This window comes from Xenopus tropicalis, chromosome 1 (assembly GCF_000004195.4).
Source record: "Xenopus tropicalis strain Nigerian chromosome 1, UCB_Xtro_10.0, whole genome shotgun sequence".
Taxonomy (NCBI): domain Eukaryota; kingdom Metazoa; phylum Chordata; class Amphibia; order Anura; family Pipidae; genus Xenopus; species Xenopus tropicalis.
The window spans coordinates 82,616,406-82,667,336 of record NC_030677.2 but is presented as its reverse complement, the minus strand read 5'-3'; the positions used below and the strand labels follow the sequence as shown (position 1 = coordinate 82,667,336).

The 50,931-nt window shown below is 37.0% G+C and overlaps 1 protein-coding gene across 4 annotated transcripts; it reads right to left on the bottom strand.

Moving 5' to 3' along the window:
* Positions 1 to 18,083: 18,083 nt before the first annotated feature.
* Positions 18,084 to 46,219, bottom strand: tmprss11f (transmembrane serine protease 11F). Of its 4 annotated transcripts, none has more exons than XM_004911076.4 (12): positions 45,755 to 46,219; positions 43,513 to 43,591; positions 38,334 to 38,458; positions 37,446 to 37,588; positions 36,188 to 36,255; positions 33,905 to 34,056; positions 33,069 to 33,107; positions 30,318 to 30,365; positions 24,331 to 24,499; positions 23,012 to 23,271; positions 22,471 to 22,613; positions 18,084 to 19,131 (listed from the first exon to the last, which is right to left on the bottom strand). In XM_004911076.4, exons 3-12 carry the CDS (start codon positions 38,434 to 38,436, stop codon positions 18,973 to 18,975), a joined length of 1,284 nt encoding a protein of 427 aa, XP_004911133.1. In that variant the 5' UTR covers positions 38,437 to 38,458; positions 43,513 to 43,591; positions 45,755 to 46,219; the 3' UTR covers positions 18,084 to 18,972. The 4 variants fall into 4 exon arrangements, with proteins under 4 accessions (XP_004911133.1, XP_012810863.1, XP_004911134.1 ...); XM_012955409.3 differs by lacking the exon at positions 45,755 to 46,219 and adding an exon at positions 44,249 to 44,289; XM_004911077.4 differs by lacking the exon at positions 30,318 to 30,365 and having other exon boundaries at positions 45,755 to 46,218.
* Positions 46,220 to 50,931: the final 4,712 nt, after the last annotated feature.

Genomic DNA, 50,931 nt, shown 5'->3' with positions numbered 1-50,931 from the left:
ATCCAGGCCCCTCTTAAAGACATTAACAGAATCTTCCATTACCACATCTCTAGGAAGGGCATTCCACAACCTCACTGCCCTCACCGTGAAAAACAACCTACGCTGCTTCAAATGGAAGCTCCGTTCCTCTAATCTAAAGGGGTGACCTCTGGTGCGTTGATTGTTTTTATGGGAAAAAAGAACACCCCCTATCTGCTTATAATCCCCTCTAATGTACTTGTACAGAGTAATCATGTCCCCTCGCAAGCGCCTCTTGAATTAGACAGCATGTTATCTACAAAAACCCCTAGATCCTTCTCCATTAAGGAAACCCCCAACACACTAGCATTCAGTAGATAGTTCGCGTTTATATTATTTCTACCAAAATGCATAACTTTGCACTTGTCAACATTGAACCTCATTTTCCAGTTTGCTGCCCAATTTTCCAATTTTGTCAAATCGCTCTGCAAAGTGGCAGCATCCTGCATGGAACTTATAGTTTTGCACAATTTAGTGTCATCAGCAAAAATAGATACAGTACTCTCTATGCCCACCTCCAGGTCATTAATAAACAAGTTAAAAAGCAAAGGACCAAGGACTGACCCCTGCGGTACTCCACTAACCACACTGGTCCAATTAGAAAATGTTCCATTTACCACCACTCTTTGTACTCTATCCTTCAGCCAGTTCTCTATCCAATTACAAATATTATGTTCTAGGCCAATATTCCTTAATTTGATCATTAATAGTGATGGGCGAAAAGTTTTCGCCAGGCATGGATTCGCGGCGAATTTCCGCGTTACGCCATTGGCGGATTGTTTCGCGAAACGGATGAAAAATTTCGCCGCGGAAAAATTCGCAGCACGTCCAAAAATTGTCGCCGGCATCAAAAAAGAATAGTCGCGGACGACAAAATAATAGCCGCGGGCGACGAAACAATAGCGCGCGACAAAATAATAGCCACGGGCGACGAAACAAGAGCCGCGCGACGAAACAAGAGCCGCGCGATGACGAAACAAGAGCCGCACGACAAAACAATAGCCGCGGGCGACGAAACAAGAGCCGCGCGACGAAACAAGAGCCGCGGGCGACGAAACAAGAGCCGCGGGCGACGAAACAATAGCCGCGGGAGACGAAACAAGAGCCGCGCGACGAAACAAGAGCCGCGCGACGAAACAAGAGCCGCGGGCGACGAAACAAGAGCCGCGGGCGACGAAACAAGAGCCGCGGGCGACAAAACAATAGCCGCGGGAGACGAAACAATAGCCGCGCGAAAAAATAATAGCCGCGGGCGACAATTTTTTTTGTCGCACGACATTTTTGCCGTTTCGAGAATTTTTCGCCGTTTCGCGGATCTTTTCAAAGATTCGCGAATTTTTCGGCGAAGCGAAACAGAACAGATTCGCTCATCACTAATCATTAACCTTCTGTGAGGTACAGTATCAAATGCTAGTTAATAGCTAACTACAACTGTAAGGGCAAAGACACACAGAGCTACTTAGTAGCAGCTACTTGTCACAGCTTCTAAACTCCAGAAAATACCCTGCCATAGACAATACTGAGAATTGCCTCTGCTAAAACACACATAGAGACATTTTTTTTAGTAGTTGTAACAAGTAGCTGCTACTAGTAGCTCTGTGTGTCTTCACCCTGAGAGATAGAGAGTTTTATAATTCTGCCACCCCAGCAAGGTTTCATAGAGGAGTTAATGCTCTAGTAGGAAACTTGCCAGTTAGAGCCACAGCAGTTATTAAAGGGTAGTCAGTAGTGTCCTGGCTCTAAGTCCAATACCAGGGAAAGGGAGATGTGATTAGCCCTACTGGTAAGGAGGTACCAATGACTAAGAGTCAAAGATAAAGGAGAGGACATCTGAGACCTACAAGACTCTCTCATTCTTTGAGAACTTGCACCCCTGGGATTTTACTTCAGGGCTGTGGGGCTTTTTGCTTAATGCCTATCAGGAACTCACTAAATTGCATATGAAACAATTTGTACACAATTCACCAGCGTGGACACATATAAGCATCCACTTTGGTAAGTCACATGCAAGTTGTAGCATACATTCTTTGTAGTGTTAAGGCATTGGCATATTATTCAATGTTTTTTTTTTCTGGTAACTTCAGACTGGTGTGAATTTTTGGGCTCCCTTGCATCCACTGGGTCTAAAGGAGAAGGAAAGTAATTTTGGCATTTTACTGACAATAGATTTGCCTACATTAGTACCACCTAAGGACACTATATTTATTCTGCAGAAAGCTTTACCATACATGAGTAAAGAGCCCTAGAAGCTCCCTCCATTTGTTTAAGATTGCAGCTGTCATTTTAGCTTGGTCTTCCTAGCTTTCTGCTGCAGCTCTAGAGTCTGGCAGCTCACACATTCTTAAGGGAGGGGGGATTGAGTGTTATGAATTCTTAAGGGAGCAGGAGAAGTGAGAGAGGAGAGAGCTGCGCAGACTCTGGTCCTGGGAATGAAGGATTTTTCTGAGAGAGAAGTCAGATACCCTAAGAACATGTTTACAAAAAAGGAGACAAGAAATCCTGTGATTCTTTTGATAGAGGACTCAGTGCAGCTTTTCTTTGATTGCTTATGGCTGTAACATTCAGATGGAAATCATAGGATATAGCCCTACAAAGGTCCCCCCACAATACATGAGCAGATTTTATAATTATCTGGGCAAAATTTCCTAACATGTCTAATCGACTAAGCCACCAATCACCATGGTACGAAAATTATTCGGACGATAAGTCCATACGCGGTACGAAAATGGTACAATTATACCTGTGCGTGTATGGCCAGCTTAAGGGAGTCCTTTAAATACTAGTGAATACAATAGTAAAAGAGCCACTGAATATATACACACCTAAAAGGGTCTGTACATGAGTTGTTGCAGTAGCTGAAGTAGTTGCAGTATTCTTCATAGGACCTTTAAAGGGGATATATACCATACATTTTTACAATGCACTAAACCATCTAAAATAATGTAAAATAGAAGGAAGTGCTTTTATTTTAATACCTTTGGGTTCAAATATGTCCATAACTGCTTGAAAACTGTGCTCTACCCAGACCCTTTGCCAGGTTCCAGTTTAGATTCTTCAGTATGTGCCTGGGGCCGCCAGCCCTGCAGAGCTACTTAAAGTGCAGTGAATATGCATAGAGTAGGTGGGGCTTAGTGATGTCACAGGCAGTCCATTTCTGTTCTACTTGCTCCTCTCTCCCCCCGCATCAGCACAAGCAGAGAGACACAGAAGGAGGGGGAGGGGTTTTTCCTGCTACTGCTGAGTAAAGCCTGTCAGTCAGTGCTGTGACCACTTCCTGTGGGAGACTGAAGAGACACTCCCATGTCTCACTTGGCTCTGGCTTCTGATTAGAGAGGTTCTCTATGCAGCTCTCATATAATGGCAGTTTTAGGAGGTAAAATGCTTTCAAAACCTCTTTCTTTCTGCATCATTTAGCATTTTGAGGATGAATGTTATAACTGAATATAAACTTTATATAAAATGTCTCCTTTAAATGCAAGCAAAAGGGACGTTAGTTGTGGATTAATCCAATGTATAGTGTAAACTCTTTGTTATGCCATTAGGTAAGGGTCAAAACAGGTCTGAAATCTCATGTCCTCTATGACAACTGTTCTGTATCTTTACATATAGTGGACCAATGAGCCAATAAAATACTATTATATAAAATGATGGTCTCATGCAATGTCCCTGGAGGTCCAAGAGCATATTAATTGTGACCCCTATTTTTTTTAGGTAGGACTGGATTTTTTTTGTCTCTTACACTTAAAGCAATGGCAATTTATGTATTTTTATCAGTCATGTATTTTCCTTCCTAATTATGATATGTTAAATGCAAAAAATCAACCTCTATGCTTTTGAATCATCTTCCAAGGTAGGGCTGTTCAACTGCACACCCAAATACCACATTCTGCCCAACAGAATTATTAAAATTCCTCGTATGCATAATTTTAATCCAGTCAACAAACATATGCTGTATGATTAATGACTGTCAAGAACTGCTGGGAAGCATTTTGTATAGTATGTATGGATTGTACAGTGCCTATGGAACAGCCTACCCAACTTATAAACTATAGGCAGTTTGCCACTGTGATTTTTTCCAGACTGTTGCATCTCGAAAGGAAAGAATGTTTGTGGCAAATGCCAATGCTGCCAATCACTATCTTAAATGAAAAGTTTCTAGTCTTATTATGAAAAAAAACAAAAAGTTGTATACACATAAGGATTTAAATTATAAATAATAGTCTCTCTCCAGTCCAAGATGTGGCTAACATACTGTAAATAATAATCCAGGCTGAAGGTTTACTGAGGAATTATCTAAGCATAGCATACCAATATCATAGGAATAGGCTCTGCAGCAAGAGTGCAGTACTAATTTCAAGAGTCTCTTCCCATCTTCCCATCAAACCTAATGTTGAAGTAAAGCACTGGTGCTGTGCTTTAATATCTATGAGATTATCATTTGTTATTCTTGAGTTATTTAATCTCTTCTGTACAGTGGCACGCTAATATTGTGCATATATACATATCTAATAAATTGCCTTTTTTAAACTAATATTCTAAATTCATTTGGCTTGTTACAGTATTTAATACACACCTATACTGCTCTCCTTTGGCATCTGAGTGGTGGTGGTAGCTGTGATCATGTTCGAAGCTGAAAATACAAGTGCAAAAGCAAACATTACTAAGGAAAAGTACAAGCAAAGTAAAAGGCTACTTATCAGTTAATCAACAGAATTTACCTCTAATATTGTTGCCTGTCAATAAGTATATTCTATTACAAAACACAGCTTGTTGTTCTCTAGGTTGTTACTTAGTACATTTCTGTTAAAATGCAGGCAACCCCATAACAGGCCACATATCCAGGGGTAGTCTGGCCTTTACACACGTAATTTTATAGCATGTCAACTTGTCTGCCTAATTAAAACGTGGACACTGTCATTTTGGAAGAAACCCCTGGCTCAGTTTAGGCGCTATCCAATCTTCCCTTCTGGCAGAAAACATAAAACTGTAATTTGCTGACAGAAATGGCTGTGGCTTTAGGCAAAGCAACCATAGGCAGATGCCTAGAGTATCCCCAGAGAGAGGCCTTAGTTGGACGGTGATTATATGTTGGTATGAAAAAAGACATTTGGGAAATGCTGCACAATACTGTGATCCAGCTGTAAAATAAATTAAATAATTAACAGATCCTGTCTGACAAAGTGTTGGTAAAAGAACAAGACATAGAAGTCTGCTAAATGTGAGATGATGGCTAAACAAAAACTTTGGAAAATGCAAGACTGATTGATAATTAGCTTTAAACAGTCTATTACATTAAGTTGAAAATAAAAGGAAAGACATGAGTGGTTGCTATTAGCATCTACATTTGTACAAATTATTCATAAATGAGCCCAGCTCAAACCTTTGAGCAGTAGGTTAAGTAACCTCACCTACAAATTGTACCATACTTGTTGACATAGCACATTAAATATATATTTTACAAATACCAATGGTGTAAGTGCTGGAACACTTAGAAACCATCCTCAGAGAACATGTGTCCCTAGGAGTTCAGAGAAAAAAGGTAAGTACAGGAATCTCCTATGATTTGTGCCTCCTGTCACTCCCTAACCAGCATTTTTGATTGATGCAAAAAGCTAGTGGTATGTCCAAGGTCCTCTGATTTTTATGAATATAGTGCTGTATTTATAAGACAGAGTTCATAGAAGTTATTCTGGAAGCGCAAATAGCTGTATATTCAGGCAAAACTTTGATGCAGGGTGCAAATTGTAAATAATGGGGCTTTGTAACACTTTGTAACGCACTTTGTATCCTAACCTACATTTTTAAAATAAGGCAATAAACTATAAATACTAGATATGGGACTTATCTAGAATCTTTATTACTGGTCTTTGGATAAGAGGTTTTACCATAATTTGGGCCACCATACTGTAAGACTACTAAAATTCATTTAAAGATCAAATTGATTTTATAGATCAATATTGTGATTACATTTACTGATACTGTAATATTGGCAAATATATATTCACAAATCTATCATGAGTGTGTGTATTTGTGTAATTTCCCCACAATACTAAAACATATGAAAGTAACACCATATTTTTCATGTTGTCTATTAATATCTCCTTGACAAAACCAGTGGATACATTGTAGCTCACAGTATGAGAGATGTAGAACATCAGCACAAATACTGGTATAACACTCCCAGAGCTTCAAAAGAACAATGTAACTATATAAGGACATTTTTTATGTATTGTTTATGTATAGGCTTCATTGAAGGGGTTGTTTACCTTCAATGTCCATATCATTTTAAACCACCAACAATGCTCTTAGCATGTTAAAAAATACATTAAAAAAGGCCACTGTAAAAGCTACTTTTTATTCCTGTTAAATCAATCCTTCTGTCTCTCTGATTAGTTTTTGGAAAGGAAGGGAGTGGCCTATGTTGAACCTGACACACTGAGAACTTCCTATATGCTTACATTATCACGTCCAGGCTTTGCCCTTGTTTTTTTCTCATTGGACCAATTAATTGGTTGCTTGTGCACTCTAACCAGTTGCATAAATTAAAAGGTCATTGTATAATTTTAATGGCATAGGTAAACAGACTTAGCATATCACAAATCTAACATACTGTTATGGTCAGACTGAGGTGTAAATTATGCATCTTTTTCTACATTTTTGCAGTAGGGTTATTCATTACAGTTAACTTGTCCATGGCTAAAGTAGTCTACTTACAGGCTCAGATGTGTGGAAAGGCCGCAAAGGCCTGGCGTAGGGCAGCATGATTTTAGCTGTACCTAGTTCCTATGGACACATTTAGTACTAGGTGCTTGGGAATTCAGACAGTTTTTAAAACTGAGCCAGTCACCAGTGCCCCTATATAAATCACATCTCTACCCAGTTTCTTCTTTGCTCCTTCTCCCCTGTGACTGAAGAGGAAATCTTGAAACTTTTGGCTTCCTCTCACCTTACTACCTGCCCACTTGATACCATTCTGTCCAAACTTCTCTGCAATGCTAATCCCTTTCTAATCAAAGCCTTGACTCATCTCTACTGGAATCTTTCCCTTACCTCTTTCTGTTGTGGTTCCTCGAGGCTCTGTCCTGGGCCACTTATTGGAAAAATAATCATTGCCACCTCTCTGCTGATGATACTCCGATCTATTTCTCCTCTCCTGACCTCAACCCAGAGCGCTTAACTCACATTTCTTCCTACATGTCTGCTATTTTTACTTGAATGTCCCGATACTACCTTAAATTAAACCTCAAAGAATTGGTTCTGTTTCGCCCATCCAATACCCATAACCTCCCAGAGGTATCTTTGTCATAGTTAACAATTCCACTATTACCTCTTCTCCCCAGGCCCAGTGTGTTGGGCTTGTTCTGGATTCTAGGGTTCTCAGTGGGGTCCCTCAGGGTTCTGTACTGGGTCCACTTTTGTTTAACTTGTTCATAAATGACTTAGGGGAGGGTATTATAAGTAATGTATCAGTGTTTGCAGATGACACAAAACTCTGCAGACCAGTCAATTCTATCCAGGATGTGGCATCCTTGGAGCAGGATCTTGGCCAACTGGCAATCTGGGTGGCTAAGTGGCAGATGAGATTTAATGTGGATAAATGTAAGGTCATGCACCTGGGATGTAAAAATATGCAAGCCACTTATACCCTTAATGGGACTGCACTAGGCAAATCCATAATGGAGAAGGACCTTTGAGTCCTTGTAGATAATAAACTTGACTGTAGCAAGCAATGCCAGGCAGCAGCTGCAAGGGCAAACAAGGTTTTGAGCTGTATTAAAAGGGGTATAGATTCACGGAGGAGGGTGTTATTCTTCCCCTTTACAGAGCGCTGGTAAGGCCCCATCTAGAATATGCTGTTCAGTTTTGGTCTCCAGTGCTCAAACGGGACATTGAATTAGAGAGGGTCCAGAGAAGGGCAACTAAGCTGGTAAAGGGTATGAAACGTCTCAGTTATGCAGAAAGACTGGCCAAGTTGGGTTTGTTTACACTGGAGAAGAGGCGCTTAAGAGGTGACATGATAACTATGTATAAATATATAAGGGGATCATATAATAACCTCTCTAATGCTTTATTTAACAGTAGGTCCTGCCAACAGACACAAGGGCACCCACTCCATTTAGAAGAAGGGAGGTTCTGTTTATTTTATTTTTTACTGTGAGAGCTGTGAAGTTGTGGAATTCCCTCCTCGAATCAGTCGTACTGGCTGATACATTATATAGCTTTAAGAAGGGGTTGGATGGCTTTTTAGCAAGTGAGGGAATACAGAGTTATGGGAGATAGCTCTTAGTACAAGTTGATCCAGGGACTGGTCCGACTGCCATCTTGGAGTCAGGAAGGAATTTTTTCCCCCTCTCCGGCAAATTAGAGAGGCTTCAGATGGGTTTTTTTGCCTTCCTCTGGATCTACTAGTAGTTAGGCAGGTTATATATAGGCATTATGGTTAAATGTGATGGACGTACGTGTTTTTTCAATCCAACTTGTTACTATAACTAGAGCTGTGTCTTAGTCCCATACTTCCTCCTGTCAGGTCATCTCTGTGGGAGCACACAAACCTTCACAAAATGGTGGCTTAAAGGAAACCATGTAAAAAGGCAACAGTGAACAACAGTTTGGTAAGATTCTTTAATAGGGCACTTATAATATAAATTATCTTTTGGTTCTAAAGGTACAGTTATTTTTAAGAACAAGGTATAAAATATATGTAACAACTAGGCATCTTAAAGGTCCCATTTAAGATCTCAAGTTCGACAAGTCTGATATTTTGATAACTTCTTTGTGTGTAACAGAACCTTAGCTAAAAGGAACCAAGTACAGGCATTAGGAGCAGTCACGGACCAGCTTATTGAAGGTCATCGAATATAGGTATAGTTTTTCCTTTTACACACAAGGCACACTTGTGTAAAGGAGGACCTAGTAAGATGCTCCTAGAAGCTGGTGGTACTGCAAAACATTGGGAGGATGAATCTTGCTTATACAAATGTTATCCGCAAGCTAATCCACTTAATATATGCAACACAGCCTATAGATACATGAAGTTCAAAACACAAAAAATAAATTGCAGAGAGAGAGAGCAACTCTGGCTGGGCCCAAGTAATTAGGTAAAGTATATTTCAGGATTTAAGTTAAGAAATTCTTTAGACAAGAGGAAACTATTAACAGCAGAAGTTACTAACAATGAATCAAAACAAAGAAAATGTAAACATACCTTATGTGCGTGACTTTTGATGCACTGTACTGATTTTTGATATCTGAATTTTCAAATGTGTCTGCAAGCTATAGTTTAAATAAAAAAAATATACGTCACAGATAAATAAATCACATTTAGGAGGAATCCACTGAACTGCTTTGATTCAATAAAACTACTTGCCAACTGATTACACCAGCTCCACATTGGAAGTTAACATAAATATTCTGCTTATGAATTAAAAAAGGATTATGTAGTGTTTACTACTGTCTTATACAGTATACATTTGCCATGTCCAGTAACCTATAGCAACCAGCTGAGGCAGATTTATTGTTACAGAATGATCTGCAATAAAGAGTTTGATTCTGCTAGATTGATTCAGAATAAAACATTCTAATCTGATCCAGCTCAATTACCTAGGTGTGTCAACGATTCATTTAAACCAATGTTGATGAAACTTATATTGACAGAGTAAACAGGGAAAAAAATAATTACAAAAATGTATATAGCCTTTTATGGAATTTGACATCTCAGACCAATAAAATAAATTAAAAAGAAACCACTTGTTACAATCCAGAGGGCAAGAAAGCTTTTTTTTGCCTGGAAGTACTTACAAGTTCTTCAATTTGGGTTGATAAGGACTTAAAACTATCACTTTGTCTATCTTTATAATCATCTGTGAAGTTAAAATTAATTATCCTAAAAGATCCATTATAATAGCCAATATAGGGCCTTAACACTGATGTGTTTTTACTTGTGAAAAGAAAAGAGCAACAAAAGAAGTCAGATTTACAGTACAGGTATAGGACCCATTATCCAGAATGCTCGGGACCAAGGGTATTCCGGATAAGGGGTCTTTCCGTAATTTGGATCTTAATACCTTAAGTCCACTAAAAAATCAATAAAACATTAATTAAACCTAATAGGATTGTTTTGCATCCAATAAGGATTATTTATATCTTAGTTGGGATCAATTACAAGGTACTGGTTTATTTCTACATAGAAAAAGGAAATCAGTTTTAAAATTCTGAATTATTTGATTAAAATGGAGTCTATGGGAGACAGCCTTTCCGTAATTCGGAGCTTTCTGGATAACGGGTTTCCGGATAAGGGGTCCGATACCTGTATATTGAAAAAAAACCTCTTTTTTACAATTACTTACTTTACAATTAGTTTGTATCAAATGTTTTTTTAATTTTGTTACAGTCCTGTCAGGTGCTCCAGCTTGATGCTGTGGCAGCAGCAGTTACTCATTTCTGACAGAGGTAAGCACAAAAAAAGGGGGGCATAATGCACTGTAGGCAAAAACATGGCTATTTTCAATAGTTTTCTGCAAATTGCTGCTTACTCTAGTTATAAATAAGCCCCATGCTTACTAACAGCTTAGTATCTTGTCAATGATAAAGTGCTAAATGGCAGCCTGTCATTGTCTTATTTTGTGCTGTTCTACAAAATAAAAACATAGCTTTGGGCTATATTCTCTTTATGATGTTAGAGTGCAACTTATTTAGAAGTGTGGGGGGAAACATATTCTCACATACAATACATGATACATGAAGGGTTTTGATTAAAATACAGTATATGAATCACATTCTTACCAAGAACAAGCATGATAATAATAACAGCAATAATAACCACAATGACAAAGGTGGTAACAGCTATAGTGAACTGGAGAATTTCATTGGTCTAATATAAACCAGATAACCTAAAGAAGAACAAAGAAAGCATTACTATTATTGTTTGTTCTTTCTATAGATCTGACATTCCACAGCAGAGCTTTATAGAGATTATATACAGTATTATTCACACGAGTCCCTGCCCCAGTGAAGCATACAGTCTATGTTTTTATTACTTTCATCCACTATGATCAGTTTTATCTGGAACCAATTACTTTATGGTATGTTTTTGGGGGATGGGTGAGGAAATAAGTGGCAATACAAAATGTTAAATAAAAAATCAATGCTTTTTTCCTATCTGAATAATAATAATCTGAATAAAAGTTGGCAGGCTATGAATTGAGTTAAAGTGGTCCTTTTTTTGTGCTGGAACTAATTCCCAGCAAAGAGTAAGAACAGCAGTATGCATTACAAAGCAATCTTTGCTGACATTTTCAAGGTGGTGTGTTCAAAACTTCATTATATAACCCTTATTAATTGAAACATTAGGTCAGTGCATCATTGTTTGCTTTGCTTTGTGCTTTTTAGTCTTTGTGAAGGTGTCAATGACATTGTTCACCAATCAGCTCAATTCTTCATTGACTGTCTGGCCATACCCATCCTTTACATCTCCTATAGACCTACTGATACAATTAGCAACAAATGTCTTTTACAGAAAGCCTGCAGGGCTTTGTGGGTTGTCAATAAGGTGTGTTCTGCATCAGTGGTGAAGTTTTGAAGTTAAAAAAGCAAAGGTATTCAGACATTCAATACACATAAGATATTAACAGGTAGTAAAAGGGGCATTGAGTTTAGCAGGTCCATTGCTTTACTTTGAACTTTATAGGGCCAGCCCTTTCATAATACAAGAGTAGCGCTATGTCATTTTGACTGATCTGCTATAACAACAAAAGTGGCAAATGGAAGACAGCAGAAAAGACTGAAAAAGAAAAAGCTTGAAAAGCTTGCCGAAAATATACGCCATACACCTGGGGGCTGATTTACTAACCCACGAATCCGACCCCGAATTGGAAAAGTTCCGACTTGAAAACGAACATTTTGCGACTTTTTCGTATGTTTTGCGATTTTTTCGGATTCTGTACGAATTTTTCGGATCCAATACGATTTTTGCGTAAAAACGCGAGTTTTTCGTATCCATTACGAAAGTTGCGTAAAAAGTTGCGCAATTTGCGTAGCGTTAAAACTTACGCGAAAAGTTGCGCATTTTTCGCGTAAGTTTTAACGCTACGCAAAATGCGCAACTTTTTACGCAACTTTCGTAATGGATAGGAAAACTCGCGTTTTTACGCAAAAATCGTATTGGATCCGAAAAATTCGTAAAGAATCCGAAAAAATCGCAAAACATACGAAAAAATCGCAAAGTACCGATCATTACGAAAAAAACGCAATCGGACTCCATTCGACCCGTTCGTGGGTAAGTAAATCAGCCCCCTGGTGTGGCATCAGCCTAATGTAAATTCCACTGACCAACAATGAACTGACTTATTAGCACAATTATTATTTTAACTATTTATATGAAATACTTATTATAACAGCAACTGTTTATATTGTGATCTGTTTAAATTTACTTATGTGAGCTAACTCCTACAGTATGTTACTTTCCAACAGTGAAATGCAGTTTACAAGTGTTAGCACATTAATTTTGTAACGTAACATTCTGGGCAGTGCTTGGTATCTCAGCTACCGTGTTTCCCAGAAAATAAGACCTACCCAAAAAATAAGCCCTAGCGGGATTTCTATGCATTTGTTAAACATATGCCCTACCCCCATAATAAGACCTAGTGATGGCCGTGACTATAAGCTTTGCTGGCCTATCTCTGCTTTTTCTGAGTATCTGTATCCCCAGACTAGATGAGTGCTAAAAGAAAGAGCTATTCTGTTGAGTACAAGAAAGGAATTGTTGAGGACCCCCAAGGCAAGAATCTTACAGCTTTCTGCAAAGAGAAGAAGTTGGATATCTGAATGGTCCGAAAATACGAGAATACGATAACCTCAGTCTACATGTGGATAGTGGGAATGCTAAGAAGCGCAAGTGTGATTCAGGTCGGCAACCTTTATTTCCTAGGCTGGAAGACATAATCTGTGGATGGATTGCTGACAGGAGAGCAAAGGCTTTGGTTGTGCGCAGAGCTGACATTCAAGGATTTGCCCTTGCAATGGCACCACAGTTTGAAATATCCCCAGAATTCAAAGCATCACAACACTGGCTGGATGGCTTCCTTCAGCGATATGAACTGTCTCTAAGAAAATCAACAACACTGTTTAAGTTGCAAGATGCAGAAGTTAATAAGCAAGCTCTTGCATTCAAGTCCTTTGTTGATGGCACCGAATTTTCTAAATACCAACCTTGTAACATGATTGCTATGGATGATACTGCAGTGTTTATGGGTCAAGGAGCTCAAACAACAATTGAACAGAGGGGTGCCTCCTCAATCTACGTTCCCTCCACTGGTTTACGAAAGTTCACGTGTTACCTGTATTTTGCCCATTCGTCTGGATGGAAAGAAAGCTACACCTCTTATCATTACTAAGGGTAAGAAAGATAAGATTGAACACGTTTCCGGCATTTATGTTCTTGAAACACAAAAAGCCTGGTGCACACAAGCATTTATAAGGAAGTGGCTTGGTTTAATGCTGCCACTTGTTTTGTGAGGTGGCCAAAGAGGTCTGCTAGTCTGGGATTCAGCCAGCACTCACTGTGCTAAAGACATGAAGAACTTTCTTGCTGAGAGAAAAATAGATCAAATAATGATTCCCGCAGGAATGGCTGCCTATCTGCAGACTCTTCATATTGCAATAAACAAGCCATTCAAAGACCATTTGCGTATGGAAATTAATGACTACATTGAAAATAGAAAGACAAGAAATCAGCGTGGAAACTTTGTAAATCCTAGCCTGCAAGAGGTTGTGATTTGGGTGAAGAATTCATGGAATAAATGGTGAAGAATTCATGGAATCATGGAATGGTTACCAATGCACTCCGAGCAGGTTACATGGAAAAAAGCTGCTCATTTAATGAGAGCTCTATTGCTCGAGATGAAAGATTGGGGTCAATGGTTCTAAAGGAAATGGAGTCGCAAGAAATTCAGGATGGAATTCCGGGTCTGGAGAGTTATGACAATCTTCCAGAAGAAGATGACTTAACTGTATTTGAATAAATATAGACATCCCCTGAAAATAAGCCCTAGTGTGTCTTCTTGAGAAAAAATAAATATAAGACAGTGTCTTATTTTCGGGGAAACACAGTAGTAACATAAAGTAACATATTCACACTGGAACATATTTTTCTTACTGAGCAAGTAGATTGAAAATTGCACCTTTGTATGTGTTAATATTTAGGCTGCAAAGCAATTGCCAAACTTTACGGTGCTTGTGAATTGCTACAAGTATTCAGCAACCATAAATTTATAATCAGCAGTTAACTGCCCCGGGTATACCCTGCCCTGGATGTCTCTGGGCAAATCTTTGCTTTCATTGCCTGCATTTACTCGTAACACTTCTTATTTTGCATAACTTGTGTTACATGCTATTTACAGTGTATAAGAATTTACAATGCACCAACAAATTAGGTAATAATAATATGTACATGAGTACATAGGGATCAGTTATACCCTTAGCTCACAGCTTGAATGACAATTCCATAAAAAAAAACTGTAATGTAACCAGTTTCTGTGAATATAACACCCAAACTCTGAAGGAAGAATCATATATCCTAGCACTAATAACTACTTTTTAAACCAGCACTAGACTCCCTCCTTATCAGCCCACTAGCAGTTACCAGCATTTGGGACCAACATGTAAGAACCATCTTATGTATGACTAAAATAATAGCATGACCCACCTAATGGCCAGTATTATAGGCGTGTTGTGCTTGTTGCTAAGATCTGCAATATTCATTTTCTCTGTTGAAAAAATTAAAGTAAACTTGAACTTTAGATATTTCATTGTAGCCATAATAGCAGTTGGAAATAAATATTCATGCTACTTCCTTATGATCTCATTTCAGTAGAACAAATGACTCTTGCAATTCTCAACATAGCATTGAATTACCTTTACTGGACAGGAATGTATAAATAAAAGTTAATCTGTTCTGTGCTGTGCATTTTTCTTAAATTCAGTCACTGCAGAAAAGTAAGCACATAATCCCCAATAACACAAACCATATTAATTGTGTCTGTAGTGATCTGATGGAAAAGATACCTGAAGTGCAAAGATTTGTGCTAGTTAATAAATTAGGCACACATACTTCCAATGCAGGTGGGATCTGGGTCCTGGGCACATGCTTTTAGTTGCAATTAAACTGTTGCAACAGTCAATGCCTATACAAGCCAGTTGGAACACAGGTTGAATGGATGGAGAATGTATGATGGGCCACACACAGTATGGCTGCATTCCTATTGCTCTTATATTTTGTGCAGAATGTGCAAAAGATCAGAACAGTAGGAAATGAAAATTTCTAACCTACCTAGTTCTGGAACTGTCTGATATCCGTAGTAGATGGATATCAGTCAAGCTTGGCAGGGCATGGTACTGTACCGCAAGGCGGATTCTGCCATAACAAACTGCCCCGCCCCCTGTGAAAGGTCCCATCACTTTTTGCTTCATATTTAAAAAAACTATTTTCAATTACTTTTACTCCTAGCTGCAATACCCCTTTCCATTTCTATTTTAGCTTTTGTGCATGCTTTGATGGCTTCCTTGTACCTGATAAAGGTTTCTGCTGTCCCAGCTTGAATGCTTGAAATGCACATTTTTTCTTACCAATCTTGACAACACTTTTATCAAACCATAAAGGTTTTGCTTTGCAATGTCTTGTACTTATTTCCAAGAGGAATATACTGACATATATACTTGTTAAGCAACATTTTAAAGGTATCCCATTTTCCTTCTGTGTTTAGCCCTGTGAAGAATTATTTTCCCAGTTGATGCATTGCAGACATGCCCTAAAACTGCCAAAAAAATTAAGTGGCACAAACTTTCAAGGGTTACTCCCTTTTTCAGGTGCTTGAAAGCTTGTGCCACTTATTTTCTGCAATAAATGTGTTGAAAGGCATGTCCAACAAATTGGTGTGCTTCTTACCTTTGTAAAGTACATGGAGTGGCTTGGGAGCAGCCAAGGAATTGAAGCACCCTCTGGAGATACATGAGTGTTGTGCCGAAGACTTTTTCTATTCTTATACTGCCAAAGTCTGTACGTTTTCATTTCCCTCATAGAGTTACTGTATCTCTGCAACATAATCTCAAAGGAGACCACGTTATGAGCACTGTTCTCTAAATGCTCACCCAAACAAATGCTAATTAGTATTAATTATCACCAGGTCCAAAAAAGAATTATTCCAATAGGTTTTTAAACTGCCTAAAATAAAAAAAAGTTGTAATTTAGCATTTACAAACCTACTAGTTTTTCTAGCTTGGCCACACCATTACTCCAGTCAATGTCTGGATAATTGAAGTCCCCCATAATAACAACTTGACCTAATTTGTAATAGTAGCTGGGCTTCATTCTCCTCACTTATACAAAGAGTTTTATAGCATACAACAATGATAATTTTCTTTGTAACATCTTCCAGCCACTTTCTCTGTAACACTCCTCCAGCCATTCTTTCCCCTAGCACAGCGGACCCCCTTACATTAAGGTGCAATTTGTCACCGCTATATAGATGCAATCTGTCACAGCTATATAGATTGTACCCCAAGAAAAAGTCTGCCCAATGCTCTAAAAACCCAAACCCTTCCTTCTTACACAAGACTTTAGCCATGCATTTAGCTTACTTAGTTCCCGCTGTCTTCCAAAAATTGCATGTGGCACAGGCAAAAACCTCAGAAAAATTATATTGGAGGACCTTTCCTTAATCTTAGAACCTAGTTTCCTGAACTCTTTAAAATCCTCCCCTACCATTAATTTTGCCATTATTACCAATATATACCAAGAAATTTGGGTCATGCTCAGTACCACCCAATAATTTGCCTACCCAATCAACCACATGCCAAACCCTGGCACCAGAAAGACAACAAACTGTTTGGTTGTAGCGATCTGGATGACAGATTACCCTGTCAACTTTCCTAAAAAGTTAACGGGGCCCCCAACACACTTCACTACTTGACTTTATTTTTTATGTGCAGTGTGGCAGATTTTTATTGGTTTCTATGGCCCCAAAATTGGACAGTGGTTTTTGGGGTAGTAGCTAATTCAAAGATGAGGGGAGGGGGAGCCAGGGGAGTTAGAAGTCAGTTTGGCACAGTTTAGTGCTGCTCATTAAAATTACCCTCAGAATGTAACTATACCTCAAACATTGCTTACAAGTGATAACACTAGTCTTTCCAGCCAAGTATTGTGTGCAGAAGATGTTTTGCACATACATTACATGTAGTATAATTACATATAGCATTGGCAAACCTTCCTTCTATTTGTGTCTGTAAGTCACCCACTTGGATTGTAAGCTTTACAATGCAGGGGCCTCCTGCCTCTCGTCTCTTTAACACTCAACACTTTACTATTGTATCTACCCCTGTTTATTCTATTAATTTACTCAAAAGCTGTACACTGCAAATCAAAAAATACATGCATACATTTAAATTCATCAGTACCATACAGAACTTGCTTACCTATTCTTGTGTTCAAAACAAAAATAATTTGTCTGCAGTAATATAGTAGGTATATAGCTTGTGTTATCCAGAATACTCTGGAAACTACAACATGATATTAACTAAAGCAGAAGACAACCATGTATTTGTTTGATTTATTTTTGGCACAGAGGAACTCTCTACATGGAAATCTGCAGATGCCAAGTATTCCATACTATACTGTAGATCCTATGGCCACCCCTCATTTAGACATACCCTGTGTGACAGTGCTTGGCCCTTCTGCTGTTTGTAATCATTTTTTGTCATCAAGGGCCTGGCAACATTCACACCCCTACAGTTATTTATAAGCCATGTAGTTATGTGTAGGTTCAACTTTCTGGTCCATGAATTCAGTGCAGCAGGGGCAATTCTACCTGATTTAGCCCAAAATCCCCCCCCCGAGCTTAACTTTTTAGCATTAGATCTGGTTGATGGGTAGGCAGCATTGCCAGTGCATAGAGCGAAATTGCCCCTGCAGTGCAAGATGTTTATTTGTTACTAACACACATACATTTTGTAGTATTTTTATGATGCATTAAGATGAAGTTTAAATATAAAGCAAAATCAACCATCATAAGCCATATCATCATTATTAACTTTTATTGGAATCAAATATGAAATGTCATCCAAGTTTTGTGTCATATACAACATTTGTTCCTTCATTGTAGAAAAAAATGAGGAAAACAAAATTGACAACAATTATTAATTATGAGAAATCTACAAACATCAGCATCTAAGAATGCTGGGATCAGTCTTTTCAAAAAGAAAGAAATTACTAGATGGTTACCCACTTTATACATTGATTAACTCAAGAAATGGTAACAAAGTGCAACACAGAGTTTAGGCCTTTGGGAAATGTTAAAAAGCCAACTGTATCCAACAGCAAACCCCCAAAGGCTTGTTTCACAGCCTTAGATAAGTCACAATACAAATAAGAGACTCATTATAATGAGCTTTAAAATAATCCTGTATAACAGGAAGTTTAATCTGCATAAATTACACACTGTAAAAAGAAAGTGCTTCCTGAAATGTGCAGTTGCTATAATACAAACAATTTACAATATAATACACATACAATATAATATATACAATTTAATTGTGCTATGCTGTTATCAGAGAATGCAATAGAACTGGCCTGGAAAAATAGCCAGCTTTAAATAAAGAAGCAGCTTTAAAATGAATACAATGTTTACTGGCCTTTTGAATACATTTGCTAGTAACATGAAATACAGTGTGCTAAGGCAAAGCATCACTTGTGCAAACACTATAATATTAGTGCAGTCATACGAGGGCCAGTAACACAGAAAATGCACCATTAGCAAATTATACAAAATGTGCAGCTGCATTATTCCTAGAATGTAGGAAATTCTCTTTTTTCAGAAGACATGAATCTAGATCACCTGTATATCATCTCTTATGTTTTTTTTATAAACCATCCTTCAGGCCTATATACTGTATTAGCATTGTTCATTATAGGCCAGAATGTGCTGTTATCCAGTTGCGCAAATAGGTTATTCTGGAATATACGCCAGGTTTGTTTGGTAATGCACATCCATATCCAAAGCTCACAATTCCAATAAGGACCCATCTGCCAGATTTTAGGGTGACTAAAGGCCCACCAGAATCTCCCTAAATGGAAGTAAACAATACAGTTAAATGTTGTTTCAGAGCAGATCTACAAATAAACAATTACAAGTTGTTTAATATTGATTTATTCAATGTATCTTTTAAATATTTACCCAGAAGATTGTCAAGGTAGAGTACTGTCTAATTAGCGCAAAATCTACAAGTAAACTTTAGCCCTTTAAGTAGTCATAGAATATAAAATAGTTATTAATAGTTCTTAATTCAGCATATAAATAAGTTGTTTTAAGGTTTCTAAGGCCTTGATATTCCTTTCAGCCTTCTCTACTCCCTCCCCCTTCATTTTACTCCTTTCTTAAAGGGGTGGTTCACCTTGAAGTTAACTTTACGTATGTTATAGAATGGTCGATTCTTTAGCAGCTTTTTGTTCTTAATTTTTTTTATTTCTTACAGTTTTTTAATTGTTCGCCTTTTTCTTCTGACTCTTTCCAGCTTTCAAAAGAGGGTCACTGACCCCAGCAGCCAAAAACTATTGCTCTGTGAGGCTGAAGGTTTAATGTTATTGCTATTTTTTATTACTTATCATTCTATTCACACCCTTTCCTATTCATATTCCAGACTCTCATTCAAACTACTGCCTTTAATAGTCCAGGTTAGGCTTGTTTTATACTGTTACCTCATATTCCACTTAAAGGAAAACTATACTCCCAGAATTATGAATAATTAATCAACAGACAGTTTTATCATATTAAGTGACCTATTAAAGAATATTACCAAACTGCAAACTGGGATATATATGAAAAAGGTCCCAGGGAGGACCAAAACTTCATGTTGGCTGTAATGCTGGCCCTTTTACATGAAGGAGCAAAGACAGAACTCTGTCCATTAATTGGCTGATGTGACCTAATGTGTATGTGTACCTTTGGTTTGTTTGTGTGAACCATGAATCGTACGATTCCAGGGGGCAGCCCTTAAGTACTTAAAATGACAGTTTTCTATTTAGGAATATCCAGTGGCATGTAATACTAAAAAAGTATATTTATATGAAAATGATTTGTTTAGATGAATCAGGCTTTTACATATGAGCTGTTTATGCAATATATTTTTATAAACACCTACATTGTTTGGGGGTGTAGTTTTTCTTTAACACTTTCACTGCCAGCTGTTTTGGTCAAAGTGGAGCTTCTACTGCCAGACAGTTTTTGAACATTTTGCACTGTTTCACTTTAGGAGCCTTTCCTCGGGGGACTTTTAGTTTTCCCAGGAAAACAATATATCGTTTTTTTCAGGACAAACTAAGCTTTCAAAATTTGGTACAATTTTGGTGTAATTCCAATTCTGTAACATGATATAGGCTTCTAAATGTCTACAAAATTAAAAAAAAATCATATTTTCCATAATATAAACACACGTACCAGAAACAAAAATTGTTTTATGCACAAAAATACAACTGATTTGGAAAGTCCCATGTCTCCTGAACGTGCCAATACCAAATATATATAGTTTTATGGAGATTTATCACTTGTATAGGTCAAAAACTCAGCAGTACACTAACAAATTTCCAAAGCACTGCTTCAGAAAGCTGCATACTTTAGATTTCAAGGCCAAAAATTCCATTAACAGAAGGTTTATCCCAGAAAATTACACATTTCTGGAAAGAACAGATTCTGGGCACAATTGTCTGTCTACTCCAAACTACCAAGTTGCAATGCTTTCCTAAAATTATTGGTTTTTATCAAAATTTGTGAAATTTTCTATAGTATCTTATCTCCTATAGGTCATAAAGTAACCAAATAAAACACCCTAAATTTGAACCCCAGGGGTTCACTGAATGGTTTGATGCCCAATATGTATATGTTTACCTAAGTATGTGGCATGTAGGGGCCCCAATGTGAACATACCCCCATATGATCTATCATTTCTGTCATTTCAGCTTCTGCAAAATCAACATATTTATACATTATATGTGGAATAAAGCTAGTATAAAGTACGCTCAACCCAGAAAGCCATATATTTTTGGAAAGTACACATTTTCCCAAATCTAAAATGGGTACCCATGTCTTTCTACTCCAAAGTACCAAGCCGCAAAGGTTTTCTAAATTTGGCAATTTTTATGACATCTCCAAAAATCCTCTCAAAGCTTCCACTTTGCAGCATCTTATCTCCCACATAGCATTAGGTACCAAGATAAAACACTGTAAATTTGAACGCCAGGGGTCCACTAAACAGTTTGATACCAAATATATATAGGTTTACCCAAATATGTGGCATGTAGGGGCCCCAATGGGAACATACCCCCATATGATCTGTCATTTCAGCTCCTGCAAAATCAACACATTTACATTATTTATGTGGGATAATGCTACAAAAACAGTACACACACCCCAGAAAGCCATATATTTTTGGAAAGTACACATTCCCCCTAATTTATAATGGGTACACATTTCTTTTTAATCCAAAGCTTTCCTGTTTGCCGATTTTTATGACATTTCAGAAATTTACCGCATTTATCTCACACAATTTCTTGCATACAGAGGAAAATCACCCCAAATAGAAACACTTATGGTCTACTGAACAGTTTGATGCCCAATATGTCTAGATATACCAAAGTCTGTGGTATGTACTGAACCCAAAATGAAAATAGCGCATATAGATTTCTCGCCTGCCAACTCAGCTTTTGCACAAAGAGCCCCCCTGTCAGCGTATTATGTGCCATAACACCCCCTAACTATACAGAGACCCCTAGAAAAAGTACACATTCTGACAAATCCAACATCAGTAAAGAGTCCTTTCTACACCAAAGTACCAATCTGCAAAGCTTTCCTAAAATTAGTGGTGTTTATGACATTTCAGAAAATCGCCTAAAAATGTTTCATTTTGCCGCATTTATTTCACACAATTTCTTGTGTACAAAGGCAACTCACCCAAAATAGGAACACCTAAGGTCTACTGAACAGTTTGATGCCCAATATGCATTGATATACCAAAGTCTGCGGTATGTACTGACCCCAAAATGAAAATAGCGCATATAGATTTCTCGCCTGCCAACTCAGCTTTTGCACACAGAGCCCCCTGAGAGCATATTATGTGCCGTAACACCCCCTCTCTAAAAACAAAGTGGTAAAAAAAAAAAAAAAAGTGTTTGTGTATACATGTGTGTACATGTGTAAAAGTTGTGTGACAGTGTGTATATGACTGTATATAAGTGTATATAGGTGTAGATAAATGTGCAAAATGAAAAACAAAAACAAAAGAAAAAACTGCAAAATTGTGTGCTGTATGTGTGTGTAAATGTATGTAAGTGTAGTTCAGAGAACTTTTTCAGATGCAGATAATTTCAAATCTATAAAATGCTTTTTACACTGCAAGCCTATAAATACTAACCTGACAGGAGTCAATTTGTCCTGTTGCATAACCAGCACATATCATTGATGGATATATTAGACCCCCATACATCTGAGAACTGCTGCATGTGTCTGAATTAATTATCTTTACTTCAGCCTGCTGCAGCACTTGGGATGCTGAACCTGAAAAATCAAACACAAATTTTTTCAACTTTCATTATGTTATATAATGGGTGTATTCTAAGAAATATTTCAATAGATTTTCATTATGTAGTTCGTATTTTTTTTAATAATTAACATTCATATTCTGCCTGCTTCCAACCAGCAACTGACTTCAGCAAACAAGAAAAATATGTGTGGGACCAGTCTTACTGTTTTTATCAGTTGCTTATCTTCTTTTTTGTATTCATAGTCATAGTTTATATATATATACAGTATATGAAAATGTGGTTGTATCATGTTGCTTTAAATTCAGTAAAACCTAGATAACCAGGATTTACGCATCTCAGAGTTTCTTTACCAAAACAAATGATTGCTATGTCAGGAAGGAAATAATGTGAAATAGCAATATATTTACAAACCTCCGTCTGTAAGTGCTCCCCATCCCGTGATGTAGCATGATGAGCCATCAGGAAAGATATCGGATGCTTCTGGTAGGCACACTGGCCGAATAATACTTGTAAAGTTCAGTGGAGTGAACAATTTAAGGAGTGCAATATCATTCCTGTGGTTGTGACTGGTGTAACCTTCATAGATGATAATTTTCTCGATCTTAAACTCAGAACCAGAGTATACATTTATTGTTCCCAAAACTACTGTCCATGAATTTGCATCTGCATTCCTTTGGAAAGAGAGGACAACTAGCTTACAGGTTTATTATTTGTGTTGTTTTTAACTATTTAGCTTTTTGTTTAGCAGTTCTCCTGTTAAGTATTTTACCAGTTACCTGGCATGATCTTCTTTCACCTTTTGTAAAAAAAAAAACATAAAAAGCCCTGTGAGTGCCCTACTTCCAGTTATTCATTATTCCTTTTCATGGTAGCACCAGAGTCTTCATATATGACTGGCAGTGCACTGTATCATATTTTATTCTCATATATGTGTGTGTGTGTATAACCCAGAGGAAGTCTCACATGTACTTTGTAGCGCCAAAAAGATGATTCTTGTGCATTAATTATAAATATATATAAATAATATGGAGTCTTGTTTTGCTAAGTTCGCACAGATCATAGCAGGTTTGTAGGAGAGGGCTGCATGACTTAGCTCACATGGGAATAGGAAATTTTGCATATTGGGGCTAGGCTAAAGTTAAAGGGAGGGTAGTTTGTAGAAATGGTTATGGAGGGCTAGTAGGCCACTATTTTGTGTTGGTTAGTATAAATAAAAGCCCCCCCTTAGATGGGGGCAGGCTTGTTTATTGTTTTATTTTGTTACTTTGCTAGTTTTCACTTATATGGCCTTGGAGGGCAGGGGTCCACTTGTTCTTATCTTAGTTTGGGGGCGGAGCATCAGGCATAATTTTGGTCTAGAGTGATTACTATCTTTGTCATTTATTGTCAATTGTATTTAACATTAATGTTTGAACCACAAATAAAGCTGTGGCTGGTATCATTTCATTATTTGCATTTTAATTAGTTGTTCATTTATTTAAACAAGTTGTCCATCAGTTACAAACAATCACTTAGTTGCGGTTGCTAACTTAATATTGCAGACGGTCCCTTTAAACGGTATTGTGTCAGATAATTTGTGTAACACAGGGTTTGATAGGACTAATTATGTTACTTGTGATTGGTTGCAATTGATAGGCAGTGGGTTACAAGATGTGTGCTAATAAGTTTCCTCACCAGTTATAAGTTGAATTAGCAGGTTTACAAATAAAGATATTTAGATGGAAACTTACATATCGAAACAATGAGCAGCAGCTACCAGCCAGGTATCATTGAGTAAAGAAGCTCCACATGTATGACTACCTAATAAACGCAGACTCGCTTGCCAAGGCCATGAACCTAGGCCTGCATTAGTTCCTCCAACTATCCTGTTCGAAACTGAAGGACCTCCAATTCCACAAGCTGTTAAATGAATAAATTAGATCAAAATTAATATCACTGAAAAGTGTACAAATTGACCAATTTTAATGACACAACACAAGACATCAAAGGAAGTGCAAGGTTGAGATTAAATATATTTAAATTTTAAATACAAAAATGCATCCCAGATGAGGGTTTGTTTTCTTGTTTGTTTGTTTTTTAAAGAGGGTGTTTGCGTAATTTGGATCACCATTTTTTAGAATTATTAAAACATGTAAACATTATAAAAATAAAAAGTATATATCACTATAACAGAAAGAAATAGTTTGCTTAAATACTCCTCTATGGAAAATATTATTCCTGTATATTGGAACTTTCTGGATACTGGGCTTCCAGATAATAGATCCTATACCTTTAATTAAAGACCCACAATTGCAGGAATAGATTACTTATTATATTCACCTTATGCAGTATTACACTGGAGGTCCAGTGTGGAATTGAAAGTAGCCTTACTTTTACATAATATATTCTACAGACTTCTTCTGCAGTCAAAACTTGCAAACCTCTGGTTGTAGCAGATTCTTGGCTTCCCACATTGATGCACTGAAGTTACCTAGCATAGAACATTGTTTCTTGTAAAGGCATTTGATGTGGCAAGAAGTAGCTAGGGGTGTAGAGATTTGGGGGAGCTGTGTCACATCCCTAAAGTTCTGGCAAGAGCTCAATAAACTCCAAGAAATGATCTCCATAGCTGCTGTATCTATTCAATCCTCCAACTTACAATACTTTTCTCATTTTAGAACATATAGGATAAACATTTTCATCAATTTGGTTATCTCCACCTGAAGTTCATTCTCATATGACTATGCGTGTTCCCCCACAGTGAACAATTCAGGTGATCAAATTCTCCTGTGAATTAGAAATCCAGTCACTGACCCTGAAATGTGCGTCTATTAGTCACCAGCTTTGCAGAACCACATGGACAACAGATTCACTAAATATAACTGATCAGTGTAGTTGTACCTGTTGTAGCAAAGGAAGGCACAGAGCTTGCTGGGGAGGGGGCAACTGTGGAATTCTCACTTTTGTTTCATGTGAAGTTTTCTAGTAAATATTTTCAAACCTCATTATCTCTTAAACTGTTTTTATTACTTAGGATATATGTCATGTCTATATGGACCAACAATGGTGGTTGATTTGCACTGAATACTGGGCAGAGTCCAACATAGTATTAATTCTGTAGTGACAGGCTCTCAAGAGTACAGCACACGTGGGAACTTCATAGATTAGAACAAATGTTTTTTATCAGACAGAATAAAAATGCATTTTGATACTCTAACCTCGGATAAAAACGTTCAGATTTTTCACACAAAGAATCTCCCGTAATATTTATTTAAATGTGTTCTACATTGTAGAAGTTCTGAAAAAACAACACAATGCACTAAATAGGCAGATTTAAAACCCATGTTGGAAAGAAGAAAATTGACCTTTAAACACTGATGCGGATGTCACCAAGTTAGCAGGAACCATTGTTATTTGAGGGTGAGTAATACTTTAAATTCTTACTAGAAGAGCCCTGTGACTCAATGTTCCTGTCTTCATTTTCTCTTTGTCTGTACGTTGTATGGAGGTCTGGACCATACTGGCATGCAACAAGTAACTATAAATAACAATTGCTAAGTGTAGCTTTATGTTTAGGCAAGCAGCTAAGTTCAATATAAGAAGATAAAATGGAAATCATAATAAAAACCAGTCTAGATATTGCTTGAAATGATAATGTATATTTCTTACTGTGACATTCATCTTGTTCTTCTAAAATTGTTTATAAAAATTTTGAATAGAAAAAACAGTATATCTATATAACTGACTGAAAAAGGCAGCCCCTTCAATAAGAGCTGTATCTGGGTTCAGTGCTGTCATATGCACCAGATCTCCAGCCTTCCCAAACCTTGAAGATTAGCATATGCACAAACGAGAGGGGTACTCCATTCCCCCTAGTAACACTACCATATTTACACCACCCGCACTAATGCTGCTTTAGCCACGGGTCCTATGGCGCTTATAAAGAACACAAATAGGGTCAATATCCTGATTGCACTTTGGCTTAATTTTTATTAAAGTTAATCTTACAGGGTTCTTTGTGAGGATATTTGATGTTTGGTGTAATTATTTTAGAAAAGCTAACTTGGAGGCACCCCTTTAAAGGAGAACTAAACCCTAAAAATGAATATGGCTAGAAATGCCATATTTTATATTATAAACTGACTGCACTGGCTTAAAGTTTCAGCATCTCTATAGTAGTAATGATATAGGTTGTTACAGTTGTCACAGGAGCTCCCCACCTAGAACTGTCCAGGACAGTGCACATGCTCATAGTGGTCTGAGCAGCTGTTGAGAAGCTGAGTTTAGAGGTTGTTGCAAATTATAAAGCAGAAAATGAGGGTTGTCTGTCATATAAGCTGATGCTACAGGGCTTAATATTCAATTCTGATGCAAATGCCCTGGTTTTAGATCTGTCATGTAATGTGAATGAATGAATTACTTTTATTATTAATGAATTACATTTATACTCTATTTATGCAGTATATTTTGAGTCTGTCCCTAAGCTCAGTAACTGACAGCAGCACATCAGCAGAAAGAAGATGGGGGGCTACTGGGGCATCTTTAGAGGCACAAATCTTCCCTGCTAAAGGGCTGTGGGTGCCTTGGGCTGGTACAGAAACCTAAATCATAATGTACAACATTTCTGCCCTACTTCTTTAGTTAGGCTTTAGTTCTCCTTTAACTTGAATGGGAAACGCCAGTATGGGCATTTGCCTTATTGTTCAATCACAATGAAGGAAAAATGTAATTCCTTTGTTATCACACATGTACTGTTGCTCATTGTCCCATGTCCAGCACACAATTACAAGACACAGGCTTGAAACTATTCTGTACTGGAATGAAATGCGGTGGGACTTGTATCTATCTTTATTCCTATTAAACATGCCAAAATAAATAATTATTATATAAATAACATTATGATAAATGGTAGCAAAATAGATTAAGTCTTTATTTCATTAGGAGAACTAGTTGAAAACAGAAAAACAGATTTTATAGCTACAGATTTATAGTCTATATTTATTCATCAATTTAGGCCCACACATAACACTCAATTTCTTTCTTCTTATAGGGGTTAATTGCAAATATTGCTGTCAGTGCTGTTAACCCACAACAACAAATCTGATGATTGTTGATCAAATCAAACTGCAGATTGTTAGGGGTTGATTATGGGTAACAGCATGGTAGAATATAAGCACATGTGTAGTAAATTGTTTATAATATTTTAGTGCTAGTATAGAAAAGGTGAAGGGAAAAAAATTATGCGAGTCTTGTGTACCAACATTGTAAAGCAAAGCTATGGCAACTGTAAAAAAGAATTGTATGGGTGTTTAAAATATAATAGTGAATTAAATATTCACTATTATGTACATCCAGACTACAAGTAAGTTATTGAGAAATATTTTTTGATCTCACTTTAATATTATTTCATTTTAAATATTATTTAAGTTTTCACCTTCCTCATTCCACTACAACAATGCATGACCTTTTGTCATTTCTTACAATATCTGTTTACTCTAATTTGACAATAGTCCCTCTGACACAACCCTCTTCATGTTCACTAAGCAATGGATTATACTGTCAAACTTTGTCCTATAATGCACATGTGTAATCCACTGACAAGTGGCACAGGCATCCTCTCACCCTCCTCTGTTCAGGGATGGTTTTTCCAGTCCGGCATAAATGAGGGCCGGTTCACTAAAGATATCTGCACTACTTAAGGGTGCCAGATCTTCAGAAAATGCCTTTGCACTAACCAATGGATTTCTTAATAATTTCTGAACCCTGACACTCTTATATGTCTTTTTCAGTGACATTTACATCTGCAAACAGCACATGTACGCTGAACTTACTTTGATAAAAAGTCCTGCGCAAATTGTGCCCCATAACAGTTATTACAGCAACTGTGCTCAGGACAGAAGGTTAGGAGAAATAACATGTTTCGCCACAGAGTGCACAGCTAGAGCAGAGTTTCTATGAAACCAGCAGTGCCATCTCTTCATTGGTTCCTAGACTGGAGGGCGTGTTTGGTAACCTGATTTGTGAAGAACTGAGCATGCTCAGTAAGCCAAGAGCTAAAGTCAATTCCTAACGGAGGGGGCGGAGTGGGTTAGAGAAAGAGAAGGAATCCTAAGGTGATGCTGCAGCTTTTTTTATTAACTTTTGAACAACAAGCTGTTAAATGGTTTAATTTTTTTGTGGAGGGGGGGGTGTCCTTTAATTGAACCAAAGATATGTCCCTAACTGTATACTTGCACAAACATGTTTACTAAATATATGTATAAAATTTAAGACAACCAAAATTAGGAGGAAAAATTAGTTGAGCACCTTTTGTCTCTAAATTGTTGATGGAAAGAATAAATGTGGATAAAGGACCCATTGCTGTAAACCACACTTGCCAGGATATCCTTTTTCTTAGTTCAAGGCTTAAAGGACAATGACAGGTTAATATAAATGAAACGTAAGTCTAAAGGCATTCTTTATAAGTACTTACTGCATATCTAAATTCCCAGATCCCTGCTTGCTTCTCTGAGAAATGGTGCTGGCAGCCTACAGCAGTGTGAAGACTGCTCTCCCCTTCCTGTAGGCTGCCAGCGGCAGCCTTCCTATTCTCTGAGCATGTGTGTAACTTGATCCTGTCTCCTGTTCTAAGCTACACACGCCCACCAGCCAATCAGAAGCGGATCTGGCAGAGGGGAGGGGGGAGGGAATGAAACACATGTGCAGTATGAAGCAAGGAGGGAAAGGAAGGGAGAATACCTTTTTAGAGATGGCTGCCTGTTCAATAGGAGGACTGTTGGGCAGTATGCTTTTTAAATTTTGACTTGAATTCTCCTTTAAGCCTACTTATCAGATGTACTTATCAGTTTGGGGCCTATTGCCAACAAGTGGGTGGATGAAAGGCATAAGACACACTGAAAATATATGTTTATGCTTACAACAAAAATGAATTCTAAATAGATTTATGTTAGTAGCTGTCTCTTAACATATTGCAATGTAGTGTAATAAGGTGTTACACATTACAATTACATGGCAGGCAGGTTTATTGCAATTAGAGTGAAATACTGAGAGCATCTGATGTGTTAGTAGTTAAATTAGTACTTTTAATTAAAGCGGACCTGTCACCTTAAGAAATAATTTCAAATTGTTTTCTATTGTGTTTGTCAAGCAAAATAAACTTTACTTACACATAAATTATTTTAATCTTATTTTCTTCAGCCTTGGAATTCACAAATGCAGCAAGCAGGCAGGGGCCATTTTGTGGACACTGTTATCAAAGCAGGCATTGCATCCTGCCAAAATCTTGTTTCTGTGCCAGTATGGGGGGACCTGATGCCCATGTCCATGCACTGGTTACACAATTAGATGGTGAGGAGGGAGGGGGAATGTGAGGAGAGCAGCAACATCTAAGAAGTTCTGAATTGAAAGTGAAAGTAACTGTCTGCCCCACCTCTATGCCTAAGGCATTATATGATTGACAGCTGGGATTTTAAAATGCTTTTATAATGGGTATGGATGTGGTAATAAAAAAATTATTTTGGGTTTCATGTTTCATTTGAAAAGGACTTTTATTATACAGCTTTTTATGTCTGGGTGACAGGTCCACTTTAATGCCTTTTAACACATTGCAATGTAGTGTATAAAGAGTCACATGTTACAATTAAATGCCAGACAGGTTTATAGTAATAATGGTGAAGTATTGAGAACATCTCATGTGTTAGTAGTTTATATGGTCCTAAATTTTTTAATGTATACATACCTGTAAAGTCTGCAGCAGTAGTTGTATAAGCTGTTGTTGTGCTTGGAACTGAAAATGCAAGTGAAGTAAAATGTGACTGTAATATATGTCTCTGAAATATGGTTGCCTCCATATGGCATCATATTTTTACAGAAGGCTTGTCCGTGTTATTTCAGATAAACATGTCAGTAATGCAATTAGAGTGTTATGGAAAAAATTGAATACAATTAGGCTCCTTGACGTTCCACTATATGCAGAGTGGTGCATGGAACATTGTTAGCCACAAGACTCAAAAACTGTTTCAGTGCTAAATATAAAAGAGGGAACACTGAAGTGCTTTACTTGTTTGCTAAGGTAACGCCATACTATGTATGTTGGATCTGTAAAAATGTAAAATTAGAATATGTAACTTACAAGTTGTCAAACCTATAGAGCAACTATTTGCTATTTTAACAATAGCAAAAGCTGTGTGCACTTAACTGGCTAGTATTGTCATAGATGCTCACTACATGTCACATGATGGGGATGGGAGTGTGAAGCAACAAATGTTTAGATCTCTGTTTTGCCTTTAGAGCCTGAAGCTAATTTTGGGGAAATACTTGACGCGATAGATATCAAAGATATCAAAATATCACACTTTACCTAATGAAAGAACAATGTGTAAAGTCACTAACTGAGAATGAAGGAACTTGATTTGAATCTATTGTACAAGTGCTTTTTATTAGTACCAACATTTGATTGTGTATTGTAGTTACAGACGGAAGGATTACTAACTTAAAATCAGGTTGTTGACATTAGTTATTCTATTATATGTGATGAGCTCATTTAAGATGACTGAATTGTTCAATACACATTAATATTAATAAGCAGATTACATTTTTTGACTCTCAGTATGTGCTCTTGCATTATGTATGTTATAGATTTGATGTACATGCAATAAATACAGAGCAACAATTGCTGATCAGTAACTAAAATCCTAACAGTCTGAAATTCTTCTTGCTGGATTTTTAGAAGAATAATCTTAAATTGGATGCCTCATGGTTTTAAAAGCCTGTTCCATATAGGAATATACAGAGCCTGATGGCAAAAAAAAATGCTAAAAAGCAATACAGATATAGGATATAACATCCAGAATGCTTAGAACCTGTGTTTTTTTGCATAAGGATTTTTTTGTTATTTGGATCGGATCATCATGTTTAGGTCTATTAAAAACATTTAAACATTAAATAAACCCAATATGCTTAGTTACCATCAAGTACACGGTTCTGTGTTATTATTACAACGAAACAGGATCAATAATCATTTTAAATGTTATCTTTTGCTTAAAATGGACTCTTATTTTACTCTTACTTATTCAAAGATATGTGTATATCTGTAAGTAAAATACAAAATTCTTAAATAATGCTAGAACTATAATTAAGAAAAATATAAAATTTAAGAGCTTTATTAGAAAACAATTCTGAAGCGCTGCTGTATTTTATCCAAGCATATTAAAAGAAGGGGTATGGAAAAAGCATAGGTGATAACGTTTTAGTACTCAAGAGATCTATCTAAGAAAAATTATGACAGTTTGTGATGAGTGAATTTTTTCACCAGGCATGGATTCGCAGCGAACGTCCGCATTTCGCCATTGGAGAAGTGTTTTGTGAAACTTCCATGAAAATTAGCTGCGGAAAAATTTGTTGCGCGTAATTTTTTTTTTGTTGCGCGTCAAACAAGGGTGCAGTCATGTAAAAAAAGCACAGATGACAAAAAAAAATTGTGCGGCAAATGCATTTCGCAAATTTTTTTGCCGTTTCATGAATTTTCTTGCTGTTTTGTGAATTTTATGGCGACACGAAACAGGACAGATTCACTTTTCACTAATGACAGGATATAAAAAGCATGGGTGTGATTTTTGAGAGTTATTACATGAGAGGTCTATTTAAGAAAAATCATGATAGAATATATACTCTAGGTATGATGCTGGTATTTCAGTATGCTTTGTTAAAGAGCTGAGTAGTAGAGTTTGAGAATTGAAGAGTTTGAAGTTACTAAGGAAGAAAATAACAAATAAAACCTCTATGTGTTCTCTATAGTGAGATTTTGTATGCCTAAATATGATTAAACTCACATACAGAAAACATTTTAGGGGTGGGCTACATTTGCCAGAGTAGTGTGTAATCATATTAATGGTTGTGGATTTTGGTGATTCAGCATTACATAGATTAACAATGCAAGTTGGGATGTGATATGGTATAGTGTATATAGTAGTATAGATTGTATTTTTAGTCAGGCTCACTTAGAAAATAATGCGCAAACTTGATAGACTTGTTGATGAGTCTGTTTCAACCTCATCTACATGTTACTAAAGTATGTTAAATGAGGAAGGAATTTCATTCAGGTAATACATTTCGGGTTTCTATGCTGGATATTTAGCATTCTTTCTCTTAATATATCTTACTGTAATAAGTTAATATGTAAAAAATGTTAATAAAGCCATATATGGCAACTCCATTACAGATTTAGTAAGCAGCTTATTGACCTGTGTATTGGATCAAAATGACAGTCTGCCCAATACATATCTGGTAAGGAGTTAGGCTTATTTTAAAAGTCTGTTGGACCTTTTTGGGCACCTAATGCAGCCCTCATTTTATAAGTCTGCATAGGCCCATACTAGGGGTGAATTGGGGAAAGAGGTACTTGTTTAGTTAGAAAGAATGGCTAGTGCTAGTGTTCTGTCTCTATATTAATACAGGGATAACAGAAAGAAAAGGTGGAGAAGAATCTTACCACTGTAAAGGAGATTCTGTGCGTCTGAAGAGGAAATTTCTGAAACAAGGAGATATGTTTATTTTATTATCGCTGTATTAGGTTCACATAACCAGTATTAAAGAGATGAGCAAAGCATAAAAACCAAAAAACCTTAGCATGTGCTTGGAGCTACATGGTTTGACAAAATTTGTCTGTAATTAACCAAATTTCTCAGCCATCTTGTTGTGTGGGCTGTTATAGCTGTTTAACAAATTTACATTTGATGTTGGCCAGTTTTTCCACAGAAAATCCAGTCTTTTACATGCTTCTTTTTAGACCCACAAATAAGAGTTCATTGTTACTTATGCTTGGAAAGATATTGTTAGTAGTGCTGCCCACAGAACAATATTAGATTAAAGAACTTTTGAAACAATATTTGAACTTACAGTTTTGGTTATTATTGGTCCTATTTAGCTGCAAGGACAATATCTTATATAACATCTATATTTTTCTAAGCTTGAACTCTCTAGTTATTTGGAGTCACAGTTATCCACAGATTTTCTCTACAAAATTGTGGAGCTTTTAGGTATAGCTGAAGCCAGAAACTGAGCATCAACATATTATTGGTAAATGGCTGCCTACATTTTCAGAATTTCTTTACGAGAGCATATGTGGATGTGCAATTAGCATAATTATACCCTGTAAACGAGCTGTTGGTGCAAGAGATAGTTTGCAAACATATTTAATTTTTAAATAGAGTTCTGTAAATAATACAATGCAAGCCCTAAAATCAAACTATTCTTTAGACTGCCACTTTCACTGGTATTGATATCAGTAATTTATAGAAATTGTAAACTTAAAAAAGGAACATCTACCTGATAAATGAAGTGAGCTCTGGTCAACATCAAAGCCAGTTTTTGAAGTATTTTTCATATTTTCTACAAATATCCCTTGGACAGTTGAGGCACTGCTTCCATTGTTGACAAAGTTAAATAATAGCACAAATACTGGTATTACACTTCCAGGACTGTGAAAAAATAAGCAAGGTATAGAAATGTTATATAACTTTATTTTTTCAATTTTAAATAAACGTGAAATAGCATTAAGAATTAGGCTAGCATAAAAATTTAATTATTAATTGATTAATGTGTTTGTCCTGTTTAAATTATTTAATCATCACATGGGTCAGAGACGCACACACACATAACTGACAGCAAAAGAATATAGAATGAAAAGCTCCTATTTGTCTTTATCTCTTAAAGGTTTCACCCTACTGGACATTAGTGTCTCCCCTGGCAAATGTCATCCAGTTACACTGTTTCTGGTGGCAACGAGTAGTATTATGCTAGCATAAATATTTAATATTGGTCTAAAGCTGGTCATTAAACATGAGGAACAGTTGGGGGAGAGGTCCTTTGGTAGACAAACAAAATATAAATTTGAATATATATATTCAAAATATATTTTCTGATATTATTGTTCCTTTAAGCCAACTCAACTGAAATTTGGTACAAATACATGACACACAATATTGGTCCAGACTGTCTGCCCTGCCCAACATACACATACTGAAAATTGTACATGGATGTTATTTACCAATATTTGTATGAGCTGCTGAAGCAGCTTAAGGCAATTGCACTAAAACAGTGGCATACCCCTGCATCAATCCATAGTGATCTCACTGTGCTTAAAACCTTAAGTAGTAGTAAGTGGGATTCTGCATAGATAAATTATTCTCCATTCATGATTAAATCTTTCATTTAGATGTATGTTTACCAGTACGTCTTCCTAACAGAACTGCAAAACATCACATGTGCTATGAGCCTTATTTGGAAGACTTCACAGTAAAAGGATTAAAAAGTGAGGAAATGTAAGCAATAATAAGAGTTAGCAACATGGAATTATTAAAAAAGTAATTTCCCATCAGCGCCTCAGAAAAGCCACCATGATGGGGCTTTTCCCTTCTGTACTCTCCGCCTCCTGGTAATAGAGGAAAGGGACTCTACAGGTTTGACTGCTTTAGGAATGACTTGTTTCTGTTTGAATGGATCATTAAAACAACACATGCAAATGCAAGGATCCGCATAAGAATTAAAAATTCCAAAGAATCTTGAAGAACAAGAATGTGTTCAATGCCACGATTGAAACATAAAGACCTGTACTGTAAGGATAACTCCCCTTTCAGAGTGACTAAGGGCATATAATTTAAAAAAATAACAAAACTTGTTATTAAATTGGTACCAGCTGTAATTTCTCTTCTCAATATTTTGCCAGTGCTGGTAGTTCAGTGTTCTGAACTTATGTGCATGATAAGCATAGGCCCGAAATGATTCAGTTCAGACAAATTGAGAAAATTACTCAAAAAAACGATTTAGTGGATCACAGGCTTCCCTGAATTGACAAATGCAAAACAGTATAGCAAATTCTCAGCACAGGCATCAAGGGGGTTCTTTTGTTTCATCATATGAAGGGCACAGATAATAATAAAGTTAGAGATACCAGTGGTAGGACATTATTTTGCATTATAAAGTTAGCAAAGAAAACAACTAAAATCCATATTAAATATGGCTCACGGAAACAGGATTAATTAAATAACTACCATATATACTTGAGTATAAGCTGAGTTTTTCAGCACCAAAAATGTGCTGAAAAAGTACGGTAACCCTCGGCTTATACTCGAGTATATGGATTTGAAGATGTAACTTGCTCGTTGCGCACCCCCCCCCCAAGGGACACGCACACAGCACAAATATGATGGGAGCGCACACAGCATACGAAGCACATGATTGATACGATGGGAGCACACACAGGGGAGCGCACACAGCAGGACAGCAAGTACTTGATACTTAGTATGGCAGCTTCTTTACTTACGGTGGAAAGGTACTTTTACATAATTAATTTTTAATTAATGGCAGCTGCCTGGAGTAGCTAATGAGTACAGATATAACTGAAAAAATATTGTATTCAGTGGTATGTAACTCTCCCAAGATTGCCAGAAGAAAAAAAAACACAACTATAATCATTTTTTTTATGTCTCCTTGAAGAAATGCATGTCCTGGTAAATTGCAAATTATTTTGTATAAAAAGTGGAACTAGGTAATAAAAATGTTCAATAATTAAAACATACAATAAAATAAATAAATTTAGAATAACCTTGCCTTAGGCTGATGACCTGTGAGCTGTTGTACTGGTTCTTAAGCTCTGAATCCTCATATGCTGAATCAAGCTGTAAAGGTATTGCAAATTAGTTCAATTCACTGTGGCAAATAAGTAGCAACAATAGTTTCTGTACTTTTATTTTATAGCAAAGGTATGAACCTGAACTAGTCACAAGTAACCTCTTTTCTAAGTTTATAAATGCCAATATGCAGGGATCAGTGATTTTGTTACTGTGAACACAAAGCAGCTGGGAACCGAATGAACTGTAGGTTATGACCAAAAGACCTAGTGCAGACTTACTCATGTTGGCTTCCCTATCCTTTTTAATACATTGTTTCATAAACCATTGCACACAATAGAAAGCTACACAAATGGAGTAGTTACTAACCTCTGCTACATAAAAAATGAGTAAACATTGTTTGCATGTCTTTTTTGTGCCTTACCTTTAGAGTCACCCTGGTGAAAGAAAGCTTTAAAAAGGCACAATTATAAAGTCAATATATGAAATATATGTGTGCCAATGGATAAAACAACAATGGGTATGATGTGCCCAGTTGTTACATATAGTATTTGTAATTTTTCATGTTTGCAGAGATTAGTAAATTCCTAACAAGAATTATTTTGCTTGCCATGGATGAGTTGTTATAAAAACAAGTTTGCTAACTCTGATATTGACTTAAAAGCTATGTAAAATTTATTTTAAATTGATTTCTTTTAAAAAATTTAAGTTAAGCAGAAAATAGGTAAAAAAAAAACCAAAACACAGACTATTATTTTTGTTTGTTACAATATTTGTACTCCATTTAAATTAAATATAAAATATGATACTACATAATATTATATTAAATTCTAGGAATAGTTAAGTCAGGAATTCAATGCTGCCATTAGTTTATAGTTGTATATATTAAGCCTTGTATTGCTATTAATCATTTGTATAATTCAATTTGTATAATTATTGCTAATTGTTTTGCATTTTTTCTTTGGTAGTTTTAAATTAAAAGCAAAACATTAATATATATATTTATATCTATAAAATACAGAATCAAGCTATAAGCACAAATTTAAAAAAAAAGTTTATTGATGTCTAGTATAAATAAATCTAAAGCAACTGGACTTGCTGAGTAATCTCTGAAGACATTTCACTTCTCATCCTAGCAGCTTATTGATGCTACATTGCTACATTGTATGGATGTCCAAAATACAATATTCCCTCTGCCTTACTTTTATGAAAAAACAAATATGTATTTTTATACTTACAACTTTAGCAATTTTAGCTGCCATTTGCTTAAAACCATTGCTGGTGGTTATTGTATATTCATCACTGTAGTTCAAGTTAAGTATCCTTAATGAGCCACTAAAATAACGAAGGTTTTTAGCACTTGATGCTGGACTTTGTTTACCTATAAATAGAGAAAATATAAGATTCAAAACTCCACCAATTTCTTTCTGCATAATGAAAGAATACTTAATTTTAAGCAACACTCCACTATAAATAAATAACTTTTACTCTCTATTCCTTTCTATTCTTTAACATGCTTAAAAACATGCTTAAAAACAGTGCAATAGGAGTGGGGTAATTAACAAGCTTGTCAATAAGCAAGAGCGGCATTGTTGCAATTGGAGTCTTCGCTGGAGGGCAGTTGGCTTTTGCTACATTGTGTCAAGTCTGAATCAGAAATGAAGAAAGGGGCAAACAGATGGGCAAATACAATTTTACAATGTATTTACAAATACATTTTCATTTAATGTATATTGAATTTCCTTGGATTTCTGTAAAGCTCCTATTTTTGTAGCAGTAAGCTGCTGTGAGCAAGCAACCATGGTTAATAGTTGTCCCTCTACATTCACTGAACAAAGAAATATGTTGCCCATGACACACATTCACTCAGTCTATGGCAATGAGTGAACAAAGTTCCACTCCTGTGGTTACAACGCACTGAGAAACATTAAATTATATACATGGTTTGTTGCCATAAATTGAATACAAACTGTCCCACACAGCAAATGTTCACACTCAAAAATGTACAATATTTAATGCACAATATTATATAATATTATATAATAACATGGGATATTCCAGAAAAGAAATACAATGCTTCAGTGGACAAATACAGACCACAATTCTTTTTACAGGTATTGTCTTACCTAATACTACAACTACTACAATGGCAGAAATGGCAGCTGCAAGGAGGAGCACAAAGGCTATGATTATAGCAGCTACTGTAATCTTGAACTGCGTAGATTTCATTTTAAGGTCAAATGTAACTCACCTACAAAAAAAACAATGAGAAAAAAATTTTAGTTATTCAAATACTGGTGCCTGGTTGCTGTCTGCCTTCTATTTTAGGACTATATTGTGAAATGCACTGTCATTTTTTCATAAAAAGTCACCGGGGTTGATTCACAAGTGCATTAAAACGAGCGCTATTTATAGCATGCGTTAAAAATTTGATCGCTTCTTATTTTTTGCGACTTAACACAGGATTCACTAAAAGGATACTTGCGTTAATTTAGACACGATGTTGTTTGCGCTAAAGTCGCGATGATTGGTTTCTTGCGTTATCTACCGCTGCGTGCATTAATTCCCGCTGCACGCTATATATTTCGCCACCTGCTATATTAGCGCACGAATTAATGCACGATTTAACGCACGTAACCATTACGTTCGTAAAACTACTTTTCTGAAAATTACCATTTCCCTGAAAACTGGAGGATGCATCACTCTAGGGCCAAAATACCACTGCAAAGTCCATGTTGTGTTGCCAAAAGCTCACAAACCACAATTTTCTTTAAGTACCACTTGCCCCAAGTAGGTGTTAATCTTTGCACATACTCATGCGATATTTAGCGCATCTAACGTTTCTTATGTGTTCGTGAATCATGTGTTAGTACTATTTCTATGCGCTAATTAACGCAATGCATTAAAATTAACACCTTGCGATGATGCGTTATTTAACGCATGCAAAAAGACTTTGATGAATCGGTACTTATTTATCGCGCCAATTTGAACGCAAAAAAGCATGCGATAACGCTTATCGCACTTTAGTGAATCAGCCCCACCTTCTTTAAAGTTGGCATGTAAAAGATTAGCTAAAAGGAGTAAATTCCTCTTTAAATTCACAATTATATTCTGACACAATTTGAATTCAACTATTTAACTTTTCAGCAACTCCCCAGCTTGAATTTTAACAGCTATCTGGTTGCTATAGTCTAGTGTACCCTATAATCCAGGCAGTGGATCAAATGAAAGACTAGAAGGTAAATAGGAGAGGGCATGAACAGAAAGCTAAGTAATACAAAGTAACAGTAACAACTGTAGCCTTACAGATGCATGTAGCTAGGTAGTTATGGTAGTTATGGTAGAAGAAACCAAAAAGACATGATCCAAATATATAATTTAATCCTCAATAGTTTTTGAACAAAGAACCCTCCACATACTGCAGAATTTTGATCAAATAGATCAATGCCCTAATTTTATAAACAGGGATGACCAAGTACTTTAATAGCACTTTGGTGCAATCCATCTTTGCAAAAAGTCTCGATTGAGATAAAATCCTGTTTTCCTTAAAGGAACAGTAACACCAAAAAATAAAAGAGCTTTAAAGTAATAAAAATATAATGCATTGTTGCCCTGCACTGGTAAAACTGGTGTGTTTGCTACTGTAACACTACTATAATTTATATAATAAGCTGCTGTGTAGCCATGGGGGCAGCCATTCAAGCTGGAAAAAAGGAGAAAAGGCACAGGTTACATAGCAGATAACAGATAAGTTCTGTAGAATACAATAGTGTTTTATCTGTTATCTGCTATGTGCCTGTGCCTTTTCTCCTTTGAATGGCTGCCCCCATGGCTACATAGCAGCTTATTTATATAAATTATAGTAGACTTTCTGAAGTAAACACACAACATTTACCGCACATTATATTTTAGTTACTTTTATACACTTTCATTTTTTTGTGTTACTGTTCCTTTAAGAGCCATGACAGATGGGGAGATTAGTTGCCTTGTTGCGACTAATCTCCCCGAAATGCAATCCCACCAGCTAAAATGTAAATCACCGGTGGGATGGCATACGCGGCGCGGTGATTTGCCGAAATCGCTGAAGTTGCCTTGAGAGGAAACTTCGGTGATTTTGGCGCCACATATGCCATACCACCTGCGATTTACATTCTAGCCGGTGGGATGAAATATCAGGGAGATTAGTCGCCCGCGACAACGGAGCTTTGTCGCGCGGCGACTAATCTCCCCGTCTGCCATGGCCCTTAAGGTGGCCATACACGAGCAGATCCGCTCGCTTGGCGATGTCGCCAAGCGAGCGGATCTTCCCCCGATATCCCCACCTACGGGTGGGCGATATCGGGGACCATTTAGGTAAAAAAAATAATAATCCGATCGTTTGGCCCTGGGGCCAGACGATCGGATTATGTGGGCGGCAATGGGGCAGTCGGATCGGGGACCGCATCAACGAGCCGATGCGGTCCCCGATCCGACCAGATTTTCTAACCTGGCCGGTCGAGATCTGGCCAATTTCAGGCCAGGTATCGGTCGGCCAGGCCGATCTGCTCTCCCCATACACGGGCCGATTAGCTGCCGAATCGGTCCAAGGGACCGATATCGGCAGCTATAGTCGGCCCGTGTATGGCCACCTTTAAGCATGTGGTACTTGTCAAGATCAGTTAATAAGTTATTAGTAGAAAATGCATAAACAAAACTTTGCCAGGATGCAGCCAGTAAATTATGTTTACTTATTTTTTCCCAAGGTCGGATGAAAGACTTTGACATTGTGCTTAATTACCACATAATATTCTCTTCAATTTGAATGCAACCACCAGTGACACTTATCAGAGAACACTACCAGCAGTGTTTTTCATAAACACACAATAGTCATGTTTTGATGGTACCAAGAGCATGGGTGCATGCCTAATATTAATAGCCACCTATGAAATAAATATTCCTGCTGTATATGTCCCCCCACAAGGGATGTTGGAGCTCACAAAAAGTATTTTCTTTTAGAGACCACCAGTGCCTTACAGGGGGCAGTAATTTATGAATACTGCAAGCAACACAAAAACCACAGGACTCAGTTATTTCATTTATGTCAGGAAAGGTAGCGGGCAACTTGCACTTTTCCCCGCAATCACTTTCATTAAAGGTACTTGCATCTATATGTGCTCTTTGCACTTCCATACAGTCTCACTCAGTACTGCTCAGTCCTTCCTTCCTTTCATCCCGAATGTGGCTCTGCTGCGCCTATTGACATATGGGAACACTGAAGCTATCGCTATCTCCTAACCAGGTGGTAGTTCCAGGGTTCCCTCAGCTCCCTGTGTCAATAGGTGCAACACACTTGTGCCATGCGAAAACATTCTGTGCAGCTGTGCCTGACTTGCGCAAACAGCTCTTTCCATTTTGGCAAATTGGATGCAACTGCGGTAGGCACACTGCAATTGCATCAAGAGAATTGTCAGTTTGCATCTGCATTGTCACCAGAATTCTGGGAACAAACTCTGCATTGTGGGGGAAAAAACTTGGAGACCATGCTCAAAACTGATATGCAAAACTGATAACATATGCATGATTTTTAATTAAAGTGTGATTGTTTTATTTTTTGCATCTCTTTATGGTATAACAAGGATAGGTTGCATGGATTTTGTAAACAATATGCACCATATTTATAAAGATCAATATTATATTTGATTCCGCATTTTCCACCAGGTTATTGTATGTGATAATATGGACAAATGGCTAGGGTTGTCACTTAGGGTGTAGTTCACCAGCTGAGCTGATAACGGTAACTGGGTGCTATATAAGTGAATTAGACCCAAAAAATTAAAATGTTTATTTAAAAATACTTTAAAATACTTATTTATAAATCTAAGCAAGCGTTGTACTGTGGCTTAAAAACATATAGCGAAATACACATAAAAACAAGGGTTGATAACAGAGAGAACTATTAGTCTACCATTAAAATACCTACTGGGCAAATAGCATATGACCATATACTGTACAGTATTTTACAAGACATTTGAAGGGAATTATTATTTTCCCTTTAAATTGCCTAAATGTTCCACTGTACAAACAGTAAATATCCATGGGTATTTGTTGCACCGTCGTTATGAAAACATGTGTCAATTTAGTGAAATAATTAATATTGGTGATTATTGGTGAGTGGCAAGTCTGATACTTTCTTTTGTCGTTAAATAATAATATAAGTAATCAGTGGCACCATCCTTTACACAGACAGTCCACTTCCTTGAGTATCAATAAAAACAGTGGTGCTACTGACCACAAGAAAAGCTTCTTAATTTGCCTGCAATTCAATTTCTGAGAAGCAATGCACTGCCATCCCAAAACATTATGTAGTTTTCCTGTTTGATATAATAGGTTAAACTATAAATATTTCTTTTAACTTCCAGCTAAAACATTATTCATTAATGAATTTTTTTTATTAATCATTAAACATTATCCATAATAGGCTTCTCAATGCTTAAATGAAATGAACTGTAATAAAAGAATAAAATATCAGTTATAAAAATCAAAACAATGATATTAAGCATCTTCCTGCAGGTGACGGAACATAATACAGCAATACCATAATATATGTACCCAAATACATGCATATAAAGATTATGCGCCTTTGTCAATTAATGCAAATTCTGAACAAGCTCAATATTAATGCTTGCCTCACCAAAAGATGCATTTCTGTTCTGACAGCAGGCAAGTCTGACCCAGTGATTATGTCCTCCCATTATAGGGTTAAATGCAGTGATATTCTTTTGCAAAAGAGAGGAAACAAGCCATATATACAATTTGTATTTTTTCTCAAGCCATTTACCAAAAATTTACTGCATGCTTTTAGCTACTGCTTTAAAAATAAAAAAGGAACATTTGAAAGCTTCAGTTTGTGAGATATTTGCAAATAACATCTGTTCTATGCTTTCATAAACAGTTGTTAAATTTATAAATACATATTTAATTTACCTAGATTTCTAAAACAGCAATTATACGTATATGTTCTATAACAAAAACACACAATCTCTCTTTTCTCCTTACTTACTTATATTAGAATACATTTCCTTTAGTGTGGTACATAAAAGCTTGTGTATTCTTTGGTCTTTACTCATTTATATAAAGCTACACATGTATCTGTACTAATCTATAGTCTTCAAGATCCTTACCAATACTGAATATGACTTTATTTTTACATCAATCATTGCTTCCTGAGCAATCAGATATTGGTGTCCTTAATACAAATATGCATGTTATTATACTATCACATCATATCATAATAGCATTTATTTGATCAAACGATATTAAACTTACTTGTAAGCATGTCCTCCTTTGACGAGTCAGACTATCATATCTGTTGCCTAGGCTGATCCATGACAGTTCTTTAACAGCACTGTGTTTAAGGGTTGGGATATGCAAATACAAACATAAAAAAAAACTGGTCTAGCAGGTACTGTTGGGGTAGTCATAATCAGAACAAAATAGAGCCAATACAGAGGTAAAAAAAAAAACCAGCTAAGCCTTATACATGAACAATGCTGTTTCAGTTACAAGAACTTCTTTAAATAACTACTTTGCAGTTAAGGAAATGAATACTAAAAATCAGAATGGCATTTAGACTACATATGTGCGAGTTGCTGTAACTACACTAACAGTTGGTAAGTTAATATTTCACTAGAGAAAGCATGGGTTGTTTTAATGCTTTTTTACAAGCTCACATCTACCATCTTAACTCTCCATTCATAGAGTGGTTGCCCCAGATGAGTAAAAATCTGGATCTGGAGTGTTGCAGATGTTATAGTCTCAGTATTCCTATAAATTATATTCTCTGATAGTACTAAAATACATCTGAAGAGGAATTTTTCACTATAAGCTGGTAAAGTGATTGCTAAGTACTGATTAAGTAGACATAAAGAGCAGATGGCAGAGTTATCAGAGTGGCAAGGATATTATTTAGAAAATAAAATACACTCTACATTTGGTTTTATTAACTAAACCCACAAGCCACGGAGCAACATTAAGGGCCACATTTTCAGCGACTTTTTCGTACCTTGCGCAACTTTTTCGTACTCTGCGACAAAATTTGTGTGACAAAATCGTATTGTTGTGCCGAGTACGAAAGTTTCGGATTCATTCAAGCTTCGTTATTGTGACTTTCCTCGGGCCAGGTTGGAGCTGCAGAGTGCCATCGATTCCTATGGGAGGCTTCCAAAATCATGCACAGAAGGATCAAAGTGGGAAAGGTTTTCCCGCTGTTTACAATAGTTCAGTACGAAAATTTCAGATTGCCAATACGATATTATCGTGATATTTGCGATCTTCAGAAATTATTGTATCCAACCCGAATTTCCCATTCGGGATTCGAACTCGTGATTTGATGAATGTAGCCCTAAGTATATTTTTCACAGGTCTTAAACCTACTGGCAGTAACCTTGAAGAGATACTTCTACATCTTAAAATGAAAAAACTGGCCAAATATTTCTCCAGCTATATAGAGAATGTAGATTGCAGAGGGGCCACTGTCCAGTCTGTCAGCTCAGAAGACTAAGCCACCTGATTGCCTGACATTTGCCTGTTAAGTGGCTACACCTTTATCTTTAAAGATGTAGTTACATCATAGTAAAATACCTCAATCAGAGCTGATTGTAATTTTGTCATTTGATGATTTTATGGTGTACACACAAATTTTACTCCAGTTTAACACCATATTGACACTTTTGTCAATTCCCCCTAGATTTTTATAAATAAAGATTTTAACCCAACATAATTTTAATAATTGTTTCACATTGGTGGTATTGTCAGCTTATCTTTTATAAGTGCTTTAACAGGTAAGTGTTTACGTATGCATTCCATTGCAGTTGATTTTTCATGCAGCTCAAGGGAATGCATGAGTTAACTCTGGCCTTTGTTTGCTATACATTTGCACATTATAGCCTGCATTAGGTTGTTATATCAGCATTTTAGGCAATATAGCACAATGTTTTTGCCTCCTGTAATGTTGGATGCAATTTTGGAAAATTGTCCTTTAAAATACTGGTCTACTAATTATATTCATTTAATCATTCAAGTCATTCAATACTGAAAGGGATTGTTGCACATATATTTACAATTTGCAGGATGTCAGTGTTTCTTTCAAAGACAGACAGACAGACATTTTCATGAAAAAATCCTACATAGAAAAAATAAAAAACTGAGCCCACCACCGTATTGGCAGTCACTGTTTCATCAGCTTCTTATGCAGTCCTCTAGCCTGACACCTTTTTATGGAAATTGATACTGCAAAGTCACTAAAGTGGCATTCTGGAATGGTAATTCTATACAAAACTAACATTTTTGAGTTTGACATTTAATTATGTTTATTACTCCCATTTCAGTTTTTTGTGAACTCACTTCCCCCCCCCCACTGAAAATTAATTAGCCAAGCAGCATGCATATGTCATATATGGTCTCTATTAAAGTGATACTGACGGTTTTAAATAAAGGCATCTTAACTTACAAATTTCTTTAACAATGTATAGTGTGTTTTTTTTTTTATAAATAAAATAATTATTCTTACCAGGATGAGAAACTTGTAGACTGTTGCTGCTCCCCTGTTGTTTGTCAAATGGGTGGGACTGCTTGCTCAATAGGCTGTTTTCCTTAGACAACAACAACTGAATTGGGGATAAAGAGATTTTCAATCCACTTTACTCTTTTATTAGATTCGATAGTAATATGAAAAGGCTTGTAGATTTCCAAAAATAAACTCATAAAACCTTTAAAAAATACTCCAAAAAATGCAGAGAAACAGGTTTTCTGGCTTTAACTGAAATCTCTAGCAAAGCTAATTCAAGCCAGTATTCCGCCCAAGGCAGCAGAACCAGTGATTTACTTAACTTTTTGTGGTGTCATTTTCTAGTTTGTCTATGGATGGTTGCTAAGGTCTTACCCTAGCTACCAGGTACTAGTGTTAAACTTAGAAATTTAAAGGATCAGTAACATCAAATAATGAAAGTGTTTTATATGTATTTCTATATAATTTTATGTTGCCTTGTGCTGGGCAAACATTGTTTGTCTTAGAAACACTACAATAGTAAACCTATACTTGTCATGTGTTGTCATGTGTTATAATAAATTATTTGTGATTTTCTTCAGGCTTTGACTTGATTTTAATGGTTTAAGTTAAGTTAAATACGTTAATAAAAGTTAGCTTCAAAAAAAGACGACCAGCTTAAACATAATCAGTGACTCATCTGTTGGTAAGGTTAGAAACACCTTCAAGCAAGTTAATATGTGATTTATTATTTTAGTAAGTTTCCCAACCACTTTGTCCTAGAGCATTTCCTGAAAGTAAGATATGTCATTTTATAACTGTTATTATATGATAAGCAAAGAGACAACACAACCTATTGTTACAAGCTGAATTTAGCTTAGTACAAAAAACAGCTGTTCAGCTAGAGGTCTGTAGGCTATATTTGTGCATACAAAGGATTTTTATGGCATTTTTTGATAAAAAAAAAACTTTTTTTTTAACATATATATTACACTTGAGTAAACTATAAAATGCATATTTTCTCCATTGGCTGATGGGTCACTAAATACTTAGCAATAGCTATCTTCACTTAAATGCACATAAATTGACAGAACATGCATGTATACAATATAATTTTCCACTAATTATGCAATTCTATTTATACTTTAGGCCGCTTGAAGGGTACTGGCAGATGGGATGTTTTGTCACCCCTGCTTTATTTATACTTTAGGCCGCTTGAAGGGTACTGGCAGATGGGATGTTTTGTCACCCCTGCTTTATCTTCACCAGCATGAACGACAAAATATCTGAAGTTACATTCCTAAAGGAAAACTATACCCCCCAAAAATGTAGGTCTCTATAAAAATATATTGCATATAACGGCTAAAATCCGGCTTAATACAAATAAAGCATTTTCATAAAAATATACTTTGTTTTAGTAGTATGTGCAATTGGGCAATCCTAAATAGAAAATTGCTACCTACCATCTATAAAGGTGCCCATAAACGGTAAGATACACTCCTTTGGTGAGGTCTCCAAACAAGCGGATCTTTTTCTAAGATGGCCAATAACGGGCTAATTTGATTGTTTAGCTCTAGGGCCAAAGAATCAACCTAAACCAACAGACCCTAGGGCCAAAAGATTGAATTAAAACAGCAGGTATATGGGCTGTTGGACCGAGGACCGCATCAACAAGCCAATTTGGTCCTTGATCCTATAGGAAAATCAAACCTGCCCGATCTGGCCAATTTTAGGCCAGATATCAGTTGGGTAGGCCCCTCGGGACTGCCCATACACAGGCAGATAAGCTGAAGGACCCAAATCGGCAGCTGAAATCTGCCCATGAATGGCCACCTTAGCTCCATACTGCCTATAATTCTGTAGTACAGTGCATTAGCCTACAGTAAGTGAAAGTTATTTAAGTATTAATTGAATAGGGAGATATAGATTTGTACCATACAAGTTGCAATGTTTACAGACATTAGCAACATACTGATAATAGCACTGAAATTATGTGGAAATTACCACAGTTTCAGGGTAAATCAATTGCAGTGGTCAAGTTTTTTCTGTGTTTAATACATTACTTATTATATCTGAGCTGGCTGAATAGTCAGTTTATTACGATTCTCCACTACCTCTTATCATGTCCTATTTTTTACATTCCAGGCCCTCAACCATGTCCCCTGCGTTGCCATCACTGCTGTTTCCACGTGCACACTCCCCCCCCTGCATTGTCACTGAACATACCTGTGCCATGGGGTCTGCTTCCTCTATTGTTGCCTAGAAATCCCCGACGGCTCTCAAGTAGAAGTACAGGCAGGGAGCTAGTACTTATATGTGAGCAGGCTGAGGAAAGGAGGTCAGGGAGAGTTTGCTACTCTGTGCCAGGCCACTCCAAAGAATTTTTTGTGGGGGTCTGGGGCAGAATAGTTACACCACTGCCTCCTGCCTTCTATACACTTAATTATTTTACCAATATATATTCTACCAATATATATTTTCCAAGTTTTCTTCCACATCTCAGTAAAGGAAGCAGCTACTGAAGTTACTCTAGAAGGCCAACCAAACACACTTCCTATAACATATGTATATTAAAATAACTGTTCCCTGTAATATACACTTTCATATAATTTAAACAGTAATAAAACTCCATCATTGTAAACTTATTTTACTGCATATGGGTCAACATATTTTACAGCACTGTACAATAGAAGGTTGTACACATCAGTCATACTGATAACATACAAGTACCAACTGAAACAGGAAATAAAGCATGCCCTTGAGCTTACAATTTAAAAGGAGACACAAGTAAAGATCCCCATACATGTGAAGATTCGCTCACTTGGCGAGATCGCCAATAGAGCGGATCTTCACCCGATATCCCCACCTATGGGTTGGCGATATCAGGGAACGTGTAGGCTAATTCGATCGTTTGGCCCTGGGGTCAAACGATCAAATTATATTGGCGGCAATGGGGCAGTCGGTTCGGGGACCACATCAACGAGCCTATGTGGTCCCCGGTCCGACTAGATTTTTTAAGGGCCCGTCGATAGTACCCATAAACGGGCCGATTAGCTGCCGAATCAGTCTAAGGGACTGATATCGGCAGCTAGAATCGCCCCGTGTATGGGATGTGCGTGCATAAAAGGAAAAATATGCAGAGGCGTGAATGCAGCTTGCAGAGGGATATACACTGTAGCATAGTAGGGGTGCTGCTATTAAATATGTAAAAATGAAACATTAACGTTTGGATTAGAGTGTAAGTTCTTGCAAGCTGGGCCCACTGATCCCATTTTTTACTCTGTAACCCTTGATCATAAGTCTTATGCCACATGGGGCTAATTCTCAGCCTGCAGAAAAATGTAGGCTGAAAATCATCCCCTATGCTGGCATCAGCCTTTTTTTTGCCTGCACCTGGAACCATTGTGTGAGCAAAATGAAAACTCTTCCATTGAATTGAATTACTAAATAGCTGGCTCCTATGTGGGTTATAGGGCTATTGCATAGAGGCCATAAACACTGTAAGACTGCAACTCCCCTCATGGCTTTATCCGCTCATGGAAAGTGACCCAATAGTACTGCCCAGGTGTAACCCACACTACTCACTGCTTGTAACTTTGCCACACCCACAATTGCTGCATTTTAAATTATACCAGACACAGAGTCAAATACTTAGTGCAGTGCTGTCCAACTGGTGATTATTTAAAATTGAAATAACACCAAATTTGAAGAAATGGGTGTTAGCCCTCTACCACAACCCCATGCCTTGTCTAAAAACAAATTATAAAATCACTCCCCCTTCCTTGCTGGATAGGGGCACGCAGCAGGACTGCCCCCTCTTACAATTGCTCCGTGCACTCACCATGGAACCCCTTGCCTCCCTTCATAAGAGTGTGGAAGGGGTATGGGGCCTTACAGGAACAATTGCTATGTATGCTAATGACATTCTGTTATTCTTGGAAAACCCATATGCAGCATTAGCCACTGCTCTCCAGGTCATAGAGCTGGGTTACTCTGATACAAAATCTCAGATCCTTCCATTTGATTCCTCTGATTCGGACCCCAAAAAGTCAAATTGTAATTTACATGGTCAGACAATTAAATATCTTGGACTTTACATTCACAAAGATTTATAAAAATTTCTGTAACTAATTATGTTACACACACTGGAGCGGAAAAAAAAGACATGGTTCACCTTACTGCTAATAATATTGGGTTGTACCAACCTTTTTAAGATGATGTTACACAAGTTTACCTATTTGTTCTGGCAAGCACCTAAGCTTGCCAGGGGAGCTACCATCACTAGGATCTCCGTAACCAAACTACAACACCAAGGGGCCCATTTATTAAAGTGAATGAGAAAAATTCATATTTTTTTTAATTTTTAGAACTTTTCGTATTGACCACGATAATATTGTTAAAATTACGAAAACTTTGCAATTTGTGTTTATGCAATCTAGCTACCAAATTTGGGGGCTGCTTGGTGATGGGTTTCTATTACTATCACCAAGGTGGCTACCACAATGGAATCCCAAATAGCTGGCTCCTATGTGGGTTATAGGGCTATTGCATAGAGGCCATAAACACTGTAAGACTGCAACTCCCCTCATGGCTTTATCCGCTCATGGAAAGTGACCCAATAGTACTTCCCAGGTGTAACCCACACTACTCACTGCTTGTAACTTTGCCACACCCACAATTGCTGCATTTTAAATTATACCAGACACAGAGTCAAATACTTAGTGCAGTGCTGTCCAACTGGCGGCCCGGACCCCCCTCTGTGTGGCCCCCCACCTGCCTGGCTACTTTGATGGCTTACTCTTGTGTAAGCTTTAAATGGTATCAGTACTGAGATTAACTGGCCCCCTGCATGGTTCTCACCTCAGATTCAGGCTGTAATCCCTCTGTATTGTTCAAATATGTAATCCCCTGTGTTATTCACACCTTTTAATCTCTGCATTGTTCACCCCCTGCAGTGTTCACACCTCAGGCTCAGACTGTAATCACCCCCATTGTTCCCCTGTTCACACCTTAGGAGCAGTAGAAACCCACAAATAATCCCTGCACACTACTAAAAGAACATATACTGAGGTGGTACTTCAATTAAAAAGTTTTTTAATATATAGTTATTGTGCAGACTGTAGGAGCAGTGCCAGCATTGTGTCACTGTATGCTGCCTGTGTGTGCCATTCACACAGGCATCATAGGACAAGCAGAGTATG

Bases quoted from the DNA above. Each gene is read 5' to 3' on its own strand.
- tmprss11f (XM_004911076.4), bottom strand. From the start codon at position 38,436: ATGAAATCTACGCAGTTCAAGATTACAGTAGCTGCTATAATCATAGCC. The intron at 30,366-33,068 runs GTAAGATTCTTC...TTGCATTTTCAG, and splicing joins ACAGAATCTCCTTTACAGTG to TTCCAAGCACAACAACAGCT. The intron at 24,500-30,317 runs GTATGTATACAT...TTCATTTAACAG, and splicing joins TACTGCTGCAGACTTTACAG to CTTGTGGAATTGGAGGTCCT.